The sequence below is a fragment of the Magnolia sinica genome, chromosome 8, assembly GCF_029962835.1.
Source record: "Magnolia sinica isolate HGM2019 chromosome 8, MsV1, whole genome shotgun sequence".
Classification (NCBI taxonomy): domain Eukaryota; kingdom Viridiplantae; phylum Streptophyta; class Magnoliopsida; order Magnoliales; family Magnoliaceae; genus Magnolia; species Magnolia sinica.
The window spans coordinates 53,337,760-53,409,848 of record NC_080580.1 but is presented as its reverse complement, the minus strand read 5'-3'; the positions used below and the strand labels follow the sequence as shown (position 1 = coordinate 53,409,848).

The window sequence follows — 72,089 nt, the reverse complement described above, 5'->3', positions numbered from 1 at the left end:
GTTATAAATCCATTGGATATTTTTCTATATAAAATTTGTAGTCGGATCTTTATATGAATGATGACTTTATGTGATTTAGAAGCCCTGGAGTATTCCAAGCTTTCCCAACCCTAATATGATCTCCCAAAGGGATTCATGCCTTCTTCATTGTGATTAATTACTCTAATGAGCATCATAAGCTCTATTTGATGAAGAGCATAACATCTTACATTCTCTAAACACCCTCTAGAATGCCATCTAAGTGAATCCTCATTTAGAACCAATTATCGCATAATTGAGCAGATTCAAGCTCTCTCTCATTACCTTGATAGTATAATTAGAGCATCAAGTGTAAGGTAGTTGATCCTTTGAAGTCGAATGAGATTGATATCAATGTTTGAGAGAGTAATTAAGAAGCCGATTCAAGATTAAAGAAGCTCTTAAGTAAGGCGCTACAACGGGCCCCAATCCGACACGTAATGTTATCATTTTAGAGTATGTATACTCTTTCCTCCTGTAGGATTGAGTATAGATTTTGTAATCCAAATTTAACTAGATCCTTGTGTAAGACCGTCTATAGCAGGAGTGTACATAAGCTCTTGTGTAGGACCGCAACCGAGCACGGGTGCATACGTGTTAGTCTCTATGGGAGCCTCTGATGGGAGTATATGTAGGTCCTTGGATTAGGACTATAGTGGTTGTTGGTTAGCCGATAGAAAACCAACACCGCAATGAGCCACCGACACGGGTGTGTATGTATAGGTTCTTGTGTATGACTAAAGGTTTGTGATAAACCTATTAAAAACCATTGTAAAGGTTAGAAGTAAACTTATTGAAAACCTTCAAGAGAGTGAAATTCAGTATACTTGAGGAGAGTACATTGTCGGGAGTAGAGTAGGAAAGTAGCTGAAACACTATATATCCTTGTATTTGCGATTGTAATTTGTGCACATTTAATTTATGATTGGTTGAATTATATGAATACTAGAATGGATTGTATATTAGGCATTTAATTAATAAGTACACGCACACACAAGACATATATCTCACACATAAACTAGTGGTTCAACTTGTTTCATCATTTGTAGTCTATACAATTGGACCCACTTGGCTTGGAAGCCTAAGTATTAATTAATTTTAATTAGCATATTTTTTAAGTGGTCCTATTCACCACCCCCCCCCCCCCCCATAGGACTTAGTCATAATTTTAAGCTCCGCTAAGCTTCCGCATGTCGTGGTAGGCAATCCACGCAATTTCATACCTCATTAACATAAAGAGTGAAAACCTTCCGGAGTTGTCAACATCGATCTCATTAAAGTCTATCTGGGTAACAAGACCCATCAATGTCAATAGGCGTGATTATAAAGTAGCTCAAGGCAAACAACCAGAATCAGAATTCCCATCCATCCTTAACAGATTTTGAAGAAGAAAGTTTATGAAAAAAGTGGTAGCCTAAATAATAACAAACAAGGGCAAGTAGAAATAAGAAGAAAATAAAAAATAATAAAATATTGGCCCCTTGGGACGAGTCCCATATTCGTTCCTAAGAAATTTCTCAAATGGTCAAAGTGTGTGTTCGATGTCATCGAAGCCAAGTTCGATGCAATTGAAGACAGATCGATGATATCATAAAAATATGCAAATTCAAAAGTCCATTGCTAGACGATTTTTCAATTTCACTCGGACTCTTCAATGGGAGCTCGATGTCATCGAATGTGCCATCAAAGCTACGATAGCTGCGTAGATTGAAGTCGGTGCAAATCAAGTCTATTTAAAGGGATGTTTTAGGAATTTGTAAGCATGAATTAGGATAGAATGAGTAGAGCAAGGAATTGCGGAGCTTCAATGAGTCCTCCCTCCTCTTCAATCCTTTAGTTCTAGTTGGTTTTTTTTTTGTTTGAGTTTTAGTCCAATCATGTTTATGGTTGGCTAATCTCTTAGCTAAGGATAAGGGATGAAGTTTGCACTTAATTTCAATATTTAGTATATTAGATACAATGACATTAATTTGAATGATGATATTAGATTGACTTGGTTTGAATTTACTTTAAGTCTTTGAGTTATTTATGTCTGGATTCAGTATGCACTCCGGGTACAACGAATGCTTTAATTTAACAATTGTTTAGCCTAAATTAGACAAAGATTCAATCTGTATAATTGATTGATTTAATGTCGCTTATGGGTACTTTAGATACTTTTAATTCCCTACGATTGAGATTCAAATACTTTATGAAATCATATTTTTATTAATGTTTATAAATGGTTTAACTAAATTATCCTTTGATTAGATATGATAGGATTTAGATTCCAATTGTGATATACATTGAATCAGAAAATTGAATATTGAAATTGTTATGAGTGGATTCCTGGATCCTTAGTATTTATTTATTTGTTTCTACTTTTAACTCATTCGCTGGATTAAAAACCCAAACAAACAATTAAACTTAGATTAGTTCTAGATCGTGTTCCTCGTTCCCTGTGAATTTGACCTAAGTTTCACCAAGTTATTACTACTTTACAACCCTGCACTTGGGGTTCGTGAATAGGTTTCTCCTTTTTTGAACCTTAAGTATGCAATTGAAGTTGCATTTACTCTGATTCTTATTTCCTTAACTAAAATTACCCTTTTCCCACCTCGTCCAATCCATGAGATGATGTCATGTGGCAATCTCCAATCCTAGCCATTCAACCACTTTTTGCTCCTATGATTAACATGAATTATAAGAAACTAGGGTTGAAGACTATAAATAGCCCCCTCCCATTCTCATTTAAAACACACACCACGCATCAAAGAGCCTTCTCATTTTATAGAGTTCACCCATTAGCCTTAGCCATCCTTCCACCAAGGAGAGTGAGAGTGAGAGAGTGAGAAAGAGAGTCCAACCCTGATCTAGCCTAGCCTAGCCAGAGTCCAAGCCTCTTGAGCCACCTAAGTTCAAATATGAGCCACTCAATATATCTTTGCGATACTACCATTCATCCAATAGTTCCAGCCTTTATCAGTTTCATCAAATTAGTGCTTCAATATTGCCATCCTTCTACCAAGGAGAGTGAGAGTGAGAGAGTGAGAGAATGAGCCCAACCCTGGTCTAGCCTAGCCTAGACAAAGTCCAAGCCTCTTGAGCCACCTAAGTTCAAATATGAGCCACTCAATATAGCCTTGCGACACTACCATTCATCCAATAGGAAGATTTATCAGTTTCATCAAATCAGTACATCAATATCGTGCAACATTCATCCTCTCCCTGCTCCTTATATACATCAGCATCATAGTGCATCTTCATCATTTTCATGCATCTAACTGGCGGGCGTATGTCTATAGTTTGTCGATATAATTGGATCTTGCTTATTAGAAACCTTAGCCAGTTAGTCATCATTTTAGTATATATACTGCATTCCATCATTTTTTTTATCGCATTTGACTAGCAGATAAATGCTCTGAGACTTGTCGATATAATCGCAGCAGGTCCACCAAAAATCTTAGCCGATTGACAGTCATTTTATCATACATGCAACATCAAGTATCCCATACATACATTCACTCTGCAATTGATCATTTCAAATGTCTACTCTATGACTTGCCAATATAATCGAAACATGCCCATCAAAAATTTAGATTGGTCAAACACATCTACTATTGTATTACATTCATTTTCTCCACACGAGAACTATCCCTTATTCTTTCGAAATTAGACAGATCTTATGAAGTAAAGATTATACATTTGTATGAGCAGAGTGAGTGCCCAACACCTTCCTTCTCTATAACCGCGATCCCTTATTAGGAATCTCTAAAACATAAACTCACGAGTCATCTTAGGGTTAAGAATCTTTGGGTTCTCAACCTTAAGCGTTTCTACCAGGTCTAACAGACTATAGAATCGTAATAATTTATTGGTGGAAACTCTTTTCAAATATCACATCCTTTACCCCTTATCACAAAAGCCCTCGAGCAAGGCAATAAGTGAAAAGAAAAGAGTAAATCTCCCAAACCCTTGGGGAATCTACTCCTCCAGCATCCACAATGTGCTAACTATTAACTCCTAACATTCATTTAATCATGCATACATATAATTCATCAATCAATCACATAAGTATAATTAAACAAATGCTTAAATGACAATCTTAAACACAAGCATGCATAGTGGTTTAGTTTTCCTACTCTACTCTCAAATGATGTACTCAACCAATGAGTGTACCTAATTTCACTATTAGGGATTTTAAATCAAGTTCACCTCTAACCTTTATAGCCTTACACAAGGATCATGATTCTACGCAAGAACCTACTTAACATATACTCCTATTGGAGGCTCTCATAAGAGAGTTGAGTTAGTTTTTCATCAGCTAACCAACAACTTTGATCCTAGTTCAAGGACTTATGTTTACTCCCTCCAGAGGCTCTCACAAAAACTAACGTGTGCACACCCGTGTCCGATGAATTCGGCCCCACACAAGAAGCTATTCAAGTTTGTGTCACAAACTCTTACTCTCAATCTTACATAAAGAAAGAGAGTATGGACTCACTAAATGACAACTCAGTTATCGGATTGAGCCTCTGTTGATGCGCCGATCTTGAGTCACTTCTTCAAAGTTCTCCCATACTTGAATCTGTTCCTCAAATTCTCCCTCGATCGTTGATGTAGATGTGTTACTAATACTTTAGCTTCTATGGTCGTTTTCCCTACATATGAAGTGTCAATGAGGTGACCAAAGCAAAGGATGATGGGTGAATCTCTTACAATTCATAGAAATATTGTAATACTAGGAGATTCACTTAGAAGGTCTTCTAGAGTATTTATACAAGATTGGATTATAGGCTCAGTATCTAATCTCTGGCAAGTGGTGGAATTTAAGATCATCTTCAAGATGGAGGTTGGAATCCTCATTAGAGTGAAAATCTCAAAGAATATGACTAGAAACTCATGGGATTAGAGGTTTAGGATGTGAGATATCAACATGGAATCACCTAGCCTTTTATTGCACCAAAAATCCCTCAAAATGTTCAAAGACTAGATGTTCTATTTAAAGAAATTGAGTTCCAACAATCATAAAATAGGCAGAACTGACTAGTTTTCGGTCTAACCAAATGGAACTTCGGTTGCACCGAATTAGACAGGAAAAGTCGTTGGACAGTTTTTGGCATTTTCAATTGGACCGAATGTGGTCTTCGGTCGGATCGAACACAGTCTTTGGTCGGACCAAATGTAGCATTCAGTTGCGGCCAAATTAGCCTTTTTTGTTGTCTTAGCATGCTGTCCACTGATTTCAGTGGGACCGAAGGTGGATTCGGTGGCACCAAATGTTGGTAAAATTATGCAGTTTTTCCAGCAACTCACGTGGGACCTCTAAAGCCAATTTAAAGATGTTCAATTAAGGCTCATAAGGCTAAGGGATGATAGATAAAAGATTTACTTATTAGGGTTAAGATCACCTAGAGGTTTAAGGGTTATTTTGAATTAAGCGTTAGGGTTACCAAGGCACCTCATATACATGTTCTTTGATCGTTGATGCCCCATGTCCTCTTGTGTCTTCGGTCTTCAGCTTTAATGGGGCTCAAATGACTTCATGACACACGGACTCACACGATTGACAAACAAGGTGCACAAATAAGTACACTAATACTTTATATTATATGATTAACCTCAATTTTGCATCATTTTCCCTTGCATATGAATAATAAAGTGGGCTTATTAGGTGATTTTTCAATGTACAGGAAATTGATAAAAATTCCAGATAATCTAAGCCATTTGTGAAGTCCAAATCCTTAAAAAAAAAATGGAGATGAAGGAACTAAAGTGTTGAAGAAGTGAACTTTGAAGATCAAGAGAATCAAGTACTTCGCATGAAAGAACAGCGTCGATCAAGCATTTTGAATTTAAAGAAAAAGTCATAAAAAAAATTTTATCAATCAATTAAATATTTGATTCGATCAAGAGACCTTCGATTGGTGTCAATCGGAAGTCGAACGATTGAGAAAATTTGAAATTTTAAAATTACTCGCTAGGCGATTTTTAACATCTTTGATTCAATCAAAGGAGATGTTTTGATTGATCGAAGAATCATCAATTACAGTTGATCGATCAAAAGTATCAATCGACAGTTCGCATTAAAGTGTGTAAGTGCAGGATTTTCTTAAGTCAATGAAAAATCTTTATTTAAAAGAGATTCCTAAGCATGATTAGGGCATAAGCTAACACGAAGGAAGACAGAGAGAGAGAGAGAGAGAGAGAGAGAGAGAGAGATGAGTTTCTTCATTGGCCTTCGACGTCATTCTTCTTCTTCAATCATTTGGTTTTAGTTGTTTTATGTTTTTCTTTCTTTTGAGATAAGTTTAATTAGCTATGGTTGGCTAATCTCTTAGCTAAAGCTAAGGGGTAAATCTTTTAATGAGTTCTCATTGTTAATTCAATGATTATAGTTTGATTGATGAATAATAATTGATGTGATTGAATTCTTAGTATTAGTGAATGTTTTGATTTGTAAAATCCATTAATCTATTGTCAACTTTTATTACAATAGATGCTTGGAATTCCCTGCGATCAATTATTAACTCTAAGTACAATAATTGCTTAAAATTCCCTGCGATTAATTACTTAGTTCTTCATTAAGTAAATCGATCAATTGATATTCATACCTTGTTTGGATGTTATAATTCGATTTAACTACTTTATCTTCCGATTGGAAGGTATTTTTATTCGATTCCAATTTAGTTATCATGTTGAATTGATGAATTAGTATCAAGGATTGATTAAAAGTTGATCGCTAGGACTTTAATTTTTTGTTATTATTATTTCTATGCAATTTCAAATTCACCCTAACATGAAAAACCCAGATCTCTAATTTCTTTCTAGCGGTGTTTATTTCTAGCCTATGTGGATCAACATCGATCTTACCGAGTACTTTACTACTTCACTACCTGCACTTGGTTATGCAATCTTAGGATTGAAGCAAGTTTTTTGGCACCGTTGCCGGGGATTATGGTTCAAGAACACTTTGGGATAGATTTTCCTGTTGTTTTTATTTTTCGGTTAACTTTTATTTTTGATTAGTCGATAGCTAATAATATCATTTGTTTTCTTTCCGTAGGAGTGAGTCGTGTGTCTTCTTTGCTGGTAACACCATTCCTTATCCTTTGTTTATTTACTTTCAAGATACTTGTTTCTGTTCTTTTTTCTTTCTTTTTTTTTTTAAGTTTAGATTTAATTTTAGGGGTTTTGTGTATTCATGCCCAAGTGCACACGTGATCACACAAAGCACTTTCAAAGTGAAAGAATTTTAATTGAAGGGTTGTCCAATCACTGTGTTAGAAAACGCCTTGACTCTGTTTTACAGGTTTTCTTTGGTGGAGGGGTTTGATAGATTTAGGGGATCATTACAATATGTCTACATGTCATGTCTTTGTAAATCTTTGTAATTATTGACATTGAATGTTTGAATTGTTTTGGTTTTTCACTGGTGTCACAATGTCCGAGTCTAGTTTTAGTTTTACTGTGTAATTGACAAAGGAAAAGATTATAAGTGCCTTGATTTGTTAATAATATGTGTTTGTAGGTCTTTGAGTCAATTGAGCCCCATTGAAAAATGCTCATTGTATGGACATTTCTAGTCACTTGAAAATATTCCTCCTAGGCGAAATTATCCACTGGATATGCCATGCTAAGTTGCTAACCACGGAATGATTTCTGAGGTAGGGTTCCTGTGCAACAGAAAGTAGTATTTGTGATATCCAATCAGTCCATTTGCATCAGCTAGTGTTAGGAAGTGAACCAAAAAAATTAGCCCATTCAGAAATCAAGAAGACCACACACCACAATGAATGGTATAGCTGCACCTCGATCCGGTCTAATGGTGGGCCCATTCTGGATCAGCCATACCCCCAAAAATCAGACGGAGCTGATAATCACATAAGTCCTACCTGATGGCCATCAACTGGACGGTTAAAATGAAAATAAATCAACGGCTCAAGTTCAACAAACAAAGATCCATGAAATCAGCAGTTACGGGTTTGCCCTATTTCCAGTGCGGTCACCAATTCAGGCTCTTGGGATCGGTATCACGGATGCCATGTTTACAATCGACGGTCAGAGAGAGCCCATGTTTATTTGTTTACTTTTGTCACGATGGAAACATCTCATGTTGGGTAGGTGGGCCACCTCTTTTGGATGTTGTGCCTTCGATTATTAAAAGGATATTTCAATTTATTGGTGATGTGAAATTCCCATGTGATGTATATAGGTGGCCTCTTCTTTGCACTTATGTTGCAAGCGGGAACCCTCATTCATTAACCCTATACTTTTATCACGAGGAATGGTCGCCTGCGCACCAGTTCTCACCCGTTCTTGTGAGAACTTTTCTAGAACTCTTTTTTTTTTTTTTTTTTCCTTCTGATATGAGCTCAAAATCCGAACAGTCCACATGATTTAACATTCTATGAAACCCCAAGGGCCCCACTTTCATCATTTTTTAAAACTTTGGTGGGCTACAGCAAAAGAGAGACGAATCAAGGGAGAAAGCTGTTTCTTTTTTCCATGGCCCACTAAAGTTTTGAATCAGGGTGAAAGTTAGGCCCTAAGAATTTCACAGGATACTTAAATCACGTAAACTGTTCAGATTTTAATCTCATATCACAGGAAATGAGTTACAGAAAAGTTCTCACGAGAACCATTGAGAACTGGTGCCTGAGCATTCCTTCTTTTATATAAGCTATTTTGTGGAATTGGAAGGAGCATTTATGTGAGAGCGGATTAGATGTTCCTTACGGTGGGGGCCACCTTGATGATTTTATTTATTTTTTTATTTTTTGTATATCCACGATGTCCATCCGATTTTTAAGTCCATTTTAGGACACGATTCATAAAGTTAAGGAGATCCAAATCTCAGGTGGACCACACAACAGGAAACAGTGTTAATTGAATGCTCACCATTAAAAACTGCCCAGGGCCTACTGTAAGAAGATCTGTAATTTTTATTTATAATCTAACCCGTTGATAAGATCAAAAATACCTGGTTGAAGGAAAATATAATAGCTTGATCCAAAACTTTTGTAGCCTTCAAAAAGTATGAAATAATCATTTACCACTTTTTTCTAGTGGTACGGTCCAGAAGAGATTCGGATCTGCTTAAGTTTCGGAATAACGCCCTAAAATCATCTGAAAAAACGGATGGACGGCATTGATATACAATACATTCATTAATGTGGGCCTCACATAGTAAGGGAGACACCCAATCTGCTCCCCATTTATGTATGGTCATGTTTCGTGTCTGTTGGTGTACATTACTAACATCAATCGAATGCCACGTGGCTATCATGATGTTGTGATATCAGCATTGAGATTGCCTGTAATCCAGCTCAATCATCCAACATGCGAAATGGGCCCGACCACGGCCCATGCAACAGGTGGGCCTGGATATGAGAGGATCGAATAACTCATTTACCTGGGCTAGGTCTTGATTGTGCAACAAATACAACAAGGTGGGCCCCCACACAGTTACGGTAATACCCACCCGGGTGACAGCTAATCCACTCCCATAATATGATTATGGGGCCATGGTTTGTTTATCCAAGTCATTGATCTGATGCCTATCATCGCAGATGAACCGTCTCAAAAAAATCTCTCTAATTTTTTCATTGTTGCCATGTAATCGGATGGTTAAAAAAACAGACATGAACCAATGGTCCACATTCAATGGAGAGAAGACAAGATTCATGTTGTTAGGATTTGCATTTTGAGAAATCTTTTTAGCATGGTCCATCCATCATAAAGCCATGGGATTAATAGCTTGGATAAACCATGGTTCGCACCTACAAACTTGGTGCATGACAGTTCACAAATAGAAAAATTAGCTTCCATTTTTTGAGAAAAAAAAAAAAAAACCACACTGGTTAGTTGAAGGCTCTCAAGTGCAAGGCTGAAAACCTGAGGACCATGAACATTCCGTCACCCATAAATCCAGCTAGTCATGCAACGACTCGACTCGGCTAACTCGACTTGTTCAACTATTCAGACCCTACTCAATCTAAACTGAGTGGGTGAATCGATCCATGCCAAGTAATCATCGCCCAATCTGAACTCAAATCGAGTCGAGTCAGAGTTACACAATATCTTAACTCGACTTGACTCGACTCGACCCGAAACCTGACTCGTTCAGACTTGACTCGATCCAAAACCCAAGTAGACTTGGGTTCGAGTAATGTGTGTGTAACTAATTTCCTAAACTCTAAACTCTACGTGATGCACTACCACACCCGATCCCGATCCCGATCTCTCTCCCTCCCTCCACTCACGAGCTCAGTAGCCACCCACCACACTAGGCCACACTCCTCTCTCTCTCTCTCTCTCTCTCTCTCTCTCTCTCTCGCCCGATAACTGCTTGTCTCGACTCAAGCAATGCCACAGCAACTTGTTTGGACGATCCACACCCACTCTGCCACCCACTCTGCTTAATCAAGATAATTTATTAAACCCTATAGTTTTATTTTATTAATTTATAATTTGGAGGGGGTTATGAAATTGGGGTTGGGTCTAGTTAAAATTTGGTGCGTCTGAGACTACAGGCAAACTATGGTGTGTGTCTGGGCTGACTGTGCGTCTGAGACTACGAGCAAGCTGTGGTGTGTGTCTAGGCTGATTGTGGTGCATCTGGGTTGGTCGTGGACCATGTGGTGCATCCGGCCTGACCCAAGTGCTCCCGGGCTGGCTGGTGCATCCAGGCTGTATGTGGACCGTGTGGTACATCCAGGTAAGCTTGGGTACGGTTTGGCTAGTTGTTGTGCATCTAGGTTGGCTCGGACTAAGCCATTTCTACCCTAAGCTAAACCTAAATCTAAACCCAAACCCTAAACCTAAACACAATACTCTAAAACCTAAACCTAAAACATAAACCCTGAACCTACCATAAACCTAAACCCTAAACCCTAGACCTAAACCCTAGTCACTAAACTTAAAAACCTAAACCCTAAACCCTAAATCCTAAATAGCTAATGTGTTTTATTTTGTTGAATTAAACAATTAGTGGTTTATTTTTCTGAATTAAGGATTACATTGCTTATTGCTTAGCATATTATTGTGCATTAGAAAGTTAGCCTAATGTGTATAAATTACATTACTTATTGCTCAGCTTATTATTGTGCATTAGACGGTTAGCCTAATGTGGTTTATTTTTATGAATTAGACAATTAGTTGCCCATTCAAGAATTTTTATGTGGCCATACATAAATATAGTGTATTTTTGGTAGCATAAAAATTACTCAAATTATCTCATTTTAAACAGTTTAAGGTTATATAGATAGCATGCTTTCATATAACCTATTTAAATACTCATGCATGTTTTGCGCTATATATCTCCATTTTCCTCTGAATATATTTCTTCCTTTTTATTTCTCATGTCAAATATCTTTACATTACTTAGATATCTAGCATGGGAATGAAATGGAGGATCAACTTATCCGGAGAGACATGGGGAGATGTTGTCAGAATTTTGGCATGGGCGTTTAAATGGAAATGAAAATACGAAAGTATTACAATCTATCCAACCTTTAATGAGTGACTAATTTAGGATTTAGTATAAACTTTTAAGGCATTATAGTGCTAATCTGATTTTGTATCTTTCAATTAGTAGTGACTAATGAGGAAATTTTCAATACAACCGATGGTTTGTCATTTACTTCGTCGATGATCTTAAATGAATAATTATGTCTACAAGATGAAGAGGTGCCCATTGAGATTAGTATCTTACAGTCACAGAGTTCAGTAAAAGGAAAAAAGATCGGTAGTGTGAGAAGATTTTGAAGAAATAATCCTAAAGAACGGCACGGTGAAGATACAGCGCAAGTACTGCAAGGCTCAATATACTAAACAAGTAGATGAGTCAACCACAACTCTAAAGAAATACCTATTAAAGTATCATAAAAAATTGAGAAGTCAGACCTCAGGCCAACAAACACTTTCATTTACCCAATCTTTGGTGAATCCGTCACAAGTTACCTTGTCCACTTATAAGTATAAAAGGAACCATGTAAATGAGTTGAAAGCCAAATTTATTATTACAAATGAAAAACCATTTCATATGGTAGAGTCAATCTTTTGTCGAATTAGCTAGAGGCTTTAACCCTAGATATGAGAAGGTCTCTCATACAACAATAAAGAGAGTGTGCATGAAGATGTATGTAAGAGAGAAGGTTAAGTTGAAAGGATAGTTGTCATCGATTTCCCTAATCAACTTGACATCAGATTTGTAGACGACATCCAATCAACGAAAGGAGTATATGTCACTAAGTACCCAATACGTTGATGCCAAATGGAGACTCTGTAGAAGAGTTATAAAATTTCACTATCTTGTGCCTCCTCACACTAGTTTAATGATTTCATATAGCATCTACATATGCCTGGTGGAGTGGGCATTGAAAAGAAAATCTCCGCGATAACTTCAAACAATGCCTCTGCAAACAATAGCGTGATAACAAATTTGCGAAACTAATTTAGAGCCACCATTAATTTCTATTTTGGTGGGAAAATATTTTATATTAGGTATTATGCCCACATCCTAAACTTGATTGTGTAAGATGAGCTTAAAATAATTGAGCCAATGATCGAAAACATAAGAGAAAATGTGAAGTACATACGGGAGTCACCTTCATGATTAAATACATGAAATGAGATCGTAAAACGGTTGAATTTGTCATCTCAGAGAACAATAAAGCTGTAGTCATGACACGTTTGAATTCAACTTACAAAATATTAGATTCAGTGATAGCTTTTAAAGATGCATTCTCTCACTATGCGGAGCATGATATTGTGTATTAGTGGTTGCCTTCTAATAATGATTGGACAAGATCTGAAGCAGTTCATAAGTTCCTTTAAATTTTTTATGACACAAAAATCTTTTTAGGAAGTAAGTATCCAACAACAAATATATTTCTACCAGAACTTTGAAGAGTAAAGGATATTTTGTACAAAAGTTACAATGGACCAGACTTTCTACAATTAATGACTATGGGTATGTAGGTAAAGCTTGATATGTATTAATCTAAGTAAAGTCTGGTAATAGTTGTTGTAATCGTTCTTAATCCTCTATATAAGATGTTCATGGTTATATTCATTTTTAAAAAGTCGTATAGTGAGAAGAGTGTCACTGAGGTTGATAAAATTCATGATGCAATTAAATATTTGTACAATTTTTATATAGAAACTTTAGGGGACGCAAAAGACAATACCACAGGTTAGACTCCTCAAGTGAGTTTTAGTTATAGTGTTGTTGCACAACGAAACACGATTAATAATTTCATTCCTTTCATGGCACAAGTTGAGACTCAAACGCAGACAACCCAAACAGAACTTTACCACTATATCAAGGAGCCACTAGTAAAGTACAAAAGCGAAGAATTTAATATTTTAAACTGAAGGAAGTCAAAAACTCATGAATCACAATACCCCGGCTCTCGTTGATGGCACGAGAAATATTGTCATCAGAATATACTTCTAGCATGGAGAGTAGGGTCGTGAACAAGTATCAAAGCTCACTTACATTGGAATCAGTTCAAGCGCTCATTTGTATACAAGATTGGTTGCGTCTGATCTAGGAAAAGGAGAACTCTGTTGATGAGGTATTCAAGGAAGAAAAGAGTGAGAACCAGAACGAGATTATACCTATAACAATTGCATGAAGTGGGATGAGACATTGCTTTCTATTTTCTTGCATTTACTTATAACAATATGACAATTATTATTTGTGGTCTTGAATTGTAACATTTGATGAATTGATGGATATTTTCTACGGTTATTACTTATCAGCTTATGTATTTTAATGTTTCTTTTATATATATATATATATATATATATATATATATATATATATATATATATATTCTCTTTTTCTAAGTTAGAAGTGAAAATGATGTTGTTGCTTAAATCTCATATGGTTGGCTCGTTGCATTTGTTTAATTTCGTTCCTTAATTATTTATGTTGCCTTAACCTAATTAAATATTCTTTCTTTCAAAATTCACACTTATAAATATATCATCAGAAGATGATCCATTGGCGGATATTTGGAATTATGGAGCCCAAGTTTACTCTCAGTTTATTTCTCGACTTAAATACAAAGACTCCCACCACTCCTTCCCCTATAGTCAATACAATCAGCCACAGAATATATAAAAGTAGTGCTATTATAATTAAAGAATGGTCAAGCGGAGGAACTGCCCCCACATTAGTAGAGAAGAAAAAAACATACTATTAAAGGAACAATAAAAATAAAATTATAAATAAGTCGTAAAACAAAGCTTGAAATTTGCATCAAGGACTATTCAACATCAACCCCCTCCGACACAACTTGATGCCGAAACAGACATGAGTACGGGATATAAGCTAAGCAATAAATCATTAAAGTTTCTTTAAGGTCTCGCAGCATTCTATAGGCGATTGAGAATTTCGTACAAATCAGATCATATAAAGAAGCTGAAAAAACTTTTTAAATCTATAAATGAGGACGATGGAAATACATCTCCACCATCTGATCCAGAAGAGGTAAACAACCATATTTTAGACACCTCCAGCTCAGACTCAGTGCAAAGTTCTCCTGCAGTTCAACCTGTAAAAAGAGAACCAAATGATGCTTCTGGCAACAAAGGTAGAAGAGAGATTACTATTATGGACAAGATTGCTCGGATTACACACCACAAAGGCATTCATTATATAGAGGATATTGAATGAATAAAGGATATTCTGGCAACGAATGGTTTATTAGTTTGTATGTGGAACTCCATCTGATATTCTGAACATACTTTGATTTTTTTACAATGTTTATTAATTTGTTCATTTTTTTTACAAATTACTTTTGAGTCTTTAACAATATTTATTTTGAACAACTCAACTCAAGTAGGAAAAAAAAAAAAAGATGGAAAAAAAGCTCAGCTCAACCCAACTCGGTGCTGACTCAGTCGGACTCGGTCCGAATTAGTCCAAGCCAGACCCGAACTTGGATTGGGTCAGGCATGCCAGACTAGGTGACGAGTCAGATTGAGTTTGAGTCAAGTATATTTCAAAACCAAATCAAGTTGGGTCAGCCCTAACTCGATCCGACTCGACTCAATGCCCAGCTCTACTCATAAATGATGCCCATCTATATTCCTCGAGATGAGCATACCTGTGTAAGGAAATGGTTATTGAGGAGTAGACATCACCAACAGCATATATTCAATCTACATGCGGCCCGCATGATGAGGGGACCATTGTGGCTTTTGGTACACCATGTTGACCCCAGCTTAGATCTCTCACATGTCTACACCAAGTTCATATATTTTCAGGATCCCCCTTCAATCTCAGAAATCATCCCCTCGTTTTAAAGAGGGGAGATCTTTGATATATATTTGGGCAAAAGCGTCATGATTCATCCACATGGAGTTACAAATACCACTTGAGAGCATATATCAAACTTAAAAGTAGACCGTCCAAATCATGGACACCATACTTTATGGCCATAACAAAGATACTGATTATATCATTGTTAGGACCGCTGAATTAGGGCAGCACAAGGGAGTCAGGCCAGGTACAGGGATAACCATACCAATACTTACCAATGGGTGCTGCATTCATACCATGCCCATACTTATGTCAGGCCTAAAACTCATACCCATACCCTTTTGGGTGTTTGTGTGTACCCATTATGGTATTGGGTACCCGTTTGTGATTTTAAAGAAAAATATACACAAATAATAATACCAAAAAAACTATGGATTCTCTTTTAAAAAAACATAAAGTATGGATTTTTGTTTTTTTTTTTTTGAAGCTATAAATAATATTAATAATAATATTTCAAAAAAAAAAAAAAAAAAACCTTCTTCATGTTATTTTTAATCCATCACATGATTAAAAGCTAAAAACTATTAAAGTGAAATTGCATACTTATAATATATAAGTAATTAAAATATAAACTACCCTAATTGTGGGTCCATATTAGATGTAGAATTAACAAGAAGTTAGCTTGTTTCATTGGATGGATGAACTGACGCTTAAAACTAAAAAATACCCAATGGTCCTATTTCAACAAGCAGAAGTCAGAGAGGTTAGCATTGTTCAACATCCTCAAACCCGTTACACGGGGTGACCTATTATGAATCCGAACCATTCATTCATTCATACAGCTTGGTGCAAGTCATGAAAAATAAAAATAAAAATCATGTCCATCAGGTGATCATAAGGTTCCAATCAATAGCATGAAAACTGACTGTCAAGATTGGCGGGAGAAACAAAACAGGTACAATCATCATCTTAAAATAAATATTAGATAAGATCGCACTTTGAATTTCTTATGATTCTAAAGTAATCAAAGGTTTAGGATCATCCGATTGGCATGATTCTTGCACCTTGGCTTGCTCCAAGTTATATGAATGAATGAATGAATGGTTTAGATTGATGATAGGTGAGCATAAGTGAAGAGGTTTGGGGAAATTGATAGTGAAGATGGGGATGCTAGGAAAACCCAATCATTATTTATTTATTTATCATGTATAATCCAGTTCGGGTGGAGTTCTGGTATGTGTTGGGATATACCAATGCCCAGCCCATTTCTTAATCGAGCTCAAAAGAGTTACTGAAAGCCACACTCACACCTGTTTAGCTACATCTATAACCCAGCCCATGTCAGGCCGGGTTCAGGTACCAATGGGTGCACTTGGCATGATGACACCCCTAGAGCCATTACATAGTGGATGGGCCCCATCAACAGCAACTTGCCTCCCTGAAAGGGTAGCAGTCATCAGGGCCCTTGATTAGGTAGTAATGGGTCCTAAAGTCTTAGCCTGGCCTGGATTGATAAGGCCCAACCCCTCCATGGTAAGTGTTGGGAAGGCCCTCAGAAGACAATATCTGACTTGCCAGGTGAGGCTAGGATCAACCTGAGCTTGACCCATTCCTGGAATGGGCCATATTTCCTGACCCCTGACAGACCCAAAATTCCCATAAATCCAGTTTAACCCCATGTTTTAAGCTGGTCGAGCTGGCTAGTCCCTCCAACAATACAACCCATTGACAGTCTATGCAGAAACATTCCTGCAATGAAGTGCCTTGATGTTAGATATATTAGTTTTCCTTCATTTTGAAGAACTTCCATAAAAGAATGGGAAGAAGGTTCAAAGGAACACGGCCCACATTGGCCAGAAGTGACAGCAGCAAACCTGAAAAATGATTGCTTCAGGCCCACCTGTTTAGCAGCCAATGGAGCCTGGACTACAAATTGGCAAGGACTCAAATTTATGCCTTGTATAAAATTCTCTTGTAGAAAGTTAAGAAAGAAATGAACACCCTATGAACAATGAGTGAGCAAATGGGCTGATCTCGCCCAGGCCGAAACATGCCCAAAGTCCGGCCCATGAATTTAAGAAGCCAAGTCCAAGCCCAGCTTATCAAATGAGCTAAAAATCAGCCGTGCACTGGAATAGGCCCAGCATCTGAGTACTTAGCCATTGATGTTAAACTAGTCGGGTAAGACCTACTTGTCCAACCTAAGGCAGGTGAAAGCATAGGTCCAGCCCAATTTGGGACTAAAAGTCAGAACTGGGTGCCAACCATTGGCCTCAGGTTCAACCCAAAATAATGTGGACATTGCCCAGACCATTTTCCAACCTACCAAAAGGCATAAAAACATAATAAACAAGGCCGTCAACCGGTTGGGTGGATCAAGTCCAATAGTATCCATAACCGGCCTAACTGGATTTGGGTGGTCTTGACAAGTCTGGGTCCCTTCACGTCCGGGTCTAGTTCTTGAATAACAAACCTAGGATCCAATCGTGTTTGGGTACCTGCCAGGTATCCATCAGGACTTTGGATCTAGGTAATGAGTTGGGTTTGGATAAATAAAATAAACTAATAGAATTTATGGTTGGGCCCACCGGAAGGATTGTTTTGATTGCACATACATGTGCCACTTTGACCAGTGTATGGTATGTAAACGGGCTCTCTTTCATGCGTGGCTTAGAAAACCTCTTTTGTTGCCATCAATACATATTAGATATATCAAATTGTGCTATTGAAAACTATCCAGACCCATCCCGGACTCAACCTGACTTGAACGGTGCCCATCACATGGACCTGATCCAAGACACAACCCGACCTTAAACTGGGTCCATCACATGGACTCGACCCGATTTGAAACCGGGTCCATCACATGGACCCAACCTGAACCCAGCTAGACCCGTCCAAAAATTGAGACCCGAAACCGGCCTAATTTCTTAACAGGTCCAAAAGATAGACTAGACATGTTAAATCAGATCTGATCCATGGGTCCTAATTACAAAGCCAGATAGGTAACTATTGACTGTCCTAATCACAAAGCCACAATACCAGCTGAAAGCAGAAAAAAGACAATTTCTACGCTTATAGTTTTGCATCCTGCAATGTGAACTTTCATTTCACAGTAAAAAGGGTGGGAAGCATATATAACACAAGAGAGATTCATGCTGCTATGGTAAGACCACCATCAATATTGTGCGTTCTATGGATGCATGTGTATTTGCTCAGTCTCAAATGAGGTCTCTGTCTGACTGTACAAGAACCTTGTCCTTTGACCAAGCTTCATCAATGGCTCCCATTCAATTCAAAATCTATGCATCTAGGTGACAGGGAACAAACATTTCACATACCTGTGCTCCAAGCAACCTGCACCATAATTTTCCCACTAGCTGATATCCCCCAATGCCGATACATGCAAAAAACAGGAATTGGGAACCTTGCAGATTAATAAGGCTAAAAAGAGAAAGGAAGCAGGGGAGAGAGAGTTTGCTAAAGGCTCCAAGACCGGTGTTGTTTTTGGCATGTGGCCCATCCATGATGAGTCCTAACAGACGCAATCTTAATCACATACATCTGGGAGTGAGTGATTTAATAACTAACCTAGATGTTAGTATTTTAGCACCTGAAAATGTCCCAGAAGAAAGAAATTAATAGAAGGTACAGATGCTCTCTCAGATGCTACTTTCTGAGAATAAAGAAAGAAATAAACAGTAGGGAAAATGGGAGCCGCTTGTTACCTCTTGATTAAAGTGCTCTTCTTGTGGATGATTTGAGAAGTTTCTGGCATATGGTAGTCTCAGGAAATTGCAGAAAGGTGTGGTCTAGAAATTTTAATCTGTCGGAACTTGTCATCTTAGTAAATCCAAAGGAAGTTGTCCATGTCTTGAGCAGTGAAGGAACAGCTGGTAGCAACAACCTTTCCACCCCTAAACGAGTAAGCATCTGGGAACAAATGGGCAGAACGGTAAAGTGAGGAAGCATAGAGTCTACTAAAGTTGGATTTTTTGTAAGCATCAAAACACCATAGAACATTGCCCATGAAGCCAAGCATGTGCATTATAACCAAAGCGTTTAACTTAATAGCAAACGTATATATGTTCAGGTATATGAGCCTCTCATCTTAGAGTTGTATCATTCTCGAATGAGAATATGCATAGCATCCTGAAGTTTTCAGTTTGTACTAGTACAGCCCATGGTTCAAATGATCCAGACCATTTCATCTGGTTGGCACCACCGTAGATGGATCCTTCCCCAAGAAACTCCTCGATAGCACAATCTTAACCCTTCAATTTCTAGCCTCAACATAGATATTTGAGAAAATTAAGATAGGAACATCCATATTGAACTGGAAAAAAAAAAGGCCAAAGAGTAAATAGCTAGTATCTCCCAACCTGGGAGCTTGACAATTTATGGTGGAGCTCAACAGACCAATGGTATGGACCACTGACAATGGGCCCCACTAGAATAAATCAAAATTTCGAGGATACTACGCATTGCCAACGATCCTCAGGTTAATTCGAAACGCCCGGTAAACTGATGCTTCTAGCCAATGAATGGATATAAGATACTATGCATAGCCAAAAGATCCAAAACCTCTCTAATCTGATGCTTCTAAGCAATGAACAGATATGAAAGAGAAAAAGAAGAAGAAAATGCAATACCAATAATCTACAAAGCAATAGATGATTCCTACACTTTTAATATCAAGATGTGATCCATTTTGTTGTTAACCATATAAATATTAAACATTCCCTTTACCAACAAGAAGGATAAAAAGTAATAGATTACTACCAGCTCCAGTTCATTCATAAGGAGGCGGCACATTCCCTGTCGGCGGTATGGAACACGAGTACAAATGAGAGGAACTTCAGCAGCCTTTTCACCATAGATCCTGAAACAGGAAAAGAGAAAAACAAAAGACAGTCATGTTTCAGCATAGAATAACTACAGGACATGCAAAAACGCCCACACCCCACTAAATATATGAGACCTCTGGTTTTAAAAACAAAATAAAATACCTGACTGTAGCAACAGATATCAGTTCATCCCCCCTCTCCAAAAGCATGGTATAGAAACCCGAGAAGTTCAATCGGTTTAGCTCTGACCTTCATAAAAGATTTTCACAGCCATGCATAGAAAAGCCACAATTTAAACAGTATAGAAACCAATTAAAAATAATCTTCCTCATTAAAGAGGCTATGAAGAATCAGTTACTTCTTTATCCAGAATAAGCTTACAGCTTTAATGGATGCCTTCTAAGCATAGATTAAAATTTCAAAAGGTACTTGACTGAGAAGTCTGTCAAGTTGAGTAACTTGGACGAGTTTCTTCGAGTTTTTCTGATAAGATAATGTTTAAAATATAAAAATATATAAATACTGCCAAGTCTCTGCGAGTCAAGTTTCATCAAGCCTTTTCTGAGTTCTGTCGAGTCAATCTGAGTTTTATTGAGTCAGGTTTTTTTTTTTTGTTTTTTTCCTTTTTAGACTCTTGAACGAGTCATGGTCAAATAGAGTTTTTCTCAGGTCCTGATGAAATCTGTTCGAGTCATTTAGAAGGCGACATCCCATGAATCAAAATGCTTGTTTCTAAAAACGAACTTTCTAAGCCCGATGACCGCATGATAGAGAAAAGACAATTCTGTATAAACATGCAAACTATAGCTGGACACCGAGCTGAACCGAGTCGAGCTTGGCACAGCTCTGCTCGGCTTGGCCAGCAGCCAACCCCAGCTCGAATTCAGCTCGGTCATTGAGCCTAACTGTCCAGCTTGGCCCGGTTTGGTAAGCAGCAAGGGCCAGCTCGAGTGGAGTTCGAGTTTGATCCATTGAGTCAAGTTCGACTTTGAGTTCGAGGTTGAACATAAAACAAAATGCATAAAATATAATCTATTCTAATTTCTACAATAGAAGTGCAAATCAAAGACTTACAAATAAAGAGTGAAAATATTACAATTACAGTATTAACAACATTAACTTAATATCCTCGATAGGAGTGCCTTCCTAGCATATAACCATAACCTCCTGCATCTAAACTGAATCCATCACTTTCACCATCCGATCCATCCGGGCTGCTGTCTAATTTTTCATATACGTATTGGTTCACCTCTTCTGAATCAAAAGGTGAAGATAGGTTTCCATCGTGCTCTTGTATAGTTTGAATTACAATAACATTAACATTAAACAATCACATTAACAACAATTTAACATCTAATATTACCAATATAACAATAACAAATTAATAATAATTATTACATAGCTAACAAATAACAACAGCATAACTAACAATCACATGACAATAACATAACTAACGATAACAATAACAATCACAACATTAAGAATCACGTGACTGCCAATAACAATCTAACACTAACATTGACGAACGACAATAACAATAACAACAATTTAACTTTAATATTAAGGGTTTAGGGTTTTTGATGTTAGGGTTATATTATATATAATATTAATATATAATATATAAATAACTTTAAAATTATTTAGGGGTTTAGGGATATATATTATAATATATATTTATATGTAATATATATTAAGTTATTAACATTAATTAAAACCTACCGAACTGCCATGGACAGTGGTCGGTCGGGCAACCAAATACAGAGAGAGGAGAGAGAGAGAGAGAGAGAGAGAGAGAGAGAGAGAGAGAGAGAGAGAGTACTATTGTACCGCTCAAACGGATGAAGGGAAGTCGGGCATAGATGCGGCGATGCTCAGACGGAGGGCTCGTGCTCGTGCTCGCTCAAAGGGAATGATCGAGTGGGGGCATGCATTTGGGCAGAGAGAGGGACTTAGGGTTAGGGTCGGCCAAGCTGGGGGGGGGGGGCGCATTCGAACAGAGAGGAGAAAGGGGAGGGGAGTAGTCGGGTTCGAGTTGTGCTTGGACTCAACTTGAATTTTTTTGAGCTCTCAAAAATCAACTCAACTCGACCTGAACCCAGTTTCGAGCTGAGCCGAGCCGAGCGAGTTAGCCTAGTTGACTCGGTTCGTGTCCAGCTCTAATGCAAACCACTAGCTCACCTTCCTGGAACATACCAACTTTTAGGATGGAGCATAAATACCAGATTCACATCCATGGGTGATGGACCAAGACATGCAACAAATGGTTTACCTTTCCCATATCTCTCTCTCTCTCTCTCTCTCTCTCTCTTGAATTTTCTTATTTATATAATAATAGACTAATAGTACACTAGGATTAGTACTTAATTGCTAGTTATAGCCTATAATTAGTAGTATTACTTACTACTAATTTGTTATTTCTCATATTCTTATTTCTCTGTCTTACTCATACTACTTGGTAGTTAGCACTTACTAATTACTAATACCACTTAGTTCTCTAATATCTACTTTGTTGGCTACTTGACTCAACTCATCTCATTATGTCTTCTTCCCAATCTTCTACAAGTCTTCAAGTCTTCTTTATCCACGAGGCTCATCTAGACTTGATATATGTAATTGATAAACCTTTACACTTACAATCTCCTCCTTTTTCAATTACATGACAAAACCAAACCTAGACTCGTGTCATGGTCAAAGGCCAATGACAACCAATGTCAACTCCAAAAACTTAAAATAATTACATGCCACACTAATGATGTACATTGATAAATACAATATTTTTTAAATGACTTGATTCCATTTTTTACACTAGCTCCCCCTTAATTCCTACTTGATCTTTTACCAAAGATTGCCTACAAAAAAGATAATTTGGCAAGTTTGTGGGAGTTGTCTCCCCCTTTTTGTCACAAATTAACATAGGGATGTTGATAAGTAGTAAATATGGACAATATGCACAAGATAGTACCACATAATCAACAGACATTCAGACAGAAATGTATAGATAGATATAGCATGAGGCATAGAAAATATGTCTGTAACATCATCAAATATCCAAAACAAAGAGACCCATGATAAGGCAAGGCAACCTATTGCGTAAAAAAAAAAAAAAAAAAAAAAAAACACCAACCAACTACTCAGCTCGAAAGAATAAACATCAATGACTGAGCTGGTAAAAAAGAATACACTCACTATTGTTTTTCCCTCACTAAGTCTCTCCCAAGAAAAAAAAAAAAGGTCACACTATCTTAACGTCTAGTAACTGCTTTGATCTAAGTGATGGTCCGGGGGCGGTGACTTCGTTGCCGCACTGACAGGATAAGTGAACAGTAATACTCTAGATAGTTCGCTGAATAGAGTAGCACAACTGCTCCAACCGTGATTGTCACTCAAGTAGTTGTGTTTGCTGATCTTCAATATGAATGATGCGAGTGAGATGATCATGTGTAGACGTGGAAGCTAAAGTCGTGTCAACAGTAGTCAGAGGCATGGGGTCGATAGTCGGTGCATCATCAATATCCACAGCAGAATTGTCGACAGGAGGATCGGCCAAAGTGAAGAATGTCTGAGCTCTAGATGATCCGAAACCAGTGCGCTGAGAGAGATTCAGATGCACTGCGCATCAAACTTAGAGAGTTTGGATCTCAAACTCAATTAAGACGCCCTACACAAGGACGACAAATGTATGCTCCCATCGAAGGCCTGCACAAGGATTTTGGCAAGTTTTGTTGGTCAAACTCTGAAACCCAATTTTACACAAGAATCGGTTTCCATACAAAATGACTGCATAGATAACTTTCTTAATTAAAGTAGATGAGCCCCCTTGAAGCACCTTGTTGAAGAGCTTCCTCAATCACGAAAGCATCTTCTTCAACTCCCTTGAACTGCAACCTTGAAATAAATGTGGGATAAGGACAAGGTTGGGATTTCCAAGAACTAGCATTCAAATCCCTTTAACACAAAAGATTTACCATTAAAAATGAGTGTTAGGGCATTAATGAATGTTGGAGTTCATATTTCAATCCGAGGGTTAAATGATCAATAAATGTGCTTGATTACAAGGATTGAATGATGAGCTCCATGACAGAAAAAGCTTTGGAGGGTTTTTAGTTAGAGAATCACACTCTCACGAAACTCTATCTATTTTTTATGGGGACATCAAAGGACATACTCGGGTGTACCAAAGACGGAGATGCCCACATTAGCGCAGCCTTCTTTGTGGATGGGAGACAAGTTCCAGATGGGGCCCGCCATGCCATTTTAAAGACCCCACATGCATTAGACGTGCATCAAGAAGACCCCACTTTAGGATGATGCATGTGGGCTTCTTCGGAGATCATTTTAGTCATAGGATTTCTATTTCATGTCGTTCCGACCTTTGGATCTTGTTGATCAGGCCATCAGGCCACCATATCTTTTAAATCTGGGCCCATTGGACTCTGATCTTGCTTTCTTTATGTTTTTAAAAAAAAAAAAAAAAAAATTTAGGAGTTATTTGATTGTTGAGATTAATAATAAATGTTTTAATTTTCTTATTTTGGATGATGGGCCACTTCACTTAAGTGGCATAGTTGTAATTATGCTAGATTTTTAATTATAAAAGCACAGGGAGGGGTGGAGTTCCAACCCTAGTGGAAATTTGAGAAGAAAAAAAGGAAGAAGAAGAGAGCTCTCTTTTATGAAGGAATTTTCCTCCGTATTTTCTAGGGTTTTTTTGAGAAACCCTTCCAATTAAATTGTGGAAGGGTAAAAGCTTGTTTGGTGATGGATTCCCCAAGGTACATCATTCTTTCTCTTATTCTTTTGTCTTCCTATTTTCCCTTCCATTACAACATTCTAAACCCTAAAACTTCAATTTCCTCTTTTCCCCAATTTCTAAAAACCCTAATTCCAAAATCCCCAATTCCCCTGAACCCTAATTTTTCAAATTTCAGATTTTTCCCTTCCAAACCCTAATCATAAAACCTACAAATATGTCCCTTGACTGTGGAACATGCCTATGCTACATTGGAAGTTTTATTATAACATCGAGCCTAGTTTTAATTGATTAATTGGATTTCTCAACATGCGGGCATATGATTTAGGTTAAATCAGATTTTATTTCCTATTTTTTACTCTTAATTACTTGGTGGGTTAACATCTTTTTTTAAAATTGAATTACTTCATGGAGTCTTTCATAATCTCCACGTTGCATGCTAGCATTAAATCATGTGTCCTGCATCAATTTCTCACCAAAAGATTTTGATGCCGAAGAATCATATTTATAGAATGATTGAAACGGGTGAAAACGGTCAAAAAATAGTTAGTTGTCTGTCGGACCGAATTAGCCTTCAGTCGCACCGAATTATGCATGAAAATCAACTCTAGCCGTTGGTCAATTTTTGACACCTGCGGTCGCACCGAAGGTGTTATTCGGTCACACCAAAGGTGACCTTTAGTCAGACCGAATTTAAGCTCGGTTGCAGCCAAATTTTGCCATTTGTTATCTGTCCTATTTTCCCGTAGTTCGGTAGCACCGAGTGTCACCTTCGATGGGACTAAAGGTGCCTTCGGTGGGACTGAATTCAGTGCGACCGAAGTCTAATTCGGTCCGACCGACAACTAGCCGTTTTTTTACCATTTTTCACTTGTTTCAATCATTCTATAAATCCGATTCTTTTGCATCAAAACCCTTAGGTGAGAAATAGATAAAACTTTGTAAGAGTGTGATTCCCTAGCTAAAAACCCTCCTCCCAAGATCTTTCCTTCATGGAGTTCATCATTCAATCCTTGTGATCAAGCACATTTATTAAGCATTCAAAGCTCAGATTGAAATATGAACTCCAGCATTCATTAATGCCCTAACACTCATCTTTAATGGCAAATCTTTTGTGCTAAAGGGCATTAAATGCTAGTCCTTGGGAATCCTAACCCTATCCTTAAAAGATCCCTCATCTTGAGTTAGAATTCACCTACCCTTCGTCCATACCTCGGCGCTAGTAAATGCACATCTATTTTAGGTTGTGGTTCAAGGGAACTGAAGAAGATGCTTTTGTGATTGAGTAAGCTCTTCAACAAGGCACTTCAAGGGGGCTTGTCTATATTAAGTAAGAAAGTAACCAAGTCCATTTTGTCTGGAAACAGATTCTTGTATAAAATTAAGTTTCGGAGTTTGACCAACCAAACTCATCAAGTCGTTGTGTAGGCCTCCGACATGAGCATATGTTTGTTGTCCTTGTGTAGGGCGTCTTGATTGAGTTTGAGATCTAAACTCTCTAAGACCCTTTGTAGGCCATCAACAGATGTAAAACGTATAGACCTTGTGTATGCTGTAAAGGTTTATGGTAAACTTGATCTAAAACCATTTTGATAGTGAAATCCAGTACACTCTAGGAGAGAGTGAGTCAGTCGGGAGTGGAGTAGGCACATAGCCCAATCATTATATATAGTGTGTAATGGGCTGAATGATTTTTGTTTATAGTTATTTTACCTTGTTAAATGATGTCGATGCATATCCATACTGTAGTAAACATGTTTGATAAAATGCGCACATGATGTTTCACTATTATTCCACTTTAGTCTAAGCTGATTTGATATATTCGCTCCTTGTTTTTATTGTTTTGTTTGAGGAATTAGAAGTGGGTGATTGTTGTTTATTTGGTTAAAATTTTAAAAGTCATGTTCAACCCCCCTTCTTCTAGGACATTCGTCATATATCTAAGCTTCACTAATAGCGGTAAAACGGCAATTTCAAGGATTTCCAAGGACTAGCATTCAATGCCCTTTAGCACATAAGATTTGCCATTAAAGATGAGTGTTAGGGCATTAATAAATGCTAGAGTTCATATTTCAATCCAAGCTTTGAATGCTCAATAAATGTGCTTGATCACAAAGATTGAATAATAAACTTCATGAGGGAAAGAGCTTGGGAGATGGGTTTTTAGTCAGGGAATCACACTCTCATAAAGCTCTATTTATTTCTCACTTAAGGGTTTTGATGCCCAAGAATCGGATTTTGGAAATGCTTGAAACAGGTGAAAAACGGTCAAAAAATGGCTAGTTGTTGATCGGACCGAATTAGCCTTCGGTTGCACTGAATTAGGCATGAAAATCAACTCTGGCCGCTGCACTTCCCATGGCATCAAAGGTGACCTTTGGTTGAACCGAATTTAAGATCAGTTGTAGCCAAATTTGGTCGTTTTTTATATGCCATGTTTTCGCGAAGTTCGGTGGCACTGAATGTTGCCTTCGGTGGGACCAAATTCGACATTCGATCACAGCCGAATTTTCCGGTCTGCTTGTTGTCTTGTTGTGGCTCATTTCGATGCCACCGAGTGTTGCCTTTGGTGGGACTGAATGTGACATTCAGTTGTAGCCGAATTAGCCAATTTGTTTACTATCTTGTTATGGCTCACTTTGATGGGGCCGAATGTAGGTTCGGTGCGACCGAACATGCCTGAATTTCAATTCTTTCATTCATTACATCCATAGACTTTTCCTAAGGTTTTCCTATACAATTTTGAGGCATTTTTGAGCTTTTAAGGTGTAGTACCATTGCACACCTATCTAACCTTTCTTTACACTTTGGTTTCTGCAAGTCTTCAAGTCTTCTTTATCCACGAGGCTCATCCGGACTTGATAGATGTAATTGACAAGCCTTTACACTTACACAAATGACTACCAATCCACGCACACGCACACACACATACACAGATATTTATTTGAAGTTTTCGACCGTGCATTTTATCGATTAGGAACTAAAAATTTTATTCAAGTCAACATGGTTTGGGAATCGGTTTTGGCGCATTCCATTATTCAGCACCAATACTAGTCTTATCACCCCTTATTGCCCTATATTAGACTATTTCGGGCTTATATAAGCTGATACGGTTGCATTGTTTATGGACGATATTGGTACATATCCCACAATACTTTTAACCTCCATTAATAAATCCCAGTGTACCATGAACATTCCCCGATAATGGGGACATCTCGCGCACACGCACGCCCCCTACGCACGTACGCAAGGAGGAGGAAAGCCCCACCATCGATCTGGATCGATGACGACGTCCAGGGAGGGCCTCCTAGTTAGAGGACTGTGTTTTGGTTCCTTAGAGTGGACCAGATCGTCATGTGGATCACACCATTGGATCTCATGAGCATGGCCCACTACTCTAGATGATCTAGCACTTTGAGTTTTGCTTATTATTGTTATTAGGAATATCATGAACAGTTTAGATTGCTTTGATTAGTTGTTATTTTTATTACTTCGTCTCTAACTAATAGGGTGCGCACATAGCGTGGCTTTTGGAGTATAGGTTTTTCTTATAAATAGGCAACCCCTTGTAGGTTTTTTTTCATTGAAGATTGAAATAAAATTTCTGCGTTTTCTGCTTCTCTAAATCTCTGAGTTGTGGGAGCTTAATTGGGTGTGAAACCCTCCCTTCTTTGAAAGGCTAACTACCGTAGTGCGAATCCACACCCATCCCGATTCGCCCCCACCTCCTACCATCCATATTCATCTTCTCCTACAATCATCCAACCTTCAAATCCACCATTATTTTGCAGTCAATCCTTCTCTACAACCGATTTTCACAATCAGGCCCTGCAGGAGGGCTGAAACTTCGGCGGAGCATCGTGCTCAAACCAGTCATCCATTCGATCTGAAAATTGTTGTGGGTGGCCCATCCCTGGCCAACCAACCCCTTGCTGGCCCTTTTTGAGTTTGTGGGCCCCACACACGTGCAGGCCACACTCTACGCACGTGCATCAGGCCCACTTGCTGCCCACGCGTGCGGATTGGTTACAGGTTCTTTCCTTCCTCTCATTCACTCCTCTCTCATCTTATTTCCATAACACTAACCCTAGATCATCCTAAATCCCCAAGTTCTATTCTACTTTTACAACCCTAGGGTTTTCCGAGTTGAAACGTGTGAAGTAATCCTTTGCATGTGTGGATGAATCTACTCTCCTTTAATCATTGTTTGGTCAATAATTTTAATTGATCCAGCCTTAACGTGTGTAGGCTTGGACCCTTATAGACCCCCCTTGTTGAATGCTTGACTTTATGTGAGATGAGGAAGTTTTATAAATGTTTCTAAATTAGTATCATCTAAAGTCTGAAATCTTGCATATCATGTTTAATTTTCATGTCCTGCATCAAATTTGGTATCAAAGCCTAGGTTTTTCATAGGGGATTGTATTGTATGTTTAGGGTTTAGTCTACTCACATTTAATTTGCATTAAATCTCATCATATAGGGCTGTTTAGGACCCATCATTCACATTAGTGACTGCTGAATTTTCTGCTGTCAGAAAATCCTCAAATTTCTTGGCTGAATTTTCTGCTGTCAGAAAATCCTCAAATTTCTTGGCTGAATTTTCTGTTGACAGACTCCTTGAGTAGTTAGGTTGCTAGAATTTTAGTAGCATTGTGTAGTTTCCCTCATATAGAGTCCAATAGGATCATTTAGTCCCATTTAGGTGCATATAGTTGTGTTAAAGGGTCTTTGAGTTGAGTGAGCAGTTGTACCCACACGTACTGGTTGTGGTTTTGGCTTGCATCCTACATTACACATGGAGCAATTGCAAGAATCAATGAACAATATAACCTGGCAATTTTAGTCTTTGGGTAAGCACTTGGAACAACGTATTGACCAAAACTTTGAACAGCTTAATGTGCGTGTTATCCAATTAGAAACCTCCGCCCGGGCAAACCCCACCATTGGGGAAGATGCCCAATCTCAGGCAGGTGGTCAGGAGGATAGACCAAGGAATGGAGGTGGCCAAGGAATTAGTCATGGGCGCGTACCCGTGCACCCACACTGCAAGAGGCATCATGATCATTAGACCCAAATGCGCAACTCCTAAAGGGAGTTTGAGTAGAGGCCCCTAAGTTTGATAGCCACTTGGACCCTAAGGCTTTTCTAGATTGGTTGGCGGATATGGACCACTATTTTGAGTGGTATGACATGTCGGATGCTCGTAGAGTTCGATTCGCCAAGATGAAGCTTGTGGGCCAAGCAAAGAGGTTTTGAGCTACTGTAGAGTGAAAGAAAGAAAGGTCAAGGGAGCTCCTAATAGTCCATTGGGGAGAAATGAAAGAAACTCTTAAGGAAAAATACATCCCTTTCTCTTATCACTTGTGGTTGGTTGAGTAATGGCAGTCTCTCCAACAAGGTTTCATAGGTGTTGCTGAATACATTGAGAAGTTTGAAGAGTACTTGACCCGATGTGAAGTTGATGAGGACCCCGTACTCACTCTTGCTTGATTTAAGACAAGCCTCCGTTCTGACATTAGGAGAGAGTTTCTCGCCAAGGATATAGACACTTTTGAACAGTTGTATCAAGTAGTGTTGGAGGTTGAGCAATACCTCAAAGCATCTGTGGGAAGACGGTTTGAGTTTCGCAATTCTAGCACTAAGGCCAACCCTTCTAGGGCTAAGCTTAGCACTGGATACCCAAACAAACCTTCCAATAGTTCTCAATTTAGACTCAAGGATAATAAGGGTAAAGAGGTTGTCAGGTCTAGTTCGCGCAAAAGTGAGGCAACTAGGTGTTTTAGATGTCAGGGGTTTGGTCACTTTACCCACCAGCGTGGCACGAAAGAAGGCACCAAGGTGTTCCTTATTGATGGGCAAGTAGAAGTAGTGCCCCTAGAGAGTGACGGCAAAGGGGAAGAATATGAGCCAGCAGAAACCACTAGTGATGAGGAAAAGGGAGCGCAAGAGTCTGCGACCCTCGCACTTGTGCGTTGGACCTTTGCACAAGCCAAGAATACTGACGATTGGCGCCGAAACATGATCTTCTATACTTATGCAAAATGTGGTGAAAAGATATGTAAAATGATCGTGGATAGTGGTAGTTGTGCCAACGTGGCATCAACTAGCACTGTGAGCCATTTAGGCCTAAAGCTTGAAGCCCATCCTCAACCCTATAGAATGCCTTGGGTTGATGAAACTTCCGTTCCAGTCTTCCACCGTTGTCTTGTTCCTATTCAATTTGGATCATATAAAGACACTTTGGTGTGATGTTGTTCCCATGGATGTTGGCCATATCATTCTGGGTAGGCCTTGGCTCTATGACAGTAATGTCACCATATTTGGTCGTTCGAATGTGTGTACATTCTGGTTTGAGGGCAAGAAAGTCAAGCTAAACCCACTTCCGCCCAAAAATACGACTCGAAAGGAGTCCACCACATAGAGTGGTGCGAGCGGCTCAAAAGAATTGAAGGAATCGAAGTCCAAGTCTAAGCCTCTTCATGTTCTAAATACCAAGGACTTTGAGCGAGAGACTGAGTTGGACTCGGTAGTGTATGCCTTTGTGGCTAGGGAGAGTGCACCAGAAGCTAGCGTAGAGTAACCCACTGGGGCCATTTCAGTAGTAGATAAGTTCCGTGATGTCTTTCCTGAGGATCTACCGGATGAGCTTCCCCCTATGAGGGATATACAGCATGCTATTGATTTAGTCCCTAGAGCGACTCTACCAAACCTCCCTCATTACAGAATGAACTCAAAGGAGCATGAAGAGTTAAAAAGACAAATTGATGAGCTTCTATAAAAGGGTTTCACTCAAGAGAGCATGAGCTACTGTGTCGTGCCTGCCCTTCTTACACCTAAGAAGGATGGCACATGAAGAATGTGTGCTGATAGTAGGGCAATCAACAAAATCACAGTCAAGTATCGGTTTCTCATACCGCGTCTTGATGACATGTTGGATATGATGGCCAACGTTACTATCTTCTCAAAAATTGATCTCAAAAGTGGTTATCACCAAATTCATGTACGCCCTGGTGATGAGTGGAAGACAGCCTTCAAGACGAAGGATGGTCTATACGAGTGGCTGGTCATGCCTTTGGGCTGACTAACGCCCCAAGTACTTCCATACGTGTGATGACCTAGGTGTTGAGGCCCTTTATAAGGAAGTTCTTGGTTGTCTACTTTAACGATATCTTGATTTATATCATGACCAATGAACAACACCTCAACCATTTGAGGCAAGTTTGTGGCATCCTTAAAGCCGAGAAATTGTACGCCAACCTAAAGAAGTGTGCGTTTATGTCTAGTAGTGTTATCTTCTTTGGTTTTGTTGTGTCAGCTGAGGGTGTGTTGGCGGATCCTGAGAAGGTCAAAGCCATTGTTAATTGGCTGAACCCCGCAATATTCACGAGGTGCGCAGCTTTCACGACTTGACCACCTTCTATAGGCAGTTCATTTGAGGTTTCAGTTCCATTATGGCTCCCATCACGGATTGCATAAAAAAGGAGAGTTTCAATGGACAAAGGCTACCTCAAAAGCCTTCAAGGAGATAAAGGTCAGGATGACCGAACCTCCAGTCACGTGACTTCCGGATTTTTCGAAAGCTTTTGAAGTCGCATGCGACGCGTCAGGAGTCGGCATAGAAGTACTTAGTCAAGAAGGGCACCCTGTCGCCTTTTTTAGTGAGAAACTGAATGAGGCGAAGCAAAACACTCCAACTATGACAAAGAATTCTATGCGGTAGTGCAATCACTACGCCATTGGCGTCATTATCTATTGCTGCAAGAATTCGTCTTGTTTTCAAATCACGAGGCCTCGAGATATCTGAACTCTCAGAAGAAATTAAACTCTAGGCATGCCAAGTGGTTTCAATTCCTTCAAGAGTATACTTTTGTGCTTAAGCATAAGACCGGTGTAGAGAATAAACATGTCGACGTGTTGAGCCGTCGAGTCGCGTTACTCAATTCCATGAGTGTTGGAGTCACAGGCCTCAAGCGTGTCAGAGAGGATTATTTTGAGTGCCCAGATTTTGGAGTTGTGTACGCGTCGTTATTAGGGAGTCTGTTAGGAGCTAGCAGTGAGTACTTAATTTTAAATGAATATTTGTTTAAGAGTGATCGCTTATGCATACCGCGCACCTCCCTCCACAATTTTCTTGTCTGAGAGTTACATTCAGGAGGAGTCCGAGTCATTTTGGTCAAGACAAGACCATTGCCCTAGTGGAGGATAGGTTCTATTGGCCAAGCCTCAAGCGAGACGTGGCCAAAATTATAGGGCAATGTCGTGCTTGTCAACTGGCAAAGCAAAATATGGGACTATACACACCTTTGCCAGTTTCATTCATCCCTTGGCAGGACATCAGTATGGACTTCGTGCTTGGGCTCCCCAAGACTATTCGGAAACACAATTCCGTATTTGTTGTCGTGGACCGTTTTTCTAAAATGGCCCACTTCATTCCTTGTTTTAAGACCTCCGACGCATCTCATGTTGCCAAGCTATTCTTTAGTGAGGTTGTCAAACTTCATGGGTTACCAAAAACCATAGTGTCTGACCGTGATGTGCGTTTCATGAGTTATTTTTGGAAGACACTATGACACATGATGAATACTAGGCTCCAATTTTCTTTTGCTCAAATGTTTAGTGGAGCACACCGGACGTGGGAAACTGTACTACCTATAGCTGAGTTTGCATTTAATAGTTCTGTCAATAGGTCCACAAGTTTAAGTCCTTTTGAAGTCGTTACTGATTATAAACCTAGGAAGCCTATTGATCTTGTCCCTATGTCACTGTCCCATAAGCCATCAGAGTCTGCAAAGTCTTTTGTGCATCACATTCATTCATTGCATCAAGAAATCAGGCGAAAGATCACTACTAGTAATGAACATTACAAACTTTCTGAAGACCAACATAAACGTTTCAAGGAATTCAATGTAGGGGATTGTGATGGTCCACATCAGGCCAAAGTAGTACCCTCAGGGAGCCGTTCGTAAATTACACACGCGTAGCGCTGGACCATTCAAAATTATAAAACGAAACGATCTCAATGTCCATGTGGTAGATCTTCCACCTTCCATGAGAATTAGTTCCACATTCAATGTGGAGGATCTAGTTGCTTTTCAGAGGACCCCTGATACATTGTCCAGCCTTTTGTCTAACCATCCTGATTCCCCAGACCTTTCCTTTGATCCATGGCCTCTCCCCGACCCTTCTTCCCAGCCTTTACCTCTCATACCTACCCTTCCCACACCCAGAGAGGAGATAGAGGATATTCTGGACCATCAGATAGTATATACGTCGGACGGCTGATTTCAAAAGTACCTGGTTAAGTGGAAGTTACGCCCAGCTTCAGATAGTATGTGGCTCACTGAGGAGGAGCTTCAACGAGTTGATCCTGATATCTTGGAGTGGTCCAAGAGTTTTGTTTCGCCAGTGGCGAAATCTTCACAGCCAGGGAGAGTTAATGGGGACATCTCGCGCACACGCACGCCCCCCCTACGCATGTACGCAAGGAGGAGGAGAGCCCCACTATCGATCTGGATCGATGACGACGTCCAGGAAGGGCCTCCTAGTTAAAGGACCGTGTTTTAATTCCTTGGAATGGACCCGATCGTCATGTGGATCTCACCATTAGATCTCATAATCGTGGCTCACTACTCTAGATGATCTAGTACTTTGAGTTTTGCTTATTATTGTTATTAGGAATATCTTGGACGGTTTAGATTGCTTTAATTAGTTGTTATTTTTGTTACTTCGTCTCTAAGTAATAGGGTGCGCACATGGCGCGACTTTTGGGGTATAGGTTTTTCTTATAAATAGGCAACCCCTTGTAGGTTTTTTTTCATTGAAGATTGAAATAAAATTTCTACGTTTTCTGCTTCTCTAAATCTCTGAGTTGTGGGAGCCTAATTGGGTGTGAAACCCTCCCTTCTTCGAAGGGCTAACTACCGAGGTGCGAAGTCACACCCATCCCGATTCGCCCCCACCTCCTACCATCCATATTCATCTTCTCCTACAATCATCAAACCTTCAAATCCACCATTATTTTGCAATCAATCCTTCTCTACAGTATATTTCCAAAATCAGGCCCTGCAGGAGGGCTGAAACTTCGGCGGAGTACTATGCTCAAACCAGTCATCCGTTCAATCTGAAAATTGGTGTGAGTTGGACCATCCCTGGCCGACCAACCCCTTGCTGGCCCTTTTTGGGTTTGTGGGCCCCACACACATGCAGGCCACACTCCACGCATGTGCGTCAGGCCCGCTTGCTGCCCACACGTGCGGATTGGTTATAGGTTCTTTCCCTCCTCTCATTCACTCCTCTCTCATCTTATTTCCATAACCCTAACCATAGATCATCCCAAATCCCCAAGTTCTATTCTACTTTTGCAACCCTAGAGTTTCCCGAATTGAAACATGTAAATCCTTTGGATTTGGGAAGTAATCCTTTGCATGTGTGGATGAATCTACTCTCCTTTGATCATTGTTTGGTCTATAATTTTAATTGATCCAATCCTAACATGTGTAGGCTTGGACCCTTGTAGATCCCCCTTGTTGAATGCTTGACTTTATGTGGGATGAGGAAGTTTTGTGAATGTTTTTAAATTAGTATGATCTAAAGTCTGAAATCTTGCATATCATGTTTAATTTCCATGTCCTGCATCACCCAACCCATAAATGAGATCCATCCATTCCTCAAGATGGGCATACCTGCATAAGGAAACTTGATGGTTATTAAGGAGTGGATATCATCAACAGACTATATTCGGTGTACATGTGGCCCATAGGATGAGGGAACCATTGTGGCTTTTGGGACACCATGTTAACCCAATGTGGCTCAGATCTCTCACATGTCTACCAACTTTACACGTTTTCGGGATCCCCTCCAATTTCTCCACATGTAGCTTTAGAAATTATCCCCTTGCTTAAGGTGTGGAGCTACGTGATATTCAGGCAAAAACGTGATGGTTCATCCACATGCAGTTACAAATACCATGTGCGGCCATATATCAAACTCAAAGTAGACCATCCAATTCTTGGGGACCATACTTTATATGCCATAACCCCCAAACAAATATTGATTATATCAAAGTTAGGATCCCTAAATGAGGGCCGTCTAGGGATGTCCACGGGCATGGTTTGGGCCAGGTATAGGGATACCCATACCAATACCCACCAATGGGTGCTGCACTCATAAGTCATACCCATGTCGGGCCCAAAATAGGACCATATGCGTACCCTTGGGGTGTTTATGTACCCCATTATGGTATTGGGTGTACATTTACGATTTGTGATTTTCAGAAAAACTATACACCATTAACTCAAGTGTGTGTGCGTGTGCGTGTGCATTTGTGTGCGTGTGCAGGTGCGCGGGTGCATGTGTGTGTGTGCGTGTGTTTCTTAGAAAAACATAAAATATAACATGAAAGCCTGATATTTTCGATTAAAAAATAAAAAATAAAAAATAAAAAACAACCCTTCTTCATGTTCTTTTTAATCCATCACATGATTAAAAGCTAAACTTGGATACTTGGAGAACAAGTAATTAAAATATAATCTGTCTAAATTGTAGGCCCCATATTAGATGTGGAATTAACAAAAAGTTAGCTTGTTTGATTCTCTCGTCATCGGATGAGTGAAAGTTTTCTGGATGCATAAAACTGAAAAATATCCCATGGTCCTATTTCAATAAACAAGAGTCAACAAATCAAAGGTTAGGATTGTTCTAGAAATCTCATTTTGGAACTATTACTCAGCGACAGTGAGCTCCACATTATACTCATTTTAATTTGAGATATTGTTTGCCACTTGTACAATTTTTGAGTGCCTGCATATCAAGCATACAATCCCACATATCAAATAACAGCCCATTTTATTAGGACTCTTGATTTGCTATGTAAATTTTACCCATCTTACCCCACATGTCCCTATGGAAATAGATAGTAGGTTTTGATCTAGACACACACACCCCTCCATGAGGACACTAGCAACATCCCCAAACCTTTTAAATGGCACACAGGGTGACCTATTGTCAATCTGAATCATTAGTTCATTCATACAACTAGTTCAATAGTTCAAGCCATGGTGCAAATGTCATGCCAATCAGGTGATCTTAAGGATCCGATCAATAAAATGAAAATGGACAGTCAAGATTAACTGGAGAAACAAATAGGTCCAATCATCATCTTGAAACGTCTACTAGATAAGATCCCACTTTGTATTTCTTATGATTCTAAAGTAACACTTTGATTTGATGATTCTAACCATGTGTTTATGGCTAATAAAAAAGGATAGTTGTAACAAATTGGCCACATTCAAAGGGTTAGGATCATCTAAACAGCTTGCTTCTTGCACCATGGCTTGCCTCCTAGTTGTGTGAACAAATGAATAGTTCAGATTGATGATAGGTCACCCCATGTACCATTGAAAAGGTTTGGGGATGTTGTTACCATCCCCGTGAAGGTGGGGATGTTAGCAAAACCCTATCATTATTTATTTATTTATGCATAATTCAATTCAGGTCGAGTCCTAGTACGAGTTGAGATTAAACTTGAGCGCCTAATATGAAACTTTGGGAGAGTGATTTATCAAAGACAAAGGCATGAGAAGTACATATGAGAAAATCAGTTTGGTTTTGTGCTTGGGAGGTCTACCATGGAAGCTATTTTCCTACCTTGACAATTGATGGAGAAATATGGGGAGAGGAAGATCTCCACATGGCCTTTTTTTTACTTAGATAAAGAATACAATAGGGTCCATAGAGAGTTAATCTTGTGGGTGTTGGAAAAGAAAGGAGTTTCAATAGGATATATAGACATGATTAAGGAAATGTATGAGGAAGCAATGACAAATGTGAAAACCACCAGTGTAGAGATAAGTGAGTTCCCAATTACTGTAGGCTTGTACCAGGGGTCAGTATTGAGCCTATACATTTTCACATTGGTTATGGACGAGTTAATAAGGCATTTAAAGGGAAGGGAACCCACAGTGTATGTTATTTGCATATGACAATTTTCTTTGACAAGATGAGGGTGTAAACACAAAGCTAGATATATGAAGGGGTGCTTTAGAATCTAAAGGGTTTAACTTAGTCGGACTAAAACAAAGTACATGGAATGAATTTTAGTAACAATATGAATGAAACAAGGAATCAGTTAAGATTGGTGACCAAGAAGTTTCCCAAAAAGATCATTCCCGATGCCTCGGGTCAATAATACATGAAAGTGGAGGGATTGAGAAGTATGTTGCCCTTAGAATTCAAACTAGGTGGAAGAAATGGAGATGTGCCTCTAGAGCCTTATGTGACCATTGTGTGCCACTCAAATTGAAGGAAAATTTTATAGGAAAGCTATCATGCTTTATGGGACAAAATGTTGGGCAGTTAAGGAACACGGTCATAAGATGGGTGTAGCTGAAATGAGGATGTTGAGATGGATGGGTGGCAAGACAAGTAACGATATAATTAGAAATGAATGCATTTGAAGGAACTTACTAGTAGCACAAATAGGTATTAAGATGAGGGAAAGTAGACATTAGATGGTTTGGTCATGTGCCACAGAGACCAAGAACCACATTGATTACAAGGGAGTGAGTACAAGTTGAAGGCTCTAAAAGAGCAGGGGAAAAGCCTAAAAGGATGTTGATGCAGGCAGTGTTTGAGTTATCGGCGAGAAATCGATAATATCGCCGATAATTTCGGTGTCGCCAGTATGGCGACACCGAAACCTACTAATTTCGTTTCTCTTCCGAATGTTGCCGAAATTTCGGCGATTTTTGCAATAAAATAGGTTGTTGGAGATAAAGTCATTGTAGATACCTTACCACGAGAATTTTGGCGACAGTGTAAATTTGTAAAAATAAAAATAATAATAAAAAATAATAATCTTTCATTTTTAATTTTTTTTCAAGATTAGAGAAAAGTGTGTGTGATTTCCAGTACACGTAGAAGAGGATTGGTTGATCGCAAATAGTATTTGGTAGGCCAATCGTGAATCCATCGAAAGTTGTAGGCCCAAATTCCATAGATACAAAAAAAAAACCTCCAATTTCCCCTCTTTTTTTTCTTTTTTTTCTTTTTTTTTCCTTCGATTGGATAATATATTTCAAACACAATAGGGATTTCAGTAAATCTTCAGCGATTTTCTTATAGATTTTTGGTCGAGATTTGGCCAGGAGTATCGGGTTTTGAAATGGTGCGTTTGGAACCCTTTTTTCCCCCAAATTGCTTCCACTTTCGTTTTTAATGGGACGACGCTGGTGAAATCGAATTGCGTACTGAGTTACTCAGTACGCACTTATTGTATTGAGTAAACTCAATTGGGCCCACCTTGAATGTGTGTGATCTATCCACTCTGTCCATTCATGTTTCCATCCAATTTAAGGGGTTGATCCCAAAATTGAAGCTTATCGAAAGATTATGTGGATCCTACCACTGGAAATAGTGGGGATAATGATTTCCACCACTGAAACCTTTTTAGGCCCCGTAGTGATGTTTATTTGTCATACAAACTGTTAATAAGATCATAAATACATGGATGAAGTGAAAACACAAATATAAGCTTGATCCAAAACTTCTGTGGCCCTCAAGAACTTTTCCACGGCAGACGTTCACTTCAACTGTTTCCTATCGTGTGGTCCATTTGAACATTGGATATGCCTCATTTTTGGTCTCAAGTCCTAAAATTATCTTTAAAAATGGATGGATGGAGCGAATAAAGTATATAAATCATGGTGGACCTCAAAGAGTTTACTCAGTACACTAAGCGTAGTGAGTTACTCACTAGGCAATCTGCTTCCGACGCTGGTGGGATTTGCGACTATGGAATGGCCCACCTTTAATGCCCTATGGGCCACACTATAATATTATGTGCTTTATCTGCGCCGTCCATCTATTTTGTAAGGTCATTTAAGTGCATGAGCCTAAAAATGAGTCAGATCCACATTTCAGGTGGACCATACTAAAGGAAACAGTGGTGATTGAACGCTTACCATTAAAAACTTATTTGGGCCCACTGTAATTTTATTTTCCATCCAACTTATTCATTAGGTCACGTAGACTTGGATGAAGGGAAAACATAAATATCAGCTTGATCGAAAATTTTGTGGCCCCCAGGAAGTTTTTAATGGTGTCCATTTAATGACCATTGTTTCCTGTGGTGTGGTCCACCTGAGATTTGGATCTACCTCATTTTTTGGCTAATACCCTAAAATGATCTGAAAAAATTAACGTATGGCATGGATATACAATGAAATGCATCTAGGTGGGCCCACTGTCAGGGTCCGGCGCACCTCCTTGGTGCACAACTCGTCTCTAGTAAGAGATGGATTGTCTAGAAGCTTTCTTGGAACTTCCCGGCACAGGAGCGCAGAGCGCGGCTTAAGCTGCGACCCAAAACCATCCAAGTGGATGGGACCCTGACTATAGGGCCCACCTTGATGTATGAACTGTATATCCATGTCGTCTATCATTTTGGCCAGGTTATTGTAGGGCATGGTCCGAAAAATGAAGCAAATACCATGCCACAAGAAACAATGGCCATTGAATACTCACCATTTGTAACTTCCTAAGGTCCACTCTAGTGTTTATTGACCATCAAACCTACTGATAAGGTAACATAGACCTCGATGAAAGGAAAAAACAAATATCACCTTGAGCGAAAACTTTTGTGGTCCAAAATAGGTTTTTAATGGTGGCCATTCAATGACACCACTCTTTCATGTGGTGCAGTCCACCTGAAATTTGTATCTGCTTCAATTTTTGCACCATACCCTAAAATAGGCTGGCAAAGAAGATGGACATCATGGACATACAATACATATATTGAGGTGGGCCCTACCATTAGGTTCTGACGGTGGTCGCAGACTCGCAGCCACAATGCTCATTTCAACTTTCAAGGACAAAGTCTGGTTGACCAGAATTTTTAATAGCGATAAATTAGCATGCCTATTTGAAGATTTCTATCCTATATGCAGACATATTTTAACAATCTGAGCCGTTCTTCATCTTGAAAATTGAGTGGACTAATTACAAGTTACAACTTTAAATCCAAAATTCTTAATGAATGGATGATTCTATATATTTTTTTAAATAGCTGAGTACTTGCCCTCACACATGAAATCCTTTTGTGAGATCCGAGCCACTCACCAGATTGGACCCACTATGTAGATGCATTATGTCAAATGATAAGCCATTCTCATCAAGTAAGACAATTATATGAATTCCCACCAATCTGATGTCTCAAGTGGACCACCCCACATGAAATAGTGGTCACTGAATGCCCACCATTAAAAACTTATTTCAGCCCACAAAAGTTTGGAATGGATGCATAGATTGGATGGTTGGATTGATGCATTAGATGATTAGATGAATGGATTAGATGGTTGGACGTGATGGTTTGGATGGATGGTTGGATGGATAGTAGAATTTTGGTTATTATTGAAGTGATTTCTTACAGTAGCGCATGCTTTTAGGTTTTCATTAAATGAAAACTTATTATGTATGCATTCTTTTTATAATTTTTTTTATTCCTAAATATGCCAATATATGTATTTAGGCATCTCTTGAAGTTTCACTAAAAGATTCCAGCATTTTCTCCTTGTTTCCCCTGCATTTTTTGTTATCGGCGATAACGATATTATATCTTTATCTCTGGCCAACGAAACTTGTAACGATACCGACAACTCGAACACTGGATGCAGGTAGCAAGAAAGATTTGATGACCTGTAGTCTAACTAAAGATATGGCGAGGAATGGCGGAACCAGTGTTCAAAATATCGGTATCGTGTTACGTATAGCACCCTTGGGATATAGATACAAATCGGTTATTGCACGGGATATATCGTTTGTATCGAGTAATTTATTGCACATTTTGGAAAACATGGGGAAACATTGGGAAATTGGTTGAATTTTTCAATGAAACTTCAAGGATTGTTAAAAAAAACCTTAATATACACTTTTTAATCATAACATCTCAAAAAAGAAGTGCACATAATAGGTTTACTTTGTATAGGGTCCTAAGCTATGCGTTGTCTGATTGAACTAATGCAACTATATTCAAATTGAATGCACAACATTTAGAGTATATGCGATCAGTGTTCTCATGTGCGATCGCATCGCATATGCGACAATGGCATATGTGACCACTGCACCATAATATGCGATCGCATACAGCATATGCAATCGCATATTAGCCAACGGTCAGAAATCTGACCATTTTCTGACCGTTGGAATTTTTTTATTTTTTTTAAAACCTGATTTTTTTTCTCTATAAAAAGGGATTCTAGGCCCTCCTACATGCACTCAAAGCTCAATCTCTCTCTCTCTATATCTCTATTTTGCTCTCTTACACAATTCCAAGCCTCAAGCAAGCTCCACTCCTCCATCCATATTGCTTTCAACTTCAAGAATCAAGATTAAGATTGAAGTTTCAATCAAGGGACAAGTACATACATCCACAAGGATTCAAGAATCAAGATTCAAGAGACATTACAACTTACAAGACAACCAAGTTCTCCATCCGTTGAATTGAACTCTCTTTCTAGTTCTAATTTTTCCAACTTTCCAAGTTACACATAACACATACACACCCACCACTCTCTCTTTCTAGTTTCTAATCTATTATCTATCTCTCTTTCTATCTCATTTTCTCTTAAAGTTTCATAATATCCAAGTTCTAAGTTTTCTAACAACTTCTAACATTTTTTTTAGTTTGTTTGTTACTTTGTTACAAGTTACAAGTTAGTGTTGTGTAACTTGTGTTAGTGACTCAAGTCAAGGGTCAAGGACTCAAGGCAAAGGTGAAGAGAAGACAACTTAGACAAGAAGTGAAGATTAAACTTTGAAGAATTTGGAACCTCTTTTTAAATTTGTAATTGTAATTTTGTTTGTGTGTAACTCTCTCTCTCTCTCCCCTCTCTTTTCTACAAGTCTACAACTACAAGTGCAACTCAACTCTCTCTCTCTCTCTCTCTCTCTCTCTCTCTCTCTCTCTCTCTCTCTCTCTCTCTCTCCTTTTCTTTCCCCTCTTCTTCTCCCTGTCTACAAGTGTAACTCTCTCTCCCCCTCTATCTCCATTTCTTTTCCCTCTCCCTTTCTAGTTTCTACCAGTCTACTACTAGTGTAAGTGTGTAAGTGTTTGTGTGTGTGTGACTCTCTCTCTCTCTCTCTCTCTCTCTCTCTCTCTCTCTCTCTCTCTTAGTCTCTTACTTTACTTTAGTTTTTACTTTTTAGTTTTTAGTTTAATTTCTAGTTACTTTTTAATACTAGACTACTAGCAATCAATATTCAATACACACACCACTAATGTCTTCTTCCCAATCTTCCTCTTTGAAACCTAAGTCAAATGACTCTAGTTGGAAATATGGGCACTACCGTAGTGTTACGGAAAAGACTCACATAGTATATGAGTTATGTGGGTATGTGAGTTCCGATGGCATTATAAGGCACAAGCAACACCTTGCACATTTACCGGAGTCAAATACAAAAACATGCAACAAAATTACTCCAGAAATCCGAAGAGAGATCATGGAGTATATAGAAAAACAGTTAAGAAAGAGATGCGATAATGTCCTACGTCAGGAGGAATATTTGGAACAAGATGCATATGAAGATATAAACGTAGTTAATGTAGATGAAGCCAGTCCCACTCCCCCTACTTCGACAGGCCGGTCTAGACCACAAGTACAACCAACGGTTTTGAAGAGAGCCCGAGGGCATGGGCCCATGGATAGATGGTGTAGACCACACCCCGAGGATGTGATCGACCAAAGGGGTAGAGGGAATGGGTCGGCTCAAACAACTTTAGAGGACCGGTATAAACAAAAAGATAGGAAAACCACTATTCAATATATTGCTAAGTGGTTTTACCAAACCGGCATTGCTTTCAACATCGTTAAATCGAAAAGCTTCAAAGTAATGGTTGAGGCTATAAGTCAATTTAGACCTGAGCTTAAACCTCCTTCATATCATGAAATGAGGGAGACGTGCCTAAAAACGGAAGTTGAATATACACGATCCTTCATAACTGAATATAAGGAATCGTGGAAAACATATGGGTGTTCACTAATGGCTGATGGATGGACCGATAGATTCGGTCGGTCTCTCATTAACTTTTTGGTAAATTGTCCAGCTGGGATAATGTTCTTAAAGTCCGTGGATGCGTCGGGCCATTCACACACAGGAGAATATTTGTTTAACTTACTAGATAGTGTAGTTGAAGAAATAGGTGAGGAATATGTTATACAGGTAATTACAGATAACGCAGCCTCGTATGTAATAGTCGATCGTCTTCTTATGAAGAAGAGGTGACGTTTATTTTGGACCCCCTGTGCGGCCCATTGTGTTGATCTTATGTTAGAAGATATAGGTACATTATTTATAAATGTGATTGCTAGGACTAGAAGAATCACAGTCTTTATGAATAAACACGACCTTCTTCTCAGTCGAATGAGAAAACACATTGGCGGTAACTTGCTACATCCAACAGTCACCCGTTTTGCCACAGCCTTTTTAACACTATAAAGATTACATGCAAAGAAATCAGAACTTAGAAGCTTTGTAATGTCGGCCGATTTTACAAGTGGGCCTTGGTCAAAGAAGGCTAAAGAGAAACAGGTTCGACAAACAATCATTTCTCAAAGTTTTTGGACATAAGTGGTAAAGACGCTAAAAGCATCCGAGCCCTTAGTCACTGTATTGCGATTGGTGGACGGGGATGAGAAGCATGCAATGGGCTACATATATGATGCGTGGAGAGGGCGAAAAATAAGATCATGGACCATTTTAACTATAAAGACCGTGATTACAAGCCAATTTTAGATATTATAGATAGAAGATGGGGCAGCTAGATGTCATCCCTATTGTATTCGGCTGCTTACATCCTTAACCCGGCCTGTTTATTCGCTTTTGCTGATCTAGCAAAAGCACTAACTGTGCATATGGTTGGATTTATTGATGTCTTGGAAAGAATGATTCCAGATAAAGGAGAACAGGACAAGATCTCAACTTTGTTAGACTTCTACACAAAAAGTGAAGGGATATTCTCAAGGGATATCATAATAAGGCATCGGACAATGAAATTACCCAGTAAGTAGTGTACTACTATGAGTCTATGAATGTCAGTCTTAGTGTCTTGCAAATAGTTTTTCTACAAAGTCACTATAACCTATTTAAACTGTTTTTCTCAGCTGACTGGTGGGCTGCCTATGGAGTGGACCTGAACAGGAAGGATCCAGCTCTAAAGAAGCTGGCTATGAGGATTCTTGGACTCACATGTTCTGCCAGTGGTTGAGAGTGCAATTGGAGCATATTCGAGGTGGTAAGTTTAAACTATGTTTAGTATTGTAAACTTTAATTTTTTAATGTAAGGCCTAAGGTAAATTAATTACTTAATTGCTAATGTCAAATGCGCTTTCTTTCTTGCAGATTCATACCAAGAAAAGGAATCGCCTTGAGCAAAAAAAGCTCAACGACTTGGTTTTCGTTCAATACAATCAAAAATTGCGAGAACGATTCCAAACTAGAAAAGAAAAGCTCGGTTTCTTTGACCCTATCTGCTTAGATGAGTTGGATGTAGATAACGAGTGGCTCATAGAGACGGAGGACCCGGTATTTGCTGGAGAGGAGCTGACATGGGCACAAGTTGAAGATGCCACATACGGATCGACACCTGATGAAGGTAGTACCACTCGAAGGCAAAGGATGGGGGGAAACCGAGGGGCGAGTAGTAGCCGTCAAATCGTTGAAGAGATTGAGGAGATGGAAGAAGGAGATGGTGATAATGATGATCAAGCTGAAGATTATCCACCATTGGATGTTGATGAAGTATTAGTACGTACAAATGACGAAGAAACGGAAGAAGAAGAAGGTGTATGTGGAAGAAGGAGATGACTCGAATGATGATGGTGGTGGTGGTGGTGGTGGTAGACCTGGTGGTGATATGCCACAATGGCAACTAGATAAATGTATATAGTATATGATTAGATGAATAATAAATAAATAACTTCTTCATTTTGTTTACTAAGTATGTTGATGTTGATTATTGATGTATATGTAGTGTTGAATGTTTAAATTAATGTTGATATTTCATATTTGTTAAATGTTAACTATATTGTAGAATGTAGACTTGTTGATGAATAATGACTTAATATTTAATTCATTATGTAATTGGTTTTATTTTACTTAAATTAAATGTATTTCAAGGGCCAATGACATATAATAATTTATTTATTTTTTTCTTAATCTATCCCTATTTTTCTGATTTTTTAAAAAAATTTTTGAATAATGTTATAAAAAAAAAAAAATGTGCAACCGCATATGCGATTGTGCGATGGCATATGCGCACAGGCATATGCAGTCGCACATGATCGCATATGCGATTCGACAACATTGTATGTGATGATCATTTCATCAAACACTCCCAAATATTTCGAAATTAATCTCAATTGATAGCCAGTTGAAGGAAAATTTCGAAAAATATATATATTTTTTATAGATTTTTAATTAAAAATGATATTTATTTTTGGAAAATTGACAAGGACTTAACAAATCAGTAGATCAGCCCTCATACATGCTTGATTTCATGTTTGGAGTGCAACATTGCAAGCAATTTCAGAGAAATTGGGGAAATTTCGAAATTGCTCCATTTTTTTCCAAATTGGACCACCTACACTCAAATTTTGAAATTAGAGTGTATGTGATGATCATTTCATCAAATACTCCTAAATACTTCGAAATTAATCTCAATTGGCAGCTAGTTGAAGGAAAAAAATTTTTTTAAAAAAAAAAAAATGAAGAACCAATGGATATCAAAATCAAAGCTCCAACTCTATGATTTTTCATGCAAAACATGAAGAATCAATGGATGTGTAACCATTTGACACTGATTTAACATAATTTCAACAAAAAAAATAAAAATAAAATAAAATAAATGTAACAGAAATTGAAAATAATCACCAGATCGAACACGTGGGATATTTGGCACTACCTATGCATTTCGTATCGCACAGGTGGGATGCAAGATATATCGGCCGATATCGTCGATATTTAAAACATTGGGCGGAACAAGATTCACGTAGCTGGCCCCAATTTACTTGGGATAAGGCTCAGATGATGATGAAGAATAAGCTGTCCTACCTAGAGATTAAGCTACTCAATTGGTCATCTTTGAACCCCACAAAAAGAGTGAGAACTATAGGGCTGCCCACTTGGCAGAAGGGTCCTCTAGTGGCAAATCAAAGAAGAAGCACGACAAAAGGGGCAGTCAAAAAGATAATCCCAGGGATCGACCAAAAGGAAACCGGCGATATCAAAAACCACGTAGAGGAAATCAGGGTCAAGGCGGCAAAGAGTTAAAGAGTCCATGCTAGCATTGTAGCAAAGATCGGTCATTTTAAGAATAAGTACTTCACCCCTAAGAAGAAGCAGTTTGCCAAATCATCTACAGGCAATGTTTCTATCTCATCTATCCTTTTGAGTACTTTAATTGTGTTGTTGAAGTACTGGATCTATGATGTTTGCATTACTCTTCATGTGTTGATGAAGAGGGTAAAAAAGAACAATAGGTGAAGTGAGAGGAGCTACACTTGCAGATGTCAAAGCAGGGGAGCATCGCATTGCTACATTTTAGAAGTTGCTTGGAGCCATCCGGAGAATGTTTTGAGTCTTTGACTCGATGTTTTTCTTAGAAAATACTTTTAACTTTAAATGGTTTTAGTTTAGGCTTGATATTTGGCCATTCATTCAATGAAATGGTGTTTTGATTTGGATAATTGGTTTATTAATCCATGATTATTCACTTCGAGTTCTCCATTTGACTTTATGGCAACTGCTTAGTTTTCTTTATGGCATGTTATGTGATCCATTTTATGAGACATGTTTTTAATAACCAAATCGTTTCTTGTACATCTTATCGGCAAGTATCGAAGGTGGGATTGTATTGCTAACCAAACTTGGTTACGTGCCCAGAGATCATCTAATCATGATCTCTCTCATAGATACATTTAAAGAGTCTCAAGGTTTATTGAAGACTCTATTTTCCTATGACATGTAAATAATGAAAGTATCCATGATTGAAGGAAGTTATGACTTAACAATCGTAGGAAGGATTTTGTTTACTAAAGTCTTTAAGGTCCCTGGATCTCTGGAATTTGTTTGTGATCGATATCTCATTGTTTTTTAGAGTCGTTATATGAAATAATATGACGCTTTGTCTTGAAAAGGTTCTTTCCTGAGATTGTAAAATCTTTTATGCAATACATGGGTGTTTTAATTCAGTTTGGTATGCATGGCATCCTGGATCATAAAGAACCTTAGACATTCCATCATTTTTTCCTGACAAACTTTGATGTATCACAAGACATTTTATATGGTGTAAGCTGTGATGATGTTGGTTTTGGTCGTGGAGAAGTTGATGTTGGTCATGGTAGTGTGCATAATGATGAGAAAGATAAACAGTATTGTACTCACTATTGGCACACTCGTTATACAAGGGTATCATGTTAGGACTTGGTCACCTGGAAAAGGCTTATACAAATTGCTATGGAACTTCATGAGGGTGTGAGCAGTGTCTCATAGTCAGGTATCTCTGAGTGGCACTAACAAGTCACAATCAGAAGAAATTGCCGATCTCCATTATCGCATGGCTACTCTAGAAGGTGTCTTCCTACCATCAGACTAACTCTCACCAGTCAGGTATATATGCATCTGCCCAATTAGTGTTTCCATCCACTACGAGTGTGTCCTAGATCATTGATTTTCGTGCCTCAGTTCATATGATTGACACGAGCTCTCAATTTCAAACATATTCCTCTGTCTGCATCAAATTGTAGTGTCAACGTACTGAGGTAGGGTTTGCTTTGGCCCAAATTTAGATCTGGTCCAATCGGACTATCAAGCTAGCCCTCTTCAAATTTTTGATATTATTTGGCCAGGGGCCAGTCAACTAGCAACCCTATAACTGGTACCGTAAAGCTCTTCCATCTTGGCATCAGTCGCTACCTCTCTTGAGGCTTCTCAACTAGCAACAACCAATCAATATGCAAGTTGCTAGCAGACATCCCAGAAAATTCTTTAAAGTGATAATTTGATGAAGGTGCTCTTGATTCTTTCAATAATTTTACCCATTGAGGCCTTCCTTGTTACTCATATGCAAGTTCCAGTTCTTCCAAATTTCCAAATGAAGCGCAAAAGTTAGAACGCAGCAGAAAATTTGCCTGTTCTCTAAGAAAACCAACTCTCCAACTTTTGATGCCATCAATGAGGTGATGACGAATGCTAAACAAATATCAAATAGCTTAAGGAAATACCCCCAATTTCTCACTACACAATCAATAACAAGTGAACAACGAGTTGATGCCCTGATTCGCCATTCTTCACGAACATAAAGCAAATCTTCAGAGGCCTATACTCTCGATATTGGAGATGATTGAGTTTTAATCTTGTGATGGAGCCGATCATGGTTCATTGCCAACATAAAACCTAGCAGAGCTCAAAATTGAGCTGGAAGCCTCTGGTCACATCAATAGATCATTATGGTGCACCACCAATAAATGGGGCGCATGCTAGCACTAGTTGCAACCTAGATAGGACTATACAAGTGTATCTCAATTACAAATGCAACAACAAAAGAGAATCTCAATCCTCACATGATAGCAAGATTTAGAAAATGTCAATTATAACCCACAAATTCCTAGAAAAAGATATAGGCCAGTACAGCTGATATTAGTCATAAGAAAAATGAAGAGAAAATTCAATTAGAAAGAGCGAAAATCACTATTTAGATATCAAGCTTCACAAGTTGTATACTATTAAAGCCCAAAAAGAGAAACAAAGAAGAAGAAGAAGAAGAAGAAGAAGAAGAAGAAATGCAACTTCACAAATTTCATATGTAAAAACTAAAATGAAAAAAAATAAAATAAAAAAATCACATATATCTATGGCACAATACAATCGATAGTTTATCGCATTCTATATATAACATACCATTTATAAAGTATGGGAACAAGTAGGCCTCACCTTCTATTGAAAACAACATCTGTGGCAAGATCTCTCTGTGTACGAGCTTCAGTAACAGCAAGAAAGCATTCATGGAGTACACCGACTGCAACCCATAGTTTGCTATGATCCTCAACCATTGCCTCATTATCAAATGTACTGAAATATGGACTCTTTTCTCCCCATGATTTCAAAATAGTCCAAGATAAACCTCTCAAAGCTATTCGATTCGGTTTCCTCAAAAGTTCCTGGAGACCGGCAAATATCTACATAAAAGTATGCATTTTTTTATAAATAGTCATTATTAATCTTATTAATGAATAATACACTACATTCATCTAGCAAAGAATAAGAAAGATAACATAATTTCATTCACTTCAGAATTATACCCAGAAAAGCCCACAGACGAAAAGCAACCACTTCAAGATTCTTGGTGTTCTTCATATCTCATGTTCATCAAAAGCCAAACCTAAAGTTGTTGTCCAGAAATCTTGTTTATATTTCAAGGAATCCAAGTTGTACAGGGTGGGTTTCGAGATATTCTGGCTACCCTTATTTAACTCTTCTTTGTATTTATCCCTTCTTTATGAAATGCCATACCCTCTCTCTAGAACTAAAGGAGGCCATAATCATAAAATCATTTTAGTATGGCATGCACAATAAACACAGTTGGCTCTTCTTTGGCTAGTAGCAACGCACCAGCTGGTCCTGACCTGGATCAAGGAGCATTGTTGTCAGGTGGGCAGCCAGTTGTAAAATGTTTGTCGAGCAATCATTATTCGAGATGCCAAATCCAAATACCTTGGACTGGGAGAAGGGTTGTGGTGGTGATGATGATGAAGATGATCAATGTTTATAGTATTAGTATCGTTACATGTATCGATGACTGGGAATAGAGAAAAAAGTATCAATATCACCAATATTATTGCCAATATTTGGAGAAACATCGCTGACTGAGGTAAACATTGCGAAACATTGGAAAAAGGTATAATTTTCAGTGAAACTTTAGGAGATGTTAAAAGATATGTTTACAAATCAAAATATTGCAAAAAGCAATTTTATACATCCATTTTATAGGGGCCTAAACCATGTGCTATCAAAAAAGAAAGTAGTGCAATCATAACCAAAATGAATTCATATCATTGAAATACCATACAATGTTAGTAAAACATAAACAATTCATCGATCCACCCACACATACATATACGCATCCATGATCCATACATACATACATAAGCATATTCATTCACACAGCCTGATTTTGGGTTAGGCCATGTTGTCCGTTTGCACAGTCTGATGAATAGCCCAGACCTCGCACAGTACCACGTTGGTACTTATGCCACAGAGAGAACTCTCAATCTCATCCGAGTCCTATCGGCAAGGATCTTTGCTCCAAAAAAAACAATTGGTGAAGGGAAAGTTTGTGCTTCAGGATTAAGAAATTGATATATTATCCCCCCAAAAAATTCATAGTAAATCCATTTGTCATCAATATAATCAAAGCATTGTCTCAGCTATTTGGGTCCTCTTTAGGAATCCTGTTTCACCAGTCAAGCCTATACAAGGCCCTATCCTCGGTAAGTGAAAAAGACCTCAATCCCAAGTCCTTTTGTTTAATAGGTAAGCTGGGCTCGAACCCTAATGCTGGGCCAAGTCCTTTCAGGTCATCCTCCCATCTGCTTTTCAGGCCCTTCAACCCTGATCACTGCTTCCCACCTTACCAAAGCCATCTATGGTCTCTGTTGCACATGATTGAACGATCACAGTCAATTCTCCATCATTTTATCTCAAAGCCATTTAAATATGTAAAGATGAATATTCACAAAGCAAATACAGATCAATGAATCAACATAAACTAGCAATTATTAAGCGATTGATCAACAACTTACTGCCATGCATAGGAATCCAGTGCTAGAGTGAAAAAAAAAAAGGAAGAAGTGGTGAAACATAAACATACCATTGAACATTTTTTATTACAAAACCACTTTCCTTGTGGACGACTTTGTAGACTAGCCCCTCGTTTCCTTCTCAAGCATCCCACATGATCTAAAGTCAATTGGACAAAACCAAGCTTTAGAAAGTGTGATGTGCAGTTATACTACAATGGGGAAAGAATAGATATATAAATTAAACCCACATTTTCTCTCGCATTGATCACAATACCGGGCCGTTTGCATTGTGAACTGTTTACTGTCAGCATTGAATTCATGGCCACATATGCCACATCGACAAGACGGGCATGACCATTTTCCTTTAGGCACATCCTACATAAGCACAAAATAGACATGCATGTTACCAAGAATATAGAATAACATTTTATTCAATCTTAAAATTCTATATGGGTGTGTGCATGCATGTGCCTTTTAAAATTCAGGGAAGCGAAGAACCTCAAGAATTGGGGCTGGCAGAATGCTTGCCACCAAAATAATATTTTGTTACTTTCAAGTACTAATCGAAACAAACAAAATTATTTTTTGAGGGCAAAGTAAGGATTAGCTATAACTGATAACCAACCCACTTATATTCTGATTTTCCAAGCTGCCCCAGATGCTTGGTCAGTTCAATTAGAAGTCTCCCCACCAGTACTTCAACCCATAGGCTTGTTCGAAGTATCTCCAATATTATCAAAATATTTCCCATATTATCTCTATTTCCAGCTCGGCGATACCGATAACACTGGTAGCAATACCAGTAACACTGGTAGTATCAGAAATTTCAGGTATCAGAGATGTATCACCAATTTATCGCCAATATTTTCGATAGTGTAAATTCCAAGTGCCTCTTGTATTGCCAATGTATCACTAAAATTTTATACTATGTAAATAGCAGGCGTCGCTTGTATCGCTAGTGTATTGACAATATTTCAATATTAGCACAAATGTATCAATATCACCAAAAATCTGTTTATTCAAAAAATTCCATTTCAATTTTTTTATGGGTGCATGGTTGTATGCAGTGTTCAATTTGTTGATGATAGTATCGATAATATCACGATATTATTGTTATTGTAACATGGGCGATATTGAGACCACAATCTTTTGTTTCTTTTCCAGTTGTCAACAATTTCTCGGAAAAATATCATGTGTTGTCGATATTCTAAAATATCGATGCATGTTTGGATGGAAGGTTGAATGGTTGGATGGCTGGTTGGATGGATAGATGGGATGGTTGGACTGATTCCTTACAACAACACATGTTTTTTGGCCCCCATTAAATGAAAACTTATTATATATGTATTCTTTTTATAATTTTTTAGTTCCTAAATATGCAAATATGTGTATCTTAGCATCTCTTGAAGTTTCACTGAAATTTTCCAGAATTTTCCCCATGTTTCCCTCATTTCTGGTTATCGGCAATATTATGGGCAATATCGATATTGTTTCTGTATCCCCATCTAGTGAAACTTGTAGCGATACCGATACTTCGAACACTAGCCAATTGGTGTACTACCCAACTACATCTAAATTGTTAAAAAAGGAAGGGAAAAGGAAACGACATGCAGAAAGAAATTCCTAAAGAATAGTTTGTGTCAAAAGAACTTTCTACTAAGGGATGAAAAATGAGAGATGGAATGCACCTTCAGACCAACGCAGGTTAGATGAAATGAAGACGGGCAGTAATCGCATAATAGCAATTCACCACCATAGTGACAAAGAGAGCATATATCATCACTTTTGCAGTGAGAATAATCTCTCTTAGTTCGTTCATGTGCATCTAGTCTCACATCTTTAAGCTTTCTGCCACGTAAAATTTCCATTTGGCACTGTAACAGAGATCTGCCATCTTCTAAGAAAATATTGGCAGCTGGTCGGAGATTGGTACTGCCTGCATGAGACCCGAAGCCAATAAGACTGTACACCTTCTCACAACACTTGCACTTGATTCCTTCACGACTTACTCGTCCTTCTGCCATAACACGATGGTAATTTTCATGCTTGTAACATACCTTCTGCCTTGGCAATAGCACATCGTTATCCATCAGCCAAGAAAGAACAGTTCGAACCGTGTACCGGCTGGTAACTGATGCCACGACCTGTGCTACTCTTGTGCTTGATCGTAACACACGCGCTGAGTGACTTCTGTCTGCTTTATCACCTTGTGTGATAAGAGCACGGGAAGCCTTTCTCATTTTCAGCTTCCTAGAATCAGTGGAGCAATCTCTTGGATCTTTTATCTTTCTATTGCACAACATCTTGACAGCCAACCCTTCTTGTCTAGAACTTTCAACTTGTATCAAGGAACTAGATGGAAAACAAGCATTTAGTTGGGATTGAGGTACTAGAGGAGCAACAGAAGTTCCATCGTAATTTATCCTCTTCTGGCGTTTCCGAACTCCTCTGAGCTGTAATCTACCAAACCCAAGTTCCCTTAACTGTGACAAACAAGAAGTCTGTGTAGAATCCCTGCCTATCTGCCTGTCTAACAGCTGTACACAATCCACAGATTCAGGGAACGTGGTGGTGTTGACACAATCCATCCGTTCCTTGTGGATTGACAGCCCCTCATATCCCATGGTGGCAGAAATGTCTCCCATGGAGATTACAGCATCACTCTTAGCACTGCCTCGTTCCATCCATTCCTTGCAAGCTGTCAGAAGGGAAGGAAAGGTCTTGCCATCAGGCGAACCATAGCGTAACTCACGCCTTCCTTTTTTTGGTACATACCAGAACCGCCAGCCCTCGTACGAAAGGTGCTTCTTTGCTTTTAACCGTACTTGGTTAATATCTTCATTCAAGCCAGCCTGTCCATGTTTCCGCTTGCTTGATCCATATTGAGTATACTTTATTACTGCTTCAGGGAAGCATTCTCGCTCAAAAACAACGTCCCCTAGATCAGGAACCGCCAGACCTCCAGATTTGGTAGGGCCTATAGCTTGATTTCTTCGGCATGGGGGTGAAAAGTTACCTTCAGAACCTTGTTGCTCTCGAGCAAGAGAGGTTGGGTCAGGAAGAAATGTTACCGCTAATGGGGCACCAAATTTAAAGCCCAAGTGGTCACATATGCTTTGCTGGTCCTTCAAATCCATGCAGGCCTTACGAAGAGAGTAGTAGGATTTTCCATCAGGCGAAACATAACGAGTTCTCACACACCATCTATCTCGTTTAGACTCAATCTTCCAACCCATGAATGAAAGGTGCATCTTCACTTTTAATGCACTGCCTTGCTTAAGCTTGATATTGGTAATATCTTTACCATGGCCATTATGTGCACAATACTCTGTTATTGATTCAGGAGAGTACTCGGCTCTGGTAATTACCTCCCGCCACATGGGTTCCAAAGATTCTACTCCTCTCAAGGCATTACAAGACTCAACTTCCTTACATTCCACTGGGCGAAATGTAAATCTTACAACCCTTTTTGCCATTATCTAACACCCAACCCCGGCTAAACGGTTACTCATAGCTCCCAATCGTACCACTTGTCCTGATTTTGAATATAAATTGGCATGATCATTATCATACAAGGAAAGGAAATTCAATACTGTGTGAGAGCAAGCCCTTCCGATTTCAAACTTGAAAAGTTAACAATTACCCAAGAAGCCCCTCTTTGAGAAGCCAACTTTCTACCAGCCAATGTTATCATAATCATACGATTCACAATAAGAATCGTATGACTCATATTGTACTGTCTGGGTGTATAATTTGAATCGTGCCCCCAAATTGCAAATCTTAAATAATCATACAAATTGTACAATAATCACATCAAATCATACAATAATCTTAGACTGCGTAAACGGGCCCAAAAATTACTTTTTTATTCAATTTTTTCTTCTTCTTTTTACCATTTTTCTTATAAAACATGAAAATGGCATTCCCCTGTTAAAAATATCCACATTTTTTTCTTGAGAGAGAGAGAGAGGAAAGAGGAGATTTGGGATGTTGATATTCAAAAATCCAAAACAAAGAAATCAAGATATCTTTTTCTTCATTCAATGGGATCGAATGCTATTTCTTCTAACATGATTTTACACTCAAGAAATGTACAAAATTACTAAAGGACACTTATGTTTTTAAGGTAAATTTTCTGAAAGACAACAAAGGAAAAAAGACAAGAATCCTTCACATGATATGTATACCATATACATGTTCTCAATTGATAATATCATGATATGTATTACTTTTTTTGTACATGTTGATGGGAAATGGATGATTAGTGAGTTCTAATTGTTTCTGATTTTTTTTTTTATTATTATTAAAGGGAGCCAAAGGCAACCCAAAAGAAAACAAATCAAACAAAACCAAAAACTAGAAAACAAAAACAAGACCAAAGCCAACCATACAACCAAGAAAAAAGCAGAAAAACAAGACCATCTATGCAACTCAACAACCCCTACAACAAGAACAACACACCCAAAACCATCCTAGAACAGAGGAGATGACACTACTATCTAGAGGGAGGAGACTAAGCGCCCGATCGGAGACTTCACGGAGAATCCCAACTGACACCCTGGAAGAAGAGGAGGACATGTTCCTAAAGTAGCGAATGTTCCTTTCTCTCCAAATGGCCCAAAGTGTTGCCAACCCAACAAGGTGCCAAAGGGACTTTAGAGGATTGTCAATTCCTCTACCGTGCCAAGAAAACAGTAGGCCTACAATGTCGCTAGGCATGACCCGCTAAGAACCGAACCTACCAAGATTGGAGGACCAAACGTCCCTTGCGAAGGGCAATGAATCAATAGGTGACTAATAGTCTCAACTTCAAGAAAGCAAAGGAGGCAGTCATGGGAGAGAATCATGCCATGCTTCTGAAGATTGTTTACTATGACGATCCTTCCTCTCGCGAAAAGCCAACCAAAAGCAACGACTTTGAGTGACACTCCATAGGACCAAACAAAGGAGGGGAAGGGCTAATTTGGAGTAAAGACCAAGCTGTGTAAGAACTTAAGCAAGGACTTCGATGATAATCAACCCGAGGAAGAGAGCAACCAAGATAAGGAATCCTCCACACCTGGAGCATGCTCGATACCTCCGAGGAGCTTCAAAAGGTGTAGAAACTCTTGCAACTCAAGCTCAAACATCAATCTCCTGTAATGGGGGCACCACATCCCAGTATCAATATTAGAAAAACAATCTTCCACCGAGCACAAAAGATCAGAGAGAATCCTAGCTAATCTTAGAAAAAGGGACTGAAGGGGGGGCTATGCCTATCTACGATCTGGCGGTCTAGCCAAAAACGAATATCCTTTCCATCAACAATGGCAAAAGAGAACCCATCCATCAAAAGGGGCCTAAGGGAGGCAATGGATTTCTAAACTGAAGAGGCTTTATAGAGAGAGGAAATCTCGAAAAACCAACTTCCCTCCTTAATGTCATATTTATAAGCAATAATTTCTCTCCACCATCTACCCCCTTCTGAGCCAAAGCACTAGATCCCTTTACCAAGCAAGGTAGAATTAACATCTATCAAAACCCAAATCCTAACACCCCCTTCAGTGTAGGGTTTACAAACCTCAGACTAGTTGAGAAGGTGGAATTTATGGCTATCTGAGCTACCACTCGGAAAGTCTCTAAGGAACTACTCAAGCCTAAGAAGGATTGACTTCAGGCAACATAATAAGGAAAGGAAGTAAGCAAGTAAATTGGAAAGAGCCAATTTGATAAGGGTCAAGCAGCCACCAAGCAAAAGAAATCAACTTTTCCAAGGGGCCAATTACCACTCAACTCTCTCAATAACCACATCCCAAAGGTGTTTAGCTAGCTTGACAATATAGAAAGGGAGTCGAAGATACAAAACCAAAAAAGATCCAGTTTCACATCCAAATGCCTCAACCAAATTGGAAAGAATGGTTGAATAGGTATTAATGCCCAACATTTTTGCTTTTAAAAAGGTTAACTCTGAGACCTAAGACCGCTTCAAAATAGTAGAGGATTTTACTAAGATTGACAGCAGCAGTCTCAGAAGCCTCACAAAACAAGAGCACGTTATCCATGAATTGGATGTGGGAGATCAAGGGAGAAGACTGAGTAATAGAGAACCGAGTAATAGAGAACTGACTAATAAGACCCATAGATTCCCCTTTTCCTGGCATCCTGGCCTTCAAAGACAACAACGAAGAGAAAGGGAGACTGTGGATCACCCTACCTCAGACCCCTAGAGGAAGAAAAGAAGCCCTTGGGAGAGCCATTGACAAGCACAGAAAAGGAGGTTGAGGAGATACAGGCTCAGATCCAGTAGCACCATTTTTTTACCAAAGCTAACTTGACCCAGAATACAATCCAAATAGCCCCAATCTCCATGATAAAAAGGTTTTTCAATATCAAGGTTACAAACTAGACCACTCTTCCCCCCCTCTGACAAGAATCAATAATTTCATGGACTAGAAGACCACAATCTAGGATTTTTTTTTATTAGCTAGGAAGGCCCCTTGAGCATTAGAAATGACTTTAAAAAGAACGAACCAAAGCCTGGTAGCTACCACTTTAGCTAAAAAAATTTAAGGGGCTCCCAAAAGACTAATCAATCTAAAATCCTTAAGGTTAAACACACCCTCCACTTTAGGAACAGGAGCAATGAAGGAAGCTCCCATGGCTCGGGATAACTGGTTCGTAGTATAAAAGTACTGAAGGAAGTCGATTAGATCCTTTTTCAACAAATCTCAAAAAACATGGAAGAATGCCAAGGGATACCCATCAAGACTTGGGGATTATATCTACTATGGGCGAAAACAGCCTCCTTAGCCTCTTCATCCAAGAATGGAATCACAAGACCAAAGGCCTCCTCCGCAGAGATCTGATTGAAGTTCAAATTATCCAAACAAGGCCTCGAACAGTCCTCAACAGAGAATAACTTGGAGAAAAAGGAAATTGAATGGTTGCATGCATGTTGTTTGTTAATCACTATAGACCCATTAATAGAAACGTTGCTTATATTGTTCGATCGAGATCTCGCACTAGCGATCGTGTGCAAGTAACAAGTATTTTTGTCACCTACTTTAAGCCAAACGGCTCTTGAGTGCTACCTCCATTTCACCTCCATGGTTTTGCGATATGATAATGATTTTGACAACATTTTGTACCTAAACAAGGAATGCTACTGCTGTGTTTTTTTTTTCCTGTTAGGAAATCAAAGACCACCATCTGATTCTGAAGACCCAAACGTGAGGTATATGTGGACATCCCTTGATCATGTTCAGAATCAATGGTTGCAATAGGCATTTCTCCTCTAATAGAAGAACCACTAGTCGACCAAATAGTCAATACTGTTTACCCATAGAGTTCATGGCATCAAGAGCTTGCCCGCTAGCAACGAACATATTATCCTAAACAACCTCCAACTAATCCATAATTGCCCGTCTCTACAAGACCATGGCATCAAGAGCATGCCCCCTTGTATTTGGCCATGGGGCCAAAAAATCAAGCAAATTCAAAACTTGGGTAGGCCACACCAACAAGAAAATTTAGGAGGGGTACGCTTAACATGATTTGCACTAAGCCCCACCCGACTTTCAAAATGGCCTGATTTTTATAGTGTCCCATAATCTAAGGCACATGTTTCATATGAATGCATTGGATGGCATATACACAAAATGGCGGACCCTCTACGAGAATCAAGTGTGGATGTCACCTTTCAATTCTTTGATGTGGTGTGGCCCACTTAACACACGGAATGGCTTGATTTTTTGGCCCACACATCAGCATGGGAGGGCATCATGGTGTGTTGTACAGGCCATTACAGGGCTGTAAAGGTAATGGTAGCAACCATTACACATTATAGGGTTGTAACGGCCGTTACGAGAAAAATGACCCATAACGGCTGTTACAGCCCCCGTAACAGCCCATTACCGCCCCCCGTAAAGGCTGTAACAGTCCATTACGGGGCCGATACAGGTTTTTCATATTTTTTTCAATTTAAAAATTTAAAAAAAAAAAAAAAAAAAAAAAAAGATCGTAACAATTGTAATGGGGGTTGTAATAGTTGTTATAATCCGTACAGTTACCGTTACCATTATGAAATAATTTGAAGGGCACGCATGATGATAAAAGTGGTTGTCATCATCACATCACCATGGGGCCCACAGAGGTTGTTACTTGTTACCACCATGGTAATGTTGGTAACGTTACCATGAGATAATTTCCCGCACACAAAAACAAGCACATGTGCACATGCGCATGCACAAACACACATAACTTCATATATAAACAATGAGAGGAGACGACGTGGTCGTCATTGTCGTCATCTAAGCATTATCCCAACTAATTGGGGTCACTACACAAATCCCATTCCATGATTCCACTCTATTGTTTGGAATGTCATATTGTCAAGAGACAACATGGTCACAAGGGTAAAAGTTTTCACAAAATTAGTTTTTTAAATTGCTAAAAATTATGCATTTGAAGGACATGGGAAGGGCTTTAGACTAAAAGGAATGGCACTTACATGATTTGGTGAAACATCCATTACACTATGCTTTCGTTTCCCTTTATAATGACAAAAACATTGATACTCCACATATGATAGTTTATACACAGGCACTAATAAATTTTACAATTGAAATATTAGGTACTTAAACTAGACCATGCAAATCGTGATCTTGGATTTAGATGGCTCTTAAACTAAAAAATTAAATTGATTAGATTTCTTAATTGGCCAATTGGTGGATCATCAAATTGGGGACAAAATAAATTGTTTTATTATGCAAACTTAAGAAACAAATGCTTATTAAGATGGATAAATCAATGAAAGGTTTAGATAATGACCTTTTAAAGTGGGTCTGACAACTTACATGGTTTAGTTGGATGGGTGTATGCAGTGTGTACAATTTCAAAGCGTCTAAATATCAACCACTACAATCTACCAAAGTATCAAACTCTCCCTCTTAAAACTAGGGGTGCACACGGGTCGGTTTGGTCCGGTTCCGGGGTGAAACCGGAACCAAACCGTTCCTAACGGTTCTACAATTTTTGGAACCGGAACCGGACCGTTAGCACCCTAGAACCGAAATCGGAACCGGACCGTGAAAACGGAATGGAACCGGAACCAAACCGGAACCAACGCATGGGACGAACAAAGAAATGAAAAAAAGAAACCAATAAAAATGAAAACTTTCAGCCCTGCAGCAGTCTCAGGCACAACACGAGACTACACAAGATAATAAATAAATAAATAAAATATTAAATTTCAAATAAAATAAAGAAATGGATTGGGTGGAACGGGGAAACCCATGCCTGTTGAAGAGCACGGCGGCGCTCTCGTTCTTCGCGGACTTGGCGGGTGAAGGCTTCACGGGCATCGACGTCCTTCTCGAGCCGCTTCTGAAACTCTCTTCGAACTATGTGGTGAGCCTGAGGCAGGCCCAACAGCCCTTCTGGGTCCTTCCTTTGGAGAATCAACGAAGGAGAGAACGGACGTTTCTGGTAAGGAGAGAGAGAGAGAGAGAGAGAGAGAGAGAGAGAGAGAGAGAGGGCGCTGGGAGTCAGATACTTGAGAATTTGCATAAAGATATCCAATGGCAGCTGGTCAAACAAGCATGTAGATGAATCAAGAAAAATTTGCGTATCCGACGAGTTCTTATATGAATTCGAATTCAAAGTCGAGCGGCTTGACACAGACCCCCAGACCTTCCTCAGCAACATCGCCATGGAGCCTGCGATTTTGAGAAAATTAGGCCTTCGAAGATTGGGAGTCTGTGAAATCGGGATTTCAGAATATTGAGGTTTGGGGAAATTAGGTTTAGGAAATTGGAATTTTGCAAATTTTGGGGCTTTGGATTGAGCTGGAATTCAGTAAGAAAAACCAAGATTTCATGGAGAATTAGGGTTTTGGTGAGAGAGAGAGAGAGAGAGAGAGAGTAGTTGAAAATGTCTGTGGAGGAGACGTCAGGGCCTGGGACTGGGACGGCGACAGAGAGAGAGAGATACAGAGAGGGAGGGCGCTGGGACCGCCGGACCAGGACGACGAGAGAGAGAGAGGGGGGGCGAGAGAGAGAGAGAGAGCAGAGGTAGGGAGCTCAAAAAGGGCAGGGGTAGGGCGCTCAAATAGGGGCGCGCAAACAGGGTTTTTTTATTATTATTATTTTTTTACTAAGTCGGATTGACGGTTCAAATCCACGAACCAAGGTTCCTGTCATAGTTCGGATCTATGGTTCGGATCAACGGTTCGGTTAACGGTTCGGATCAATGGTTTGGTTCGATTTTACAGGACCTTAAACCGAAACCGATCCATAATCAACGGTTCAGAAAATTTGGGAACCGGAATTGGACCGTTAGCACCCTGGAACCGGACCAAACCGAACCATCCAACGGTTCCGGTCTGGTTCCACGGATCCAACGGTTAAATGTGCACCCCTACTTAAAACCACTCTTCCACCCCTATTTCCACAACAAACGTCTTGCAAACCACTTCCTCTCTACCTACCATTATATATACTACGTGAGAAAACACATCTAACGTCAAGAGAAACCCATTTTTTATTCAAGAAATGCCACTTTTCATCTCAAATCATTCATATGTGTGGCTCTTTGTAGCCGTGTTTACAAAAAACTACTAAGTAAATGCTAAGAAGCCTGGTTATAACCAAACTAGTTATTAAACAAAGGAAGCAGAAAATTAATATAATGGTTAAACTTTCAAAGAAAAATGCCTAAATACAACTAAGAAAGAGTCCCAACTTTTTGCCACTTCTATAAACATGTACAAAAATATGAAGGATTTAGGGCCACATACATGATACATCTGATTCTAAGACTCCAAACTGCATTCTAGCTCATGATACATCAGCTAGAGCCAGATGACAATTTTACACAGCCATAAGGTTGGTACAAATCCTATAAAAATAGGTATTGTTACCCAACTATGAATTTTCCAATTGTCATCTGGCTTTGGCTGATGTACCATGAGTCAGAAACATTCATATAGCCACATAAGTTCTATATCAGGCTACGTTTTCTGTGTTTTCAGTTCAACCCAGTGGGAATTACATTATGAACAGTTTGGATGGCATATAAACATCAAGGTGGACCCCAGGAAGGTTTCAACGGGAGGCATTTGCTTCCCTACTTTTTCCTCTCGTGTGGCCCACTTGAGCTTTGGATCCGCCTCATTTTTAATCTCATGTCCTAAAATGAGCTGGCAAAAAAAAAAAAAAAAGGATGGATAGGTGGATTTCTCACAAACATCACGGAGGGCCCCACCTAGCTTCCGAGCACAGGAACTTTCTGCAACATGCTGTCACAGGCAATCCGCATGCACTAATCAAGAACATTGATATGGCCCCGCTCATCCAACACACCACTCTGGACAGTCAGATTTTCAACAAAGACCCTTTTATGGGCATGATATGGACCTTATTTGCAATCTGACTGTGAGATCTTTGATCAACCTGACTGTGAGGTCTTAGCATTGATGTGTGGCCTGGATGCATCAACCACTCCTCCATGAATGTAGAAAGGAGTCAAGGACTAATTGCGAAACTCTGAAAAAAGAAACTTCAAAGAATTCTGAAAGGTATACAGAGTGAATTACAAGCATAAGGTAGTGACTGGATGCAGAACTGAACTGAATTTCAAATATTTGGGTTTTTGTTTCTTTAATAGAGTGAATGTTCAGTTTAATAAAAAGAAATGACAAAAGGCAATGATGCCTTGAAATGAAGAAGTAGCCATAAAATTGCAGTTTCATTTCTTTCAAGTCCAACTTGAAAGTGCTTCATTTCGATTTGGAGCCAAGGCACTCAATATTAAACATAAATGCCAAGGAAACTACAATTCTGTTATTTCCACTTCATTAGCGTAATAATTGCAATTCAATTTGACAACACAATCAAACACATCGTAAAACACAAGTTTGATTTTTGGCTCTCAAATTCCACCATGAATGACATATTCCCTTGAGTAGGTCCCCAAGCCTTCATCATCTAAAAGACAAGGGGAAATGGTATTCCATTGTGGATGGAGCACATCGCTAAAGGCATGTTTATCGGGCAATCTCAACCATCTGATCTTGCACATTGAACTTGGACAGATGACCATTATCTTCATAATGGTTGATTTGATTGCCAACATCTGGATGGTTAGGATCAGTCAATAAGTGTGCATTTGAGGTTATATGCCACGCACAATAGGCCTACAATATGGAGGGAGAGGATTCAGTCAGACCGGGGTAACACTGAACTCGGTCAGGCCGTCACATGGCACATTTTCATTGGACCGCCAGATGCTTGCCAGAGTGGGGCCCACACAGTCGAGTACATATTCAACCCGACAAGCTTTGCCTCTTTGACAAGCTTCCGGCGGGCCAATGAAATCAAGCAGCGTCAAGGCCTGACCGAGTTTGGAGTTACCGCAGCCTGACCGAATCGAGGTCACAATAGGGATGATCCACAGTTCCAATGACTCGCCATAATATGAAAATGGGGATGAACTATAACTGTTTTCTACCCGTAAAAAGAATCATAAAATCCCCAAATAAAAGAAACCACAAATACAAAAATGCATGAAGAATGCAACTCAGAAACCTCAGAAAATAAAAATTAAAAAGAAAAGAAAAGAAAACAAGAATCACAAAACAACAACATATGGAATATATATATATATATATATATAAAGGGGAAAACAAAAAAGCAAAACCATCAAAGCAAACCCCATTACGAAATAAAAGAACCGAAAAAAAGAAAGAAAACAAGAGAGAGAGGAAGAAAAGACACATACCTCAACGTCTGTTCTAATGGTTCCGTCTCCTTCGTTTTACTCTTCTTATTCCCCTTGTTGCTATTGTGCGCCGCAGCGTAGTCTAAGGGAGCGGCCATTGCAGCGGGAGTGCGCAGGATTATAAAGGCAAAGAAGAGACAGACACAAAAATGGAAACACAAAAATGGAAACAATAGGCTTTATAGCAATCGGTTTTTGAAGAGAGAGAGTCACAACAAAATGCCAGAATCTCTGTCAATCGCAGCTTCCAAATCGCTTCTTTTGTCTTTCTTCACAGACGCAACGACAAATAAAAGGCACTACGTACGTTCCGCTACGAGTCTGTGAAGACTGAAGCTAGAGAAATGGGAAATTCAAACTTACGAGACAAATATTTTTTATACTCTGTAAGAGTGCAGAGCGTGATGGTCAATACACACGCACTAATAAATTTTACATCTAATGTTTACGTGCTTCGAATTAAACCGTCCATATCATGGGTCCTAATCTAGATGGCTTGAAAACCGAAATTTATACTCTTCATGGTTTATAACTAGCTGATTAGTTAGATTTTGATCGACGGTCCAAATAAATATTAGTTAATGACGCGATTCTACAAACGAATGCTCATTTTAAGGTTAAGATCTCTCCATCAATCTAACTTTTCAACGGCGATGTAGAGGGTTTTAGCTCGTGTTAACGTACGCCACAATGCCAGTGTATCAACCATGAACTTAGCCAGAGTATCAAATAAGTCGGAGTTGGAGAGAGAAGGGAAATTTCCCTTGTGACTTCACTTTTAACTGGCTAGCTTAATTATACTTCCAAAACTTTATTTTCTATTTTTAAATATATATGGCAGGAATTTTCTTTTTCTCTTTTTAATTTACGAAAATACACTTATTTTTTGGGTTACATTCCTTTCATTTGTGTATACCCAAAAACTCATTTCTTTCTCTTCATTTTTCTTCTTTAAATCTTCATCTATTGTTATTTTACATCTGTTCATTGCTTCAAAGTGGTCGCATTGATAAACTTGGAATCTTTCAGATTTTGTCCATAAGAGTTTTCTACTTTGAAATCGTGTTTCACTTCACGGTACTCTTCTTCTTCTTAAACTAGTGTTTCATTGGAACGAACGACAACTATAGGAAAAATGAATAATAAATGTGTTTTTTCACATAAAATTTAACCAAGTTCTCTTTAAATATCACTGTACTTGGTTAAATTGATCGAGTACAAAGGAATTGATCGAGTACAGGTGAATACTGACAGGGTACAGATGAAAATTCACTAAGTACATGTGAAAATTTGCCGAGAACGTGAAAAATCACCAAGTATAGGTGAACATTGACCGAATTCTCCCTAAATATGACTGTACTCAGTAAAATTAATCAAGTACATTAAAATTCAAAGAGAACTTAGTCAATTTCATTGTACTCTTTGAAGTCTATTGAGAAATTTTTCTCAATTTCTTTTGACAAGAAAAAAAATTTAATGTATAACAATTCGCTAAGAATATTTTAACGTGTTTGTTTGTAGTTAATGGTTGCAAGAATTATCGTATGCTCTTATGGTGGGGAGTTAATATGTGAAAATAATGAATTGTGTATAAAGGTGGAAAGTCAAAAAATATTACTTTGAGTGTCGGGACTACATATGAGCAGCTTCTATTTAAAATATACAAGATTATTAAGAATACACCGAATGATTATAATATTAGAATGAAAGTATTGTACTCATGATCAAACCAATCAATCCCTCTATCAAAAATCGAAGACGAAGAAGATGTGCGAGTGTTCTTGGCCGTACAGTTAGAGCATCTGAATACATACATGCCTTTAATCATAGATATAGTGCAACACATTAATGAGACCATACACAAAGACCACGTTAGTTGTAGTGGTGTTGAGCATAATGTCGTCGTTGAACATGATGCCCATACATTTGGAAATCCGTGTGAGGAATGTGGCATTAGCTGGGCAGCTAACCTTAACCTGAAATGTGAATATATAGCATCACCTTTATGAGTACGTCTAAGTGACATTCCACCACCCGAGCTGCCTCAAGCATCAAACTTTATGATTGGTTAAGTTAATGTACTTTTTGAGGATGGAAATCCGTGTGAGGAACATGAGGTTAGTTAGGTAGCTGACCTTTGAACCTAATGTGAATATATGGCATCACCTTTATCTACAAGAGTACATGTGCCTTCATCATCCACCACCAGTAATGAATGTGTACATCTAAGCGACATTTCACTGCCCGAGCTGCCTTGAACATCAAACTTCATGATTAGTCAAGTTAATGTGTCTTTTAATGATGGCACATTCATCAATACATATCTGTCAAAATATTCAGATTCATTGGATGACCCGATTGAGATAACCATTGAACAAACGTTTAAGGACAAGAGCCGGTGTCGATATGTTTTGAGCTAATTTGTAATTTGCAAAAACTTCCAATATAGGGTCATGTACTCATCATTCAAGAGAATCACCATGGTATATTTTGAAGATAATTTTGAATGAAGTGTTCATGTATCTAGGGTGAATGATGCAGGGATATTCAAGATAAGGACTTACACATCCAAACGCACATGTAGCATGTCATGGATGAAGAGTGATCATCTACAAGCAAATAGTAAGTTAGTCAGCAGGTTGGTTATTAGTCATATTAAGCAACGAATAGGATTAAGGCCAAGTGTAACACCCTGAATTTTCGATGCCCCAAAATCGCTCCTTTTTTTTTAGTTCACATCCATTCACGAGAGTAAAATCAACTATATTTATTATTCCATTAGAGTAAAAAAGAGTTTAACTAATTTTCTAATGCCCTCTCAATGAGAGCTTATTACATTGTCTTAAAGTAAGCAACGGAAAAATAAACAAAAGTAAATCTTGTGTTATTCTTCTTCTCTATTTGAACATGTCTTCCACAAAATAGTCGTCGTCTGTATCATCAAGCTATAATTCACGTGCAACATCTGTATAGTTGGAGAGGGTCAACGCCCTACTCATAGTAGTGATTGCCCTTTAAAGTTTACAGTTATTCAAGCGATTCATAAGAATAACAAAAGGTTCCCTATACATCTCCTACTCCACAAATACAAATGTTATCGGTATGGACAAACATTCTATTTAAAATGCATACATGTTCACAACCCCAAGTACAAGGTCACGGTGTAGTAATAACTCGGTGAGACTGAGGTCAAATCCACAGAGACTAAACTTGTACGTAATCTGAAAATAACTAGAACTAGAACTAGAAAAAGATCTAAATTAAATTCTAAAATAGTTGAGAGGAATTGTGAGTAAAGTATCAATAATCAAAAGGAAACTAGAGTGCTAAGGATCCACTTGTAGCTATCAGGATGTTACCTTACTTGATTCAACAAACACAACTGGAATCAGAGTCTTATCTTATCCAAATGGAAGATAAAGCAATTAAATCAAATCTCTGAACTTTTCATTGATCTAGTCCTCGATGAAGGAGTATTGTGATGATTGGAAGGGAATTCATGCATCCATCATGCCCAGGAGATGATGGTGAATCACGAGTTTTACTAATCTCACAATCTCAAAATAAGAAAAGAAGATATGCAAAGCTATCACACCATCTATTGTAATTTGAGTCACAATAAATCATAGAAGACTGAAAATATTCCTTAAATTTAAACTAGAAATTAATGACGTTCAACATAATAAGAATCAAAGCAAAGGACGTATTAAAATAAACTACAGCTTCACCTCTTAGCCCTGGCTAAAAGATTAGCTAGTCAAAACTATGCCCTGGTTAAGAGATTAGCTAGTCATAACTAACTCAAAAACAAAAGAAAAAGTACTAGAATTTATGAAGAAATTGAAATGGAAGAACGTTGTTAGCGATCCGCCTAGGCCTTCTCTCCATTTCCAAACCCTAGAAGATACTTTGGAGCATCTTAGAGAGTCCTATTTATAATTGTGGAACTCCAACTTTTGCACCAAGTTGGAAAAATCTAGAAACCGCCTCAAATTTATGTACTCTGCGCAATTTCCAAAATAGACTTTCAAAACTTTCATTTTTTAATCACGGAGTTTCAGAATATGTTTTTTCAGGACAATTTTAGGAATATGTTCTTTTTTAAGGACAATTTCAGGATTCCTTTTCTTCATTTCAAATATTTGATTATCTTCATTCCTTACTTAGTTTCCTTGGATCTTTGGCATGTGAATTCTTCATTAATGACTTCTAAATCTCCAAATCTTCATTTAGTAATCTTTTGAGCATAAATCTTCCTTTTGGCATTAATTTCACCTTAAGCTCTCAAAATCACCTCGCACATGAAAACATGCATAATTAGATTGATTAAGCACTATCATGTTTATAAAACCAAGGTATAAATAGGGGGAAATATGCAATATTTCACACTCAACACACCCCCAATCAGCATTTTCTTAGTCCCGAGCAAAACATGCGTGAAGTGATCTTCGATCTTCAATGTTCAAATCACTTTCAAAAAATAATCTTTTGTGTAATCAAGTATACATAAGTATAATCTAACGAAGCGAGAGTGCAAATTTGAAAACCTACAGTCGAATCACATGAGCAATCAATCAAAAAGTTTCTTTGTCAATCATTTAAGAGCATAAGTTCATGTATCAAAATTTTCTAATGTGCTTAGTGAATTTTATTTATTTTTCATAACATATTACTATTTCATAATGTTAATCACGCTCATCACCTTGAGTTTTATTGAATAATCAAATACAAATTCCAAACTTATCACATTTTCCTTCTTTTTTCAGTTTTTTATTTTATATCGACAGTCCTTTTTATTTATTTATTCTTTTCAAACTTTTCATTCATTTCCAGTCTTTTTATCATACATGACCTTTTTATCGATGTCTCTATTTTTTTAATTGTTTCTTTTTATTTTTTTAAGGTGGATAAAATTCTCCAGACTCAATTCTCAATATCTTTTGATGATATACATACTAACAATCAGAAATTCTAGTACTATTCATAGAAAACAAATTAAATATGTCTTGTGATTTAGATTATCATGATATTCAAACTTCCTCTTAATCAATTAAATGAAAGAACTTAAGCGATAGTCTTACTCAGTTGATCAAACTCTAATAATTTTAAATTCTATCTCTTATCTTATCATCATACTCAAAGCACTCTTAATTCTACAAATTATCATTTCCCAAATATGTTTTTAGCTTGAAAAATTGAAAATTTTCACAGTTTTTGCTCAAAACTAAGAATACACTGATTAGTTTACCTAATCCACACCCCAACCTAAAACTTACATTGTTCTCAATGTAAAATATATGAGTATGTAATGTGTCAGGCCCATGTCCTAGTGTCTGTTCCATTCCATAAGATCCCGCGGTTCTTCCGGTTGAATTCCGGTGACCCGCAACCTTTTGATTTCATTTGCGCGCGACTCTGAGTCTCATCCTGTAAACCCGAGTCGACTCAACCCGATACCTGCACCATTGTGACCACGCCATCACTGCGTCTCGTGCGCCAATCCGACGTCTAGATCATGAGATGTGGGCCGCGTATGACCATAGTCGTGGATCGCACGTTGCAGGACCCACCTAACCTATGACACATTTCCCTAGGTCATTATGAGGATGACATCACCCCTACACCTAGCCACCTACCTACCCTAGATACCCTACTCCATAGCCCTATGTCTCTCTTATAACTAATAATTACCCTAGTCGCCTCTCTTCCCCAAACCAATCATACCTACCTATGAAAGAGAGCCTACCTAGCTACTCTCTCTCTCTCTCTTATCTCTCTCTCTCCCTCCCATTCTCTCTCACTCCCTCCATTGTTAGAGCTTGGGACTCCAAGCAACCCTAAAATTTTCAGCCACTTCCTCTCCTTAATCCTCCCAATCCAACCATCAAGACTTCATCTCAACCATTGAACCTTGCTCTCTTAAAGCATTGGAAGCCATTGGCGGTAGTAAAAGTCCAAGATTTGAAGGTGGGTGCTTCCTAGGACTTGTTTCTTTCATGTACTTGCTTGAATCTTTACCTTTTTTTAGCATAGGGCAAGTGGGACCCACCAATCAATGGTGGAGATCCCATCTTGGTCCCTAGATATGGCCTAAGACCCATCACATCATGCATGTATCTATCCATGGTGGGACCATTCTCCATGGATCCCACCATGAAGTTCCTATGATATATAACTTGATATGGCCACCTAGGCCCTGATTTGTGGTGGAAATGGGATTTTCACCCTTGATATTTTTATGATTGTGGGCCCACACATGGATGGGACCCATTTTGATGTATATGTGGTAGATCCATGAGAAGAGCTCATAGTGGTGGAGCTCCTCCCATCACCAACCATTCTCTCTCCCTCTCTCTCCATTTTTTTTATTTGTGGCCCACCTTGCTACCCTGGGATAAACACATATGTTAGCTTGATTTTAAGCTAGTGGGTCACACATGTAGACCCCACCCTGATGAATTTTATACCCACACCCTTCATAAGTAATCTTGTTTTTGTACCTGGACAACAACTAAAAATCGTATAAAATCAATCATGCAAAGATCGGGGTTGAAACTTTGGAAACTCTGGACCAAATTTCGTAGCCATCCGACGGTCTAATCATCCATGGCATCAATTTTACTTGGCTGTTATCCAACAGTACATGCAGGATTCCGATTGGCCTAAAACGGACCCATTTTTAACTCCTTTAATGAAAGTATTAGAAATATATGTTCCATTGGATTCGTAGGAAATCGAGCTAGCTTTCCAATGGTATATAATAAGCCTTAATCGGAGTTCGGATGGCTGAGATCTTGGCCTTATGCAAAAGATGTATTGGGGAGCTTATTATGACCATTCTTGTTTGGGCCATATCCGTAATTCCAACGGTCAGATGTATTTGATATTTGCTCTTAACTTACTTGAGATCATTAATAATCATATGTATAGTCCCTATGGTTAGATTTTTTCATGATAAAATTTAGAAAATTCTGGACCGATAGATACTTTTGTAAGGACAAATCATCTATTGGATCCAATGCTCTGTATGGTCCAGATGGATTCAAGGCTCTGTATGGTTGGAAACTTATAAACGGCCTGAATGACTTGTTCCCAAACCATCCATTGGATCAGATCTTCCAACAGAGAGTCTAATTATAGAGATTTCATCAATATATATTTCATGCGCTACTTGATGAATATGTTGGATCCATGTTATACCTAACAATTATCCTCTCATTAACCCACTTGGGTGTGGGATCACTTGTAATCTATACATTTTAAAATGGACACACATGTACATTGTTGTGTGTTCCTTATCTATGCTTTGCTAGCGTGTGTGTCCCACTTGCCATTAGATTTATTTCTTTCCCTTTATACTTTCTGTTTGCTGAAAATTTTCTAAGTACTTAATTGTATTGCATGTAGGCCTCTTTGACACCTTGTAGTGGACCCCACACCTTGTAGTTAAGGGTCCCACTTTGGGGATGTTTAATCATTATATAAGTGAGATGGGATGTCCCACCTTTTTGTCAGGAATGATTCCCTAAGTGTTTGGAAATTGGGCCCTAAGTTGTGACAGACCCCATTTCTGAAAACTGTCTGATTATTTGTGTTTTGTACCAACTTTG

General features: G+C 38.6%; 1 protein-coding gene and 1 long non-coding RNA gene across 8 annotated transcripts; both read right to left on the bottom strand.

The window, feature by feature from the left end:
* Positions 1–14,209: 14,209 nt before the first annotated feature.
* On the bottom strand, positions 14,210–55,439 carry LOC131253321 (uncharacterized). 7 transcript variants are annotated; one of them, XR_009175086.1, is made up of 10 exons: positions 53,412–55,423; positions 51,972–52,098; positions 51,792–51,880; positions 49,856–50,100; positions 20,281–20,367; positions 20,054–20,153; positions 19,000–19,204; positions 18,863–18,884; positions 18,613–18,651; positions 14,210–14,564 (listed from the first exon to the last, which is right to left on the bottom strand). XR_009175086.1 is itself a non-coding variant. In XM_058254282.1 (9 exons), exons 1-7 carry the CDS (start codon positions 55,197–55,199, stop codon positions 19,007–19,009), a joined length of 2,634 nt encoding a protein of 877 aa, XP_058110265.1. In that variant the 5' UTR covers positions 55,200–55,423; the 3' UTR covers positions 16,454–18,651; positions 18,863–18,884; positions 19,000–19,006. The 7 variants fall into 7 exon arrangements, 3 of the variants coding, with proteins under 3 accessions (XP_058110266.1, XP_058110265.1, XP_058110264.1); XR_009175085.1 differs by having other exon boundaries at positions 18,613–18,884; positions 53,412–55,420; XR_009175084.1 differs by lacking the exon at positions 14,210–14,564 and adding an exon at positions 16,454–17,023 and having other exon boundaries at positions 17,149–18,884; positions 53,412–55,420.
* Positions 55,440–62,720: 7,281 nt separating this feature from the next.
* Positions 62,721–64,809, bottom strand: LOC131253322 (uncharacterized). The gene is made up of 3 exons (XR_009175088.1): positions 64,480–64,809; positions 62,965–62,998; positions 62,721–62,899 (listed from the first exon to the last, which is right to left on the bottom strand). It is a non-coding gene; the product is annotated as an uncharacterized LOC131253322 (long non-coding RNA).
* Positions 64,810–72,089: the final 7,280 nt, after the last annotated feature.

Coding starts and splice junctions, on each gene's coding strand:
- LOC131253321 (XM_058254283.1), bottom strand. CDS start 55,199: ATGGCAAAAAGGGTTGTAAGATTTACATTTCGCCCAGTGGAATGTAAG. Junction 52,099..53,411: donor TAACCTGCGTTGGTCTGAAG/GTGCATTCCATC, acceptor GTGCTTATGTAG/GATGTGCCTAAAGGAAAATG. Junction 20,154..20,280: donor ATATCTGTTGCTACAGTCAG/GTATTTTATTTT, acceptor TTCCTGTTTCAG/GATCTATGGTGAAAAGGCTG.